This window comes from Pelmatolapia mariae, linkage group LG7 (genome assembly GCF_036321145.2).
Source record: "Pelmatolapia mariae isolate MD_Pm_ZW linkage group LG7, Pm_UMD_F_2, whole genome shotgun sequence".
Lineage (NCBI taxonomy): Eukaryota > Metazoa > Chordata > Actinopteri > Cichliformes > Cichlidae > Pelmatolapia > Pelmatolapia mariae.
The window spans coordinates 29,117,620-29,189,360 of record NC_086233.1 but is presented as its reverse complement, the minus strand read 5'-3'; the positions used below and the strand labels follow the sequence as shown (position 1 = coordinate 29,189,360).

At 41.3% G+C, this 71,741-nt stretch overlaps 2 protein-coding genes and 1 long non-coding RNA gene across 13 annotated transcripts; all 3 read left to right on the top strand.

The window, feature by feature from the left end:
- The first annotated feature begins 19,001 nt into the window (after positions 1 to 19,001).
- Positions 19,002 to 22,048, top strand: LOC134632152 (G-protein coupled receptor-associated protein LMBRD2B-like). Of its 4 annotated transcripts, none has more exons than XR_010573729.1 (4): positions 19,002 to 20,224; positions 21,070 to 21,257; positions 21,431 to 21,534; positions 21,833 to 21,941. XR_010573729.1 is itself a non-coding variant. In XM_063480785.1 (4 exons), exons 1-4 carry the CDS (start codon positions 20,174 to 20,176, stop codon positions 21,944 to 21,946), a joined length of 408 nt encoding a protein of 135 aa, XP_063336855.1. In that variant the 5' UTR covers positions 19,002 to 20,173; the 3' UTR covers positions 21,947 to 22,048. The 4 variants fall into 4 exon arrangements, 3 of the variants coding, with proteins under 3 accessions (XP_063336855.1, XP_063336854.1, XP_063336852.1); XM_063480785.1 differs by having other exon boundaries at positions 21,070 to 21,314; positions 21,939 to 22,048; XM_063480784.1 differs by having other exon boundaries at positions 21,070 to 21,314; positions 21,936 to 22,041.
- Positions 22,049 to 31,355: 9,307 nt separating this feature from the next.
- Positions 31,356 to 41,578, top strand: LOC134632150 (uncharacterized). 2 transcript variants are annotated; one of them, XR_010094466.1, is made up of 3 exons: positions 31,356 to 31,542; positions 38,030 to 38,092; positions 39,456 to 41,578. It is a non-coding gene; the product is annotated as an uncharacterized LOC134632150 (long non-coding RNA). The 2 variants fall into 2 exon arrangements; XR_010094467.1 differs by lacking the exon at positions 31,356 to 31,542 and adding an exon at positions 37,255 to 37,340.
- A 5,337-nt stretch (positions 41,579 to 46,915) lies between these two features.
- LOC134632149 (G-protein coupled receptor-associated protein LMBRD2B-like) lies at positions 46,916 to 60,670 on the top strand. 7 transcript variants are annotated; one of them, XM_063480776.1, is made up of 5 exons: positions 46,916 to 47,168; positions 48,014 to 48,258; positions 48,375 to 48,478; positions 48,773 to 48,882; positions 49,019 to 49,080. In XM_063480776.1, the coding sequence occupies exons 1-4, from the start codon at positions 47,118 to 47,120 to the stop codon at positions 48,862 to 48,864; spliced, it is 492 nt and encodes a 163-aa protein (XP_063336846.1). In that variant the 5' UTR covers positions 46,916 to 47,117; the 3' UTR covers positions 48,865 to 48,882; positions 49,019 to 49,080. The 7 variants fall into 7 exon arrangements, 6 of the variants coding, with proteins under 6 accessions (XP_063336846.1, XP_063336848.1, XP_063336847.1 ...); XR_010573750.1 differs by having other exon boundaries at positions 48,014 to 48,201; positions 48,777 to 49,065; XM_063480778.1 differs by lacking the exons at positions 48,773 to 48,882; positions 49,019 to 49,080 and adding an exon at positions 60,617 to 60,670.
- The last annotated feature ends 11,071 nt before the right edge of the window (positions 60,671 to 71,741 follow it).

Genomic DNA, 71,741 nt, shown 5'->3' with positions numbered 1-71,741 from the left:
ACTCATAACAGTTATGGGGGCTCGTCCTGAGGTATTGGGGTGGAAGTTGAATCTGGAGGCTTGGACGGTCCGAGGTGGTCGAACGGACAGGCGCGAGCCAGTGAGCTGAAGTGAGTGGGCAGACCGGTCACATCTAAAAGGTGAGGCACTACCTGTTGATTTATTCCGAAGTGTGCCAAATTGGACATTGACAAAATTAAAAGTCTGCTCACTGAAATTACTGGTAAAGGTCTGTTTTGATTTTGGTGAAAACCTCATGAGAAGTGTATTGTTGTGAATATGTGATTAATGGCTGTGGTTGGCATATTGTGATGCAAAGCTGGATGTTTTAGAGTTTGAAAATGCTTTTGATTCAAGTAATGTATACATGATGATACAAAAGGTTGAGTTTCTTTTTCTCTCAGCTTGAAAACACATAGATAGATATTTTTGATAAATCAAGTTACCGTTTGGCTTTAGTATAATGTATGGTGTATTTAGAGTATGAGCTATCTTGATACAGAGAAAGTGGAGTTTGCCATCGTGGAGGATTGAATGATGTTCTGCCTCTGTGGTCAACTCCAGACACAGGCTTTAAGCAGTCATGAGCCGCTACGTTCACACTGCAGGTCTTAATGCTCAATTCCGATTTTTTGATCAAATCCAATTTTTTTTGTCTGCTTGTTCACACTACACATAAAATGCGACAGCAAACGCTCTCCAGTGTGAACGCTCAAAGCGGCCCGCATGCGCAAAAGAAGATGTCACACACAAGGTGCTATTTAGACCCAGAGCAAACAATATTGTTTGACTGATGGCCCTTAAAATAAAGACTTCGGACTTTACGTTTCACAATTTTTGCTTTAAGTTATTTTGTTATTTACATAATAATGTATATAACCTAATAATTATCCTTATTGCTGTTTTAGAGGAGCGGTGCTTCAAAGGATAGCTGCAGATTACTGTCAGATTCTGCAGATTATACAGTACAAATAAAATGTTCACGTTTCTCCAACGTTGTCTTCCCAACAGTTTCACTAACATCTACACTGGATGGCCAGGAAGCGTTCGCGATGTCCTATCGGGCGCTTCTCCGGCGCTGATAATCGGCGTCTGTCTTGTGTCAGTGACGTAAAAGACGGATTTAATGCGACCTGACCGTTCACACAGCAGTCGCTTTCTAAAACATCGGATACGTATCGGATTCAGTACCACTTACGAAAGTGACCCAGATCGGATTTGAAAATATCGGATTTGTGCCGTTCACACTGTCATACCATGATCGGATACGGGTCGCATAGGGTCGAAAAAATCGGATTTGATGCGCTTTCGCCTGCAGTGTGAACGTAGCCTAATGAGCGTGACAGAGCAATAAGCTTAAACAAAGTACATTTGGTGAATCTCTCTGATAAAAAAAATCTATGAGCACGCAATAAAGTGGACTTGTTAGGGGCAGTTTAACTTAAGTCTGGTGAAAAGTTTAAATTGATTTGTACTTACAGACAGACTTTAAAGAAAATTGTATTTGTAATGATAAAATCATAAAATGATTTGGATCATGTTTGCGGTGTGAAGCATGATTTTATAAGATCTTTAAGTGGTTATTGTTTTAGTTGAATAATATAAGCATTTACATTTAATTTACTTTACTGTTTGGTTCTATCATTATATAGGGTGTGATTAAGCATGAATTTCACCACTATATGTGGTGTAGCAACTTAATTTTGTGTAGATAAAGGGCATGCTTATTTCAGGGCCGTGCCAAATTGAAATTTCACCTATAGGGGATTTTCTTTACATGAATTGCATTTGTCTCAGTGAGTATGAATAAAGGATTAAATACAGTGAATTCTTGAGGGTGTGTGTGTTTCTAGGGGTAATACTGGTTTTATACATTGATATTGAGGAGCGGATGATTGTGGCTAAGTGTGCGGATAGATACCGTGAAGACAACTTTGCAGCTGCTGGGTGTGAGTAGCTGTGTGTGTGTGTGACAGGAACTCTGCATGCCCATAAAAGGCAACTGCCAGACTGTGTGGAGTATGCACCCAGACAGAGAGAGAGTAAAATCTAGGTAGATGAAGTGAATGGCGGTTTTCAGAAATGGAATACTAATTGAATGTTTTAGTGTGTTAATACAGGTGGATTTCTCTCAACCTGGAAACCTGAGTACAGCGAAAAAGGATAGATTAACAGGATTAGGACGACAGACTGGCTCAAAATTTTACAGCCTTGACCTCTTACTTGGTCCCCACCCTGAGAAGAAGCTTAAAAGACATCTTCTCATCCGGTTATCGGTTACCATCACTGGAAATTTTCAGGCAAGTTTTTGGCTAAATTGTTGTTAGCACCATGTGTCCCTGAATCTCACGAGCAAGCCCTAACTCCTGGCTGAAGACAAGGAATGCTGTTATTTAAGGTGGGAAATCAAAAGTTGGGAAACAAAATAAAAACACACACACAACCAGAGAAATGTATGAGAAAGGCACTTGTTAGAGGAATGCCTTGCTGGAGAAGCAAGTTAAAATAACCCACCTACAAACGCACACACATGCAATGAAGAAACAGCTTACACTCATGAACATGTGAAGATTTTCCAGCAAGGTTAAAGCAGCGAAAATTAACAGACACCTGTTGTTTTAATGATGAAGTTTATCCACTACTAACAAATAAACTCTCTGGGTTGCAGGACAACAACTTAACTTCAAAAAGAAAGATACTGGTATGACCAACCAGTGTTGAAACAACAGATTTAGTGGTTAAGAGTCAAATTGTGAGATGTTTTTGCTGATTGAATAATATAAGTGATTACTGAAGGAAGGAAATTGCTTTTTGGGCTTTTAAACACGATCCTAAGAATTTTAACATGTACCTGTGTTGTCCTGTCAACTTGGTGGGTTGATTATACGGTGAGAAAAAACAAAAGGGTGAGAGAAGGCTGACACAGGGCCTGGCCCGGTGTTTCTCCCCTCTCTGAATAACACAGCCAAAACAACATCATTTTCCTGTTCGTCTGTTTTTGTTTTGTTTTGTTTTATCTCTTTATGTTTAATTGCAGGCTGCGTTGCCAGCCCGGAAAGCCGAGGCTGACCTGGACTCCTGCTCTCCCCTCTGCCATCTTTGATGTGACCCTGACCAAACGCTGCAGCAGCTGGACCCACAACAACAACCTGAAAATGTAAACAGTGCTGCAGGAAAGCGATCTCATGCAGCAGAGACGGAGCGCGTTAAACCCAAGGCTCGTTTCACTACACGGGGGAGATTTTGAGACAGCTTCAGCTGACAGAGCTGTGACGAGACGCCCATTAAGCCCGGATGAAAGGTGAGGCCGAGCAACAGAATGCTGACCTTAACAACTCTGCATTAACACTGTGCAGGACAGTGATGGACCAACACGGCAGCAAAAAAGGCGTGCCAGAGACAGGAGGAGTAACTGAGGTCAGGAGGCACCTCAGAACGGACAAAAGCACAAGAAGAAAATAAGCTGAAGGCACAGGTGTCGGGGCTCAGCCAGGAGCTGACCTCTGAGAAGAGCCGGACAGCAGAGGTGCAGAAGTCCGTGGAGCAAAGCAAGGAAAACATCAATAAACTTCAATCTGACGTGTACGGAAAAGACTCTGAGGTTTCTGTCCTCAGTAAGAGCTCAAGGCATCAGAGCAGAAACTGAGCATGGCTCAGGAGGAGCTGGACAAGGAGAAGATGCAGGTTTCACCTGCGGTGAACATGGACACTGGAGAAAAGCACTGCCTGATTTGGGGCCAGAACCAGGACAGACTGAACTTTGAACAGCAGCAAGGGTGGCGAACAGGCTGAAATGGAGGAGGGCAGGACCCCAGGGCACGCTTCAGGCCGTGGTTTACCCAAGACACCAGAACAGGAAAGTGATGAACACACAAACACACACATATATATACACTGACTCAGAATGAAGAGAAACACACACATGAACACATGTGCACTCGTTGATTGAGTGAGAAATGACACACACACATACACACACACAACCACACACCTGAATCGAAATGCTGAGGCATTAGAAGTGATACATACACATGCACACGCTTGTGCAATGAAGAGTGATGCGCACACACACATGCGCTGATGCAATGAAGAATGCTTTGCTAACAAATGCTTATGCTGATACGCAAAAAAAAAAAGAAAAAATGCTGCACACAAACATCCAAACACAGAATCTGTCACAACAACAAGAAGCCATTGATTGTTTATTGGTAAATGCGTTTCATGTCACCCAGAGGGCATTTGTGTAGATTTAAGGGACAGGGTCTAAAGCAGTTTGGTTATGAAAACAATGTCTGTTTATGGCTCAGGGCCTCGACTGAATTGTTTACTGTGCTTCACACAGCCTGTGTGGTACAGAGTGAAAATGTTGAATTAACGGTGTGAGTTTTATTTCAGAGCACCACATGTTGGTGATGGAGACTTTAATTAAAGGAGGAACACACTGGAAGAAAAAAAGAAGGTCCTGGGTTCAAGTCCACAGTCTGGCTAGTTTGCAGTGGTTTCTCTTTGGGTATTCTGGTTTCCTGCCACAGGTAGAAGTCATGCAGTTATTAGAGCTAGGTTAATTGATGATTCTAAATTACCAGTGAATGTAAGTGTAAATGGTTGTTTGTTTTTATGTGATAAACTGGCGAGCCGTCCCCGCCTAGTAACCTATCTCTTCAGGGTTGTTTCCCAGCCCTCCTGCAACCAGGATAAAGATAGGAGGATGGTAGTTGTTGTAGGCCCATTCAATTTTTATGGTAACCGGGACCTAGACTTTGTTAAACAGTATGTGATATGAAGACAACATGTAGTATTTAAGTGACCGAGTAGTATTTATATAAGTGTTATTGAATAGTGTTGAAATAAATTGACAGAATTGTGAAGGATTGAAATATTCCAAGAGCTCAACTTACTTGATCTGAATATGTTTCAATCATGTTCTATGAACACAAAAGGCACAGGTTTACTGAATATGGAAAAGTTGTGTTGATTTAACTCAGTTGTTTAAGTTTCTGCCAATACAAAATATTTGTGTGCAACCGGTGTCCACTATTGAATCAAGTAAATCCAACATGTTTTTCAGTGCAAAAGGAGTTATGGTACCTGCATTCCTACACGATATTGTCCGTGGAGTTAGGAGAACTTTGTGGTGAAGTTTTGGTTAATTTTTGGGTTTTGCTTAACACTAGGTCGATTTTTATAAGTGAGGTTTGGGTTGTTTTCTTTCTCTGAGAGAGAGAGATGGGTCTATGCGTGGACATGTCTGCAACGGGCCCCAGTATTTGGTATTTTATTAGTATTTTATTGGTGACGTTTGTTTTTGCTTTTGTTACAGTGCACTGAGATAAGAAAATCTGAGAGGTGTGATCCACCGGTGGTGATATTTTGGTATTTTGAGAGTTCCTGATTTAACAAATCAGCTCTTTAATCCAGGCCTGAGAGATTGAACTTTAAAGCTCGATAAAATATTCTTACTGAAAACAGTCGCAAAGTGTTTTTCTCCATGATTAAAATGGGCTTGGGAGAACTTCACTTATATGGGACACTGATCACATGAGAAGTCCTGAGTCTATAAGGATTGCAGCGAGTCAATCCAGTCTAAAAAACAAGGAATTGTTTCCTTTAAAATGATGGCGTCATCTTGCTGGTGATGGATACTCGAATAGGTTGCGTGTGAGACTCCATTATCAGCAATATCTGGTACGAATGTGTGTGAATGTATGCATGTAACTGGACTGTGATGGACTGACTTGAGACTGAGATAAAGACTGCACCAACTTTAGGATTAATAAATGTCGACAGACAATTCACCCAGCCTGTGAGAGAAGGGTGGATGTTTTGTCTTGCCTTGTTTTTGTAGGAAGATAACAGAGACTGGAGGGGGAGAATGTAGCTTCACATGAGAGTGTGGAGCTGCGGACTTAACCGTTTGGTTGCTAATTTTGAGTTATTGATGTTTGCATCAGAAGGTAGGTAGTTTGGGTTCTTTCCAATCCAAGAAGATGGCGCCGGTGTGTTTGGCAGGCCGTCTCCACTGCTCTCTGCTGCTTCTTACTTTTCTGCTAATATGCTATTCAGGTGGCTCTGCATTGCTAACCTATGACCGGCTTACTCTTTTAAGTCTCCGGCCACCCTATACCTACGGGTCATATTTTCATGGATCGGACCCGTGGTGTAATTTAGGAGATACTAGTCTGCCGCGGACGGATCACCTCTCAGGAACGTACCGCCGATCTCCGCTTCCTCCGCTTCCTTCACGCAGGAGACGCTACAGGAAAAGGGGTAAACGGAGTGGTGTCCGTGTCCGCATTAAGGCTTACCTAAAGGCACGGTATGTGGCTGGCTTCGACGTCGATGTGGATCCTCTCCGCCTTCCCCCGACTTTCTGGGAGCACTTTACCTTTAGATTGTTTAGGCATCGATGGATTCGCCATGCTGAGTTCCAGGCCCGCCCTGCCGCCCCAGTGGTTTATTCGTCGGCTCGATGTTGGATTAAGCCTCCTAAAGGCGGTGTGTGCTATGGCAACCTCTGCCGCCTGAGACGTGCTTCCAACTGCGACTCGGCGACTTCGACTCGGATGGCGCTATTTAATGTTAGGTCGTTGACGAATAAGACTTTTATTGTGAGCGATTTTTTTACTGCTACAGGACTGGATTTGCTATTCATGACGGAAACTTGGATTCGTCCCGGTGAGTCTTTCCCTTTCTCAGAGCTCCTTCCTCCGAATTGTGCCTTTTTTAGCTCACCGAGACCTTCGGGCAGGGGTGGAGGACTGGCAGTGGTCTTTAGGAATAAATTCCGCGTACGGCACCTGCCCTCCCCAATGTTCCCTAGCTTTGAAGCCCAGCTGCTGGAACTTGCTGGTACCCCCTTGACTCTCTGTGTTGTGATTTACCGTCCCCCGAAATATAATAAGACTTTCATTAACGACTTTGGTGACTTTTTAGCATCTCTTTACCTAAATTATGATCGTGTTCTTATCACTGGTGATTTTAACATTCACATTTGTTGCAAAGATGATGTGTTTGCCAAGGATTTTCTAACCTTGGTTGACTCTTTTAATCTTATCCAGTGGGTTCATGCACCTACCCACCTTAAAGGTCATACTCTTGATTTGATTTTTTCTTATGGACTGGACATTTGCATCAGGGACATCAGCAACATTGGAATTTCCGATCATTTCCCAGTCATCTTTGATGCTGATCTTTGCAAATTGGACCAGGGCTTTGAGGGTCCTCGACGTCTTGTGCGCATTATCAATCCTGGGACTGTAGCTGAATTTTCAGCTGCTTTCTCTAAATCTGTTCTCCCTGACATTGATTGTTCTACACCCTCTTCAGTTGATGATTTTGCTAGCTCCTTTCTCTCTACCTGCTCCTCTTTACTGGACGTTGTGGCTCCTATGAAAGTAAAAAGGCCTAGAAGCTGCTCTCAGCCGTGGCTAAATGAGTCTTTACGCGCTTTACGACGCGTTTGCCGCCAGGCTGAAAGGCGGTGGAAAAAAGATGGGCTCCAGGTGTCTTTTGATATCCTTCGCAGGACCCGCCTGGAATTTCAGAAATCTGCCAAGTTGGCTAAAACGGCTTTTCTGTCGGGTGTCATTGCGGATAACAGTCACAACCCACGCTTTTTATTTAAAACTTTTAACTCATTGATCAATCCTTGTCCAGAAACGCCTAGATTGGCTTCCTTAGCCCTTTGTGAAAAATTTTTAACTCATTTTACAGGCAGAATCTTATCTCTTAGAGTCTCACACCCCCCTGTGATGAGTCAGGCTCCAGCATTAAGATGCTCTACTAACCTCAATCAGTTTAATCCAGTTTCGCTTCCTACTCTTAAGGGTATAGTTGATCACCTAAAAAACTCAAACGCTGCTCATGACATCCTTCCATCTCGCATTATTAAAGACGGGTTTAACATTATCGGGCCCTGTATCTTATCATTAATTAACCTGTCACTGTTATCGGGTTGTGTTCCGGCTGCCTTTAAACACGCTGTAGTGCAACCTTTACTCAAAAAGAGCTCCCTTGATCAGAATGACCTCGCTAACTTTAGACCTATTTCTAAGCTCCCATTTCTGTCTAAAATCCTAGAGAAGATTGTTCATTCCCAACTTCAAGCTTATTTGGATGCAAATAATATCGGGGAAAAATTCCAGTCGGGGTTTAAGCCACGCCATAGCACAGAAACTGCATTACTGAGAGTCTTTAATGATCTTCTCTCAATTGCTGATTCAGGGCGCCCTGTGGTATTAATTTTGCTTGATTTGTCCTCTGCTTTTGATTTGGTGGACCATAGTGTCCTTTTAATGAGGCTTGAGCATCTGGTGGGAATCACAGGCAGTGCCCTTAGCTGGTTTAAATCCTATCTCTCAGAAAGGTCTTTTTCTGTCACCATGGGTACCTATGCCTCCTCCATTGCCCCTGTTACCTCTGGTGTCCCCCAGGGGTCTGTGCTGGGTCCCATGCTGTTTTCATTATATTTGTTACCCTTGGGTCGAATCCTTGATAAATACAATTTCTCTTTTCACTTTTATGCGGATGACATTCAAATCTATTTTGAACTAGCTGAGGATGTCACGTCGTCATTGCAACACTTCTCTGATTGTATGAATGAAGTTAAAAACTGGTTACTGAGCAATTCTCTTATACTAAATGATAAGAAGACTGAAATTCTAATCTTTGATACTCCCTTCTCCCGGGCTGAATCAACTGGTATTTTTGGGCCCTTTGCTGATTCCCTTTCTGACACTGTGAGGGACCTGGGTGTTGTCTTGGATAGTTCCTTCAAGTTGGACAAACATGTGTCCTCCGTAGTTAAATCGAGTTTCTATCAACTACGTCTAATCTCTAAGGCCAGGCCCTACATACCACGTAAGGACCTGGAGAAACTTATCCGTGCCTTTGTTACATCAAGGTTAGATTATTGTAATTCCCTGTATACTGGTCTCCATTCTGCCCTCATTCATAAACTGCAGCTTGTTCAAAATGCGGCTGCGCGTCTCTTAACTGGAACTGGCAGGTTTGAGTCTATTACTCCAGTTCTTTCCGACCTGCACTGGCTCCCTATTAAATTTCGTATTGATTTTAAAATTTTATTGCTCACTTTTAAAATCATAAACAACACCGCGCCCAGCTATCTTACGGATCTCCTCAGTTTTTATATCCCTGGGAGAGCGCTTAGATCAGCAGGCCAAATGCTCCTGGTGCAACCGAGATCTCGGCTCAAGACCAGAGGTGGCCGCGCATTCGCCGCTGTCGCACCCTACCTCTGGAATAACCTCCCCCTAGCTATTCGGGCGTCTGATTCAATTCAATCTTTTAAATCTCGATTAAAAACTTATTTGTTTAGCCTTGCCTTCCCCAGCTCTTAGAGCCCACATCCTTAGTGTATTGGAACTTATTTTTATTACTTCTTAATGATTATAATGTTTTAACCTTCAGCCTTTCGGGTTGTGCCTACTATGCCTGGTCTATTATTGGTTAGTTATGTCACCTGCCTGTTAGTATATTTTATGTGTATTTTGTATTTTATGCTTTATATTTGTATTTATTATTGCTCTTAACTCATTTTGTGAAGCACTTTGGCATACCTGTGGTTTTTAAATGTGCTATATAAATAAAATTGTATTGTATTGTATTGTATTAAGAAAATTGTGTTTTATTAGTTGTGTTTCGATTAAAGTCATTACATTATATCCACCTTAAAAATGTTGGGGAATGTCAAAGGCTACAGTGAAGGAAAGGTTTGATGTTACTAATGACTGAACATGTTATTATTAACCATAGCAGGCCACTGTAAAAAGTCAATTAACGTTTATGGAGAAAAAGCCAAAACTTTAATAAAATGCATGATTATCAGGGAAATGGAAAACTTCACATTCAGAATAAGAGATATGTAATAACAAACACTGGTCCATGTGAATTAGGTTCTTTCTTGAAACGGTCAGAAATTTAAAAAGTAGAATATAACCGACAGGGCCATGTGATAGGATGTGGCGCTGCATAAGAACAAGAGCAAAGTGAAGAAAGAAAACCTATTGTGTTTCGTGTATTTTATAAAATTCCTTTTGACAAATTCAGGTGAAATGTACCACTACACTCAGAGGATCAATATGAAATCAAAATGTATGCAAATTCTGTATGAAGTACATGACTGATAACTGTTCTGTCCTGAGCTTTTGTTTCCTATAGCACCCGCTTGACCACACCAACAGCTTTTCGCCACCAAAGGAGGGCAATTGCCAATATTCGAGGGAGAAATATTATCAGTAGTGGGAAAGGTAAGCCCCGATGGGGGTGATAAAACCATAGATTTGAATTGAATTCTTATAATTAAAAACTGGGTTGTTGTTGTAAATTTAGTTTGTGTTGCATCTGATATGCGCTAACATAGAAGTCATTATACTCCACTCGTTAAAGGGGGACAGAGGACCTTAGATTTAGGAGCAAAAAAAAGCAATGGACCTCACAAAACTGGATTATGAGGTGTAGGTGATCTCTTTAAAAAAGAGATCACAAAGGGGGAATTGTAAGATTATTATATTGTGAAACTAGATGGTGAAACTATTATGTAGTTTTAGTTTGCATTGTTCTCCTGGATTAAAAGAAGGTGATAACTATTACACTTGTTTAAACTGATTTGTATTACATTGGACTGCTGATTTATTGTGCATGAATGATATTGTTTTATAATGCATTATACCGGGGAATTATAAGAAATACTGTTTTTAGAGAATTATGACCTTATTTGTCTGATTAGAAGAGAGCAGAATATACCGGAAAGGTTTTCTGCCTCATCTCATCAGGAGGAGATAAAACGGGAGCCAAGGCCGCTACTTAGGCGCCGTGTGAGAGAAAGAATGTGCATGTTTAGGCTTTTACGATGGTTTATGCTTAAAAGTGTTGAATTGTATGGAATAAAGTAATGGTCGATCAAGCATTTATACACCGAGCAGTGTCCTTCCTTTAGCCCAAAGGACCGAAAGAATTGGGAGAACTTAACAACTCAAGGTTCTTCAAATCTTGACAACAAGCATAAAATTCTCCAAAATTTAGAGACAGAACGGAGTTCTGGATAAACGTAATTTAGCGACCCACAGAAGGATGGAGGTTTGGAGTCTATAATACTGTGAAATAACATGCAATATAATGCGGACCATGTTGATTATGTTTATACTAGTGTGCAGACATTGGCTAACCTGACCAGGGAAGGCAGTAAACTGGATTGTTGAAACAGTCGGCGTTAAAGTCGCCAGTCCAGACTAGGATGGCGTTGGACATCCTCAGGGTGGAGAGAGGGGTTGGTGTGACCAAGGTATGGTTTGGCTTGTTGTATGTATATTTCAAAATGATACAGCTCTGGATAGCCCAGTTGCCAGGGCATGGACGGATGACAGACAGTATTAAAGGTGGAGAAGAAATTTTCTGGGATTGAGGATCCTCTGGGTAAGTGGTTGACTTAAACATGCATAAAATAAAAGCTATGATTTTGTTATTGACTGTTAATTGATTGATAATTGGCCACATTTACAGCTGTATTGACTTGTTATAAACACAGTCTACTTCATGTTCAAGAATTGTAATTAACAGATTGAAAATAGTGACACTAAGAGAAGAAGATGCAGTGCCACACTATCAGATGCCAGTGACGGTTGGGCTCAGTGATGAATCAGGTGAGCTGGATTCATGGCTGAATCAAGACATAGATTCCCCTGCTGTGGTCAGCGAGGGAAAACAAGGGGGAAATAAAAATTTAGAAAGGCGTTTTATATGTGAAGTTCATATTAATACAGGTTTTGTTTCTAGGCAATTCTGCGGATGCAGGCTCTGGGCGGAGCCCGGAGTGTAACAGGTCAATCATGATAACTAAATTGATTTCATTCCCTAGCACAGGAAGACAAGGCTGGAGCAACAACACGGGAGAAGAGAATTTCTGATACTTTCTGAGATATGATGTCACTAACCTTTTCTTTTAATTTTCTAGCTCGGATGAATCCGACACAAGGGATTGTGTCAAAAGGGGGGGAAGTTGAGTTTAACATAAAACAATGGTGTTATGAACATTTTTATGACTTTACTTGTGTGTTTAATAATGTCGGTATGGTAAAACTAAGGCTGATAATGACCTTATTGTTCCCAGAATTTTTTAGGGAGCAACTGGGAAGCATATATCAATATTTCCATGTTTGAGCGTTAATGATTTAAATAAACTGAATAGCGTTTAGAAGATAAAATGCCTGTGTTCACGAGATGCTGAGTATCACACTGGAGAGGAAACTCTGGGACGGTAGGCTAAAGGAAACACATGTTTTTTGTGAAAAGGGGGCAAATGTTAGAATTGAAATGGTTAATTTGTTTTTGCTGTCTTTGATTAAAATGAGTGGTTCTAATAATTTTCATACACACATTGCAAATGTGCTCATAATGAGTTAGCGCTCGGTCTTGAAGGTCATAAGCTTCGTTCGGCGTGATTGTCCGGACTGATATATTGTAGGTATTGGCCTTGAGTGCAGAGGGGTAAATGCAAACACGCTTACACACACATAGATTATGGTTAGAATAAGTTGCTGGGTCAGAGAGCCCTGAACATGATATTCTAAACCAAATTTGCAGTACTGAAAGAACAATGAACAATAAAGTTAGATTATGAAGATTAGGTAGGGCGGTGTTTTGGTTTTCTGTCTCTTACAAAGAAAGGCACGGACACCAGACGATGTGTCTGACGAGTGTAAGGGGGATTTCAACGGGGTAAGGGGGTGAGAACGCCTCTTTGAACACCTGAGGTTGTTGACTCATTCCTGAGCCAGAGGACGGCTTGAGAGGGTCAGAGCGAGGGCAGTGGACCTGGGAACGGTGGTTCCGGGGCCCATGATGCCATTAATGGACATGGAGAGGTGGCTGTGTAGGTCGAGGAGTGACACAAAACTAAGTGTGGTGACCTCTGGAGTAATCCAGAGGTCATGAGAAAATATATTTTACTGTTATTTTATCATTGCATCAGAATCATATAATAAGCATTACATTAAAGCATTTATTGAAGCTATTGACATTACATTAAAGTTTGGATGACAGTGATTGTTATAACCTCATGTTAATCTTCTATTTACAGGTGTTAGTATAATCATATAATCTTTCATTGCAGGTGTAACCATGATCATCTTTATACATATTGCCGCCTGGTGCTTATTATGGAGTTGTGCTCAAGTCAGTAAGGGTTAAAAGCTACAGTCAGCGGGATGTCTGACTGATCTATTGAGGGAAGTGGCTCAGAGCGTAGAAGGCCGCACACACTTACAAAACACATATACCATGTTATGCATCATTATCCTTTATTCATTTATATTCTTTTATTAAGCGTTGAGTAGTGGCATTTGATTAGAACATTTATTCAACATATTAGCTGTATGGTTTCAGTTAGGTTATTCCACATATGAAGAGTTGGCCTCTGTCCTTACAGACAGCGTGAATGCTGAGGTCGAGGCACACACGCACACACACAAGCAGTAGTTAAACTCATGTGAAGGGGAGAGTTCAAATATTTAGAAAACAGTTTGCAAGGCCTTGTAGCTGTTTGATTGTGCTTGCAGGAGAGACTGTTTGTTCCAGGGGATAAGCAGAGTTAGAAGATTACTGGGAAGGATCTGGCCTCGGGAAGAGGAAGATGTTCTTTTAATGTGTTAAAAGTTGTCAACATTGATTGTATTGTACCTACTTTACGCATGAGGGGACGTTCTAATACCCTGAGGTTCATAAAAACTATTGTTCTGTGGTTTTCGGTGAGAGATCAATGCTGTCGGCGCGCAGTATTCATCTCCCACACGTGTGCATTAAAATCATCGTTTTGACTTGACCCGGCCGGACCAGTGTTGTTATTTTGGTTTTCCTCTTGTATCCATCCCCAATATTTTGAACTCGTAACAGTGTTGGTTGGTGGTCAGGGCTATCCAGACTGACAATTGGGACATTGAATGTCAACTCTCCAGTGGGGAGGGAGCCTGAGATTGTCTAAATTTGAGTCTGTTCTATACCAAATGCAGAAAAAAATATTTTAAGAAAGCAATTAAGTTCATGTTCCAAAAAATATGATTGTTTGCTTGCAGGACAACAGGAGAGATGGGTCCTCCGTCACAGATGGTGTGGTCAGTGAAGATGGTCGCCTGCAGGTTCAAGCTCATTGCATCTCCAACCCACATCCACTGCCACTCTACTTAAGGGAAGTTAAAGACTAGAGCAGGGCGATATGGCCAAAAATAATTATCACCATATGTATTTGAAAATTTGCGATAACGATATAACTGACGATATAATTGATGCGAGACAAAATACAACTCCACAACTTTACTAGCGCAAAAAAAAAAACAACCCATCCATTTATTTTCACTTAAACAAGCAGCTGTTTTTTTTTATGCATTAAAGCTATATCAAAATTTAACAGTGCAAATGCAAATTCCTTGCTGAAAGTTTAACCCAAATGCATTTCCAGTAGAAATGGGCTGACATATCCTGAGCATAACCATTTATAATATCAACTGAAGTTAAAAAGAGGTGCTTTGCAACATTAAACTGCAGTGTGTCTGTGAAGGTTCTCAGTCATCCAGGTCATCGTAGACTAAGGAGCTTGGAAAGAAAAGCGTCTGGACTTCTTGAGTTGCTTGAAGACGTTTCACCTCTCATCCGAGAAGCTTCTTCAGTTCTAAGGGGAACTGAAGAAGAACTGAACTGAAGAAGCTTCTCGGATGAGAGGTGAAACGTCTTCAAGCAACTCAAGAAGTCCAGACGCTTTTCTTTCCAAGCTCCTTATTAAACTGCAGTGTGCCAAATAAAAAAGCCAAATATGTATTTTTCGGACCATAAGGTGCACGGGATTATAAGGCACTTTAAGCGAAACAAAGCAGTCAGATAAATCAAACTTTATTCAACTCATTCTTCTTGCTTCCTCCACTTCTGTACCATTGATTCATTAATGCTGTATTCTATCACAGCTGCTCTATTCCCATGTTGTTGCTGTATATTAATGACTAACCTCGTATTGTGGATGGATTATCTCAGTTGTTCTCCTGACTGAAGTTTGGTCCGTTTACAGCATCTTGCCATGTGATTGCATTTGTCCCTAACCACCACGAACCCTCACGTTAACCTTTATCGAGTGGAAAAGTGTTAGCGTTCATCCTCCAGCTTCACTGTTTATGTTATGCTAACATAGCTGTGTCGCTAGCGATCACGTAGCACATCATTATATACCACATAGCCCAACTTCAGTAACCCTACAAACGTCACTGCTGTTTAATTTTCTGTCTTCATTTATGTTGGAAGTGATAGCAGAGCTATACGTTTGAATTTTTTCAGAAATCACTCAGTCAGAACATGCTATACCATGCTTAGGTAACTAGCGAGCTAACTTCCGCTTAAATGTAATAAATTCTGTTTTCATGGATGCCTGGATGTTAAACACCTGGTAAAGCAGCAATGCTGATCGTTTTATTAAAGATGAAAGAATTTAGACAGTTTTTAACTCTCAGTGATGCTGTGTGTTCGGTTGACTTTGGGACCTGAGGCGACGGAGTTTAGGACCCAGATGACTCCCAGATTTACAAGCACCTTAGTCCGACAAATATGGCAATAACGACGGCCCGCTTGCATGTTCTACAAAAAAATGTGCTTTGCTGTGTATCTGACGGACAAACACCAAACCAGTTCCACATCACTGAAGTTGCACCATTTTTACAAACCGATTCTGTTTCATCCGTTTCACTCAACAATCAGCCATGTGCGTATGAAAACAAAGGCACTGCGCATGCGCGTTTTACCCATATTCTATCGCGATATTTCATTTTCTTATCGTTGCCTAACATTGTACCGGTATTACCGTGAACGGTATAATATGGCCCAGCCCTATTAAAGACTTTCTTCTGCACCTACATTTGGATCACCTCGATCCATGACAGTCATTCAGGCAGTAATGCCTGGACTGGAAACAAGTCATCTTTAAAATATTACAATATTCCAGCTCCTGTGTTGGAATGAAAAACAAATGTGTTGTTTAAATTAGAGACTGCACTTGTGACAGAACAATAAATATATTTTATCTTGATTATATAAGTAATGTAGGAGCCATATGAGTTGCTCTTTTTTGACTAAGTGGGTTGGTTTAAATGGACTCACTGTATTGGTGCACGGGTGTGGGGCGTGCCTCATGGGTGTGGTAGATGATAAATGTGGTTGCACTCACCTGTTCACTGCACCTGATGTTGGTGAGCAGAAAGGTAGGGTGAGCATGAGGCAAAACTTTCTGTTGAGCGCAGCTTGAATGACTTTGATAGATTTTGACTGTAACTTGATGTTTTTTGTATAGTTGTGCACTAATTGATGCCATAGGCCAAGTTGTTATTTGGCATACTAATTGGTAGTGATGGGTAGATGAGGCCTCGTGAAGCGTTTCAGCACATTCCCCAAACTGTGTGGACACAGTTTTGCTGTTTTGCTCCATACTGACACCTGCTGGACCTTAAATATCATTGTAGGCAACTTACTTGAGACTCACAACATTTCACAACAATTCAATGACCTAGTCATACTTATACACTGTAAGGTATTGTACTTTCTATGGAATCATTTTATATCTTTTATGTTGCAAATATTGTAGACATCACCAGTGTGTGAATGGGTGGATGACTGGATGTGTAAAGCGCTTTGGGGTCCTTAGGGACTAGTAAAGTGCTATACAAATACAGGCCATTTACATCTTTAAAATATAGTGTGAATCACATTAAATGAAAATTAAGATGAAAGTATTGTGAATGTAATATTACCCATTCGACTCAGTTTATTATAAATTTCTATTCAGAAATATAAGTTTATCCAATCTTTTTGCATTTAGTCTATTGTGTTGTTTTTTTTTTGTTTGTTTGTTTGTTTGTTTGTTTGTTTTTTACACCTTTTCCCCAGCTTTGGAAAACTCACAGGCACAGATGAAGCTGGGGTACACAAAAGCTGTAAAGTCAGGTGGAAAAGGTTCTGATAAGATGTCTTCCTATTCCCCCAGTACGTTAAAGGATCCTCTGATCTTGGAATTTTTCTCTCTGACACTCTCCACAATACTAAGGGGTTGGCAGTCCTTTATAATAAAATTCAGGACTGCTTGGTCCAGAACAGTCTTCCTAGATGCTTGATTTGAAAAATAAAACGCATACTAATAAAAAAAAATGATGATAAAGCTGTTCAGTGTCAGTATAGGCCGACCTGTGTTCATTCTCAGTGTGTTTGTCTCCTCATTTTCATGTTTGGCTCTGTAATGCCTCTGTAACACTGAGGATTTGCTTTTGTTTGTAAGAAAGCTCTGCAGAACAGATGCAACATTTATCCTGCATAAAATGAAATAAATAATTTACACTTCAAGTCAAATTGCTGTTTTTCCTATTCTGATAGATTACACTGAAACAAACGGTTACCTTATTTGCAGTTAAAAGATCAAAATGATCCCACACAGCAGAAACGTTTTTCTTTCGGGCTCCATTTTGTTATGGAGAGGTGTATTTTTTTTTTCTTTGCCAGAGTAATTTTGTGGGGGGGTTTTTGGTGGCGACTCATTCCGTTGGCAGATACGGATGCGGTACCTGTTAAACAGAGTTCAGGGAACAAATGAGCCTGTACAGAGTACTCAAAATAAATAAGTTGTCCAAATTTAGTCATTTTTAGCTAAGCTTTACTCAACTTTTTTTTTAGTTCTGGGAACCAATTAGATTTTACAGTACACTTATACTTGTTTGCTATACCATAAAACAATAAAAGAAGGTACAACCTCTTCTCGTGACCGCAGGATGTGAGTGTGTATGCCAGAACACTCTGGAAGGCACACAGAGTCTTTACAGACTGCTAAGGATCAAACCTCTATCAACATGCAATTGATTATAAAACACTAAGCATATATGAGTAAATATTTCTAAGCATAAATGACTTATGAATAAAATAAGGGTGGAGGGGCCATGGTCATTTAGGGTGGGGGTGGTGATTCCAATGAGACCAAAATATTGCACATGAGCCAAAAATATTGCACAGAGCATGGAAAGAGTGAGATATTGCACATAAGACATTGCACATAAGACATTGCACATAATCTTCTTGCCAGCTGTTGTGCAACCAGCGTACCACACGGGGATGGCGTTTGGTACGCTGACCTCTTCCTTTGTTTTCTTGGTGTTTAGGGTAGAGATGGCACGATACCACTTTTTTATGTCCGATACCGATATCATAAATTTGGATATCGGCCGATACCCATATGAATCCGATATTGTGTGTTTCTTAATCAATAAAACTGTTTTTTAATATCTCGCTGCATTTTGTATAAGTTCATACTCAAGTTTAAATAAACAACAACACTAAAGCTATTCTGCATTATACCTGTGTGTGGGGAAAAAAAATACACTGCACCCAAAATATTTCATAGTTCAGCAACACTGATCAATCTAATAAACTTAAACCTACTCCATCCTCCCTATTCTGGTATTTTAAAGACTACTTAGCAGAAATATTAAGCAACCTAACTAATAGGGTTGCAAACTCCCAGCAACAAAAAAAAAAAAAATAGGGAACCACCCTCCACCTCATGATGCTTAATCGATGTAATCAACTTTAATTTGATGCAGGATGAAAACAAAATGCACAGAAACAAATAATTTTTCAAGAATAAGTAAATAGATTAAACATCTTTCTTCAACAGAATTGCAGGATTCACAGATGGTACTTTCCCAAAGGAAAAAGTACTATAGCTTACTAGGGTATATTAGACTTAACAGTTACTATATACAGTAATGGACTTCTACACATTTTACATCAGATTAAAACTTTGGGTGTAAGATTCAGATAATTATTTATTAAAAGCTAGACATTTTAAATGAGAATAAGAAAGAAAGGTATGTCTTTGTGCCCCCCTTTTCCCTGTTCATGCCCTATCGGCCCCCCTGGTTAAACTTTGCTAGATCCGCCCCTGCACAGTTACCAGCCGTCAGCTGCGTAGAAAGCGATCCTGGTCTAGAAAGTAATATTAAATATATTCTAACAACAGCTTATCAAGCTTAAACGTGCTGCTGTTGTTCAGCCGCTGGTTTTACTCTTTCTGGCGCAAAGTGGGCCAAAAACAAAGAAGAGAGACGGACTCGTGACAGAAAAGCCGATCAGCTGATCATTAAGCAGTTTCACGATTGAAGTAGCAGCAGGAGAGCGAGAGGCAGTCGCTCCATATATCGGTTGTTAAGCTTAACATGGGAACGCTTTACAAACATTCAGAGATGAACTTACACACTTGCTTTACTTCTCTCCGAGATAACTTCGGCGGAGATGAAATGGTCTGGGTCTAGGTTTAAAAGCTTGTCTATACGAATGTCTGGGATGATGGTATTGAAGGCCGAGCTGAATTCAATAAAGAGCATCCTTACTGATTTCCCAGGATACTCCAGGTGATGCAGAGGAGAGTGAAGGGCGGTGCAAATTGCATCCTCTGTGGACTTTTTTGCCTTGTAGGGTGGGAGGCAGTCCTTTATGTGCCTTAGGAGCAGCTTCTCGAAGCACTGTGCAATCACTGGAGTCAGTGCGATGGGTCTGTAGTCGCTGAGGCTACTGATGGTGGTTATTTATGGTCTGCTCTTGCTCTGCTGTACATGTCCTGGTCCCCAGATTTGTGTGTTGAGTTGCATGCCTTTAACAATGCCTGAACCTTACTCGTCATCCAGGTTTTACGTTTGGGGTAGAGCCGGACAGGCTTTTCCGTGGAGACAGTGTCCATGCAGTGCTTGATGTAACCTGCGGTTGTGTGAGTCTCTAGTTCATCATGTTAAAAGACACTCCACTCTGTGAGGGTACTTGAAAAGGTTCTGAAAGCGTGAGGAAACACATTCCTGTAAACCAAGAGAAGACACAAGTACACGTGTTTCTTTCGGGAATGTTCCTCCTCATATACAGGGCGAACATTTGTACTGTTTTAAAAGACCTTAAAGTCTCCTCTTATTTTTCTTAAAGCACACAAACTACAGAGTTGTGCAGTGAGTCAACGTGTTATTAAACAACATATCATGTGACCCAGATGTTGACCCGGAGATAATGGAGGAGTCAACTTGATGGAGGTTTTGTGACTTTGTGGTGTTTTCCTCCTGCAGGCTGTCCTGTCGTCTCACTCCTCCCCTGCTTGATCCACATGGACTCGGCCATCTCCCACCACAACAAGCTGCAGACTGCTCACACCTCTGTAAATACCCACACTGTGTAACACACCTGCTGTTACACCTTTTTGGTGCAACCCTTTAAATTTGGGGTACCCCTTTGGCCTCTCCCCTTTTCTACAATTCCCTGTAGGAGAGGAACTGGAGCGGGCAAGTTAATTACTTGGAGGTCTTTCATTCTTTTTACCTTTCATCGCAGGAACACAATGCAGGAACACAGCGGTTACATATACAGTAGTGTGCCAAAGGTTTAGGCAGGTATGCAACAACGCTGTAAACATAGAATGCGTTCAGAAAAATAAATAAGTAAATAAAATTATATATATACTGTATATATATAGCGCCTTTCTAGACAGAGTCATAAAGTGCTGCACATAAGATAACCAGTCATAGAAAGGTAAAACAGACAATATCAAACAGACAATTTAAAACAGGCAAAATTAACCAAAAGCAGTTTTTTTTAAAAACAACTACTCCATCCACAATTCTTAAGGTTTGGGGGAGAGAGTTCCACAGTCTAGGGACGTAGGGCTGTAGCAGATCAGAGATGTAGGCTGGTGCCAACATCTCTGATCTAAAAGTCAAGACCAGGATCTTAAAATGGCCTCTGAATTCAACAGGAAGCCAGTGTAGCTGAGATAGCAACGGTGTCACATGTGAATACAGATTTTGTCAAAACCCTAGCGGCAGCGTTTTGCACAACCTGCAGACGATCCAGAGAACCTTTGCTTAGATACATCAACAGTGAGTTACAGTAGTCCAAGCGTGAGGAAATAAATGCATGTATAGCAATCTCCAGTTCAATTCATTCCATTCAATTCAGTTCATGAATGATTAATGATTGTTTATTAACCCCAAATGTATTCTACAGCAGGACAACGACCCCAAACACACAGCCAAAGTCATTAGGAACTATCTTCAGTGTAAAGAAGAACAAGAAGTACTGGAAGTGATGGTACGGCCCCCACAGAGCTCTGATCTTAACATCATCGAATGTGTCTGGGATTACATGAAGAGACAGAAGGGGTTGAGGAAGCCTGTATCCACAGAAAATCTGTGGTTAGTTCTCCAAGATCTTTGGAACAACCGACCAGCTGAGTTCCTTCAAAATGCGACGTGATTTAGATTTCTCTTTTGCTCATTCACTGCATTTTGTTGATTGATGAAAGCTTTGCACAGTACTGTATGTAATTATGTTTGTGATTCTGTGTCGTAATCAATGTTCTCTTCAGTTTAAGGACCCGCTGCCTTAATCTTCTGGGCTTCCAGCAGTTTATGGAAGACAGTGAAATGACCTCTGACCTGATGGACGAGGGAAAGGAGCTGAACCGCCAGGGTGAGACTGTCGCCACCATCTGAATTCTGTTTAACAAGACAGTTATAATAAAATATAATATTTGTACAGTTATAGGAAGAGGCGGAGGGTAAATACCTCTTTGTTTCTTCTGTTTAGATTTCAGAGAAAACTAATCAGTGTATGATATAACAATAGAAGTCACTCACACACATCAAAGTCCTTTTACACATCTTATTCTAATAACATAAAATATATATTTTCATTGTGTATTAAGTGCACAGACTGCAGTTTACAGCAGGTTTCCTCACATATACTATATGATTCCAAAATAAGAAAGTCATCTGCTGGGAGAAGAAACAACAGTGAAACGGGAAGTACAAAGAAGCTGCTCATCACTGGATATTCTGCTTAAGATTGAAGATTGAACATCTGCCTCCCAGCAGGTCAGTAAAACCGAGACAGCTCTTCAGAATCGGCGACAACATCTCCAGCACCATCAGACTGAGAACAGGAGCTCCTCGAGGCTGTGTTCTCACCCCACTGTTGTTCGCTGTCCTGACACTGCACTGCTCTACACAGCTCCAACCACATCATCAGGTTCGCTCATCAGCAACGACGACGAGTCGGCGTACAGAGATGAGGTTGAGCAGCTGGCGTTCTGGTGCAGCGAGACCACCAACACCACCTCCATCACCAAAATAGCCTAGCAGCGCCTCCACTTCCTGAGACGCCTGAAGCGGGCCAGCCTTCCTCTTCCCATCCTCACCGTGTTCTACAGGAGCACCATAGAGAGTGTTCTGACCAGCTGCATCTCCGTGTGGTTCGGCAATCTCATCCAGCTACAACGGATTGTTAAAGCAGCTGCCAAGATCACTGGAACATCTCTCTCTCTCTCTCTCTGCTACAGGACATCTTCACCAAGCTCTGCATCAGCAAGGCCTCCTGGATCATGCTTGACCCCTCACACGCACTCTTTTCTCTCCTCCCGTCTGGCCGACGCTATCGCAGCATTGGGGCCCAATCCTCCAGGCTGCGAAGTAGCTTTTTCCCACAAGCCATCAGACTCTTGAACTCACTACCGGCTCTCCCACTCCCCCCCAACACCCACACCCACACAAACCGTTACCTAACTCTATTGCACTCCACATACCACTGCCTTTGTAATGCAGATGCTGCTCTATGGACAATCCTTACACTCAAGAACTCTGCTCATGTTTACAAGCTGCTACGCTGGTCACTTTAAATCACTTCAAGGTCACTTTAAATCATTCAAATTGTAAATTGTTATTAATACATTTACCTCCAAGTCTTAAAGTGTATATTTATTTTTTCACTTTTCTTATATTATTATTTCTTTGGGGGGGGGGGGGGGGGGATTGCACTGAATGTAACTGGAGCCTCATCATCTCATCTCTAGATACTGTACTGTATATAGCGGAGATGACAATAAAGCGTACATTGGCTTGACTTTGATGTGACAGACTGCAGGCCTGAGCTTCTAAACAGATCAAATCCTCAATTTACTGCCTGTCATGCCGGCAGTAGAGACAGTCTGAGCACATGAATGTGAATCACTTTAAATCAGAATCAGAATCAGAATCAGAATCGTGTTTATTGGCCAAGTATATGTGCAGACAAATACAAGGAATTTGGTTCCGGTAGATGGTGGCTCTCAAGCACAGCAATGTAAAAACACACACACACACACACACACACACACACACACACACACACACACACACACACACACACCTATATGTACATTACGCATGCATACACATACATACACAAAGCTGTGTGAACCAACTATAAATAACTAAACTTATGTACATAAGATACAGAAATGAAATGAGGTGGAATGAATACTACAGAATGTACATAAGGTGCAGTCTGGCAGTGGGAAGCAGTGTGACAGGTCAACTGTTTAGGAGGGAGATGGCGAGGGGAAAGAAAGTGTTCCTGTGTCGGGTGGTCTTGGTTTGCAGGCTTCTGTACCGTCTGCCAGAGGGCAGCAGGTCAAAAAGTCTGTGTCCAGGGTGTGAGGGGTCTGTGACGATTTTCCCTGCCCGTTTCCTGGTTCTTGAGAGGTACAGATCCTGGATGGAGGGCAGGGGGGCACCGATGATCCTTTCTGCTGCCCGTACAGTCCGCTGCAGTCTGCTCCTGTCCTGTTTAGTGGCTGCACCATACCAGACTGTGATGGAGGAGCACAGGACAGACTCAATGACTGCAGTGTAGAACTGGATCAGCAGCTCCTGTGGAAGACTGTACTTCCCCAGTTGTCTCAGGAAGTACATCCTCTGCTGGGTCTTTTTGAGGATGGAGTTGATGTTGGTCTCCCACTTCAGGTCCTGGGAGATGGTGGTACCCAGGAACTTGAAGATCTCCACAGTCGACACAGGGCTGTCTGATATGATGAGGGGGGGCAGAGTTGGGGGGTGTCTCCTGAAGTCCACTGTCATCTCTACAGTTTTAAGAGTGTTCAGCTCCAGATTGTGCTGACTGCACCAGAGTACCAGCCGCTCAACTTCCTGCCGGTATGCAGACTCATCACCATCCTGAATGAGGCCAATGACGGTGGTGTCATCTGCAAACTTTAGGAGTTTAACAGCCGAGTTCTTGGAGGTGCAGTCATTAGTGTAGAGGGAGAACAGTAGTGGTGAGAGGACACATCCTTGAGGGGCACCAGTACTGAGGGACCGAGTTTCAGAGGTGATCTCCCCCAGCCTCACTTGTTGCTTTCTGTCTGTCAGGAAGCTGGTGATCCACTGACAGGTAGCTGGAGACACGCTGAGCTGGGAGAGTTTGGAAGAGAGAAGTTCAGGCACGATGGTGTTAAAAGCCGAACTAAAGTCCACAAACAGGATCCTGGCATAAGTTCCCGGGCGGTCGAGGTGTTGCAGGATGTAATGCAGCCCCATATTCACTGCATCATCCACCGACCTGTTTGCCCGGTAGGCAAACTGCAGAGGGTCCAGCTGGTGGCCTGTAATGTCCTTCAGATGGGCTAACACCAGTCGTTCGAAGGATTTCATGACCACAGACGTCAAGGCGATAGGTCTGTAGTTGTTCAGTCCTGTGATGGTAGGTTTCTTGGGAACAGGGATGATGGTGGAGCGTTTGAAGCAGGATGGAACTTCACACAGCTCCAGGGATCTGTTGAAGATGTGAGTGAAGATGGGAGCCAGCTGTTCAGCACAGGTCTTGAGGCAGGAGGGTGAAACACCGTCTGGTCCGGGGGCTTTCCTGGGCTTCTGTTTCTGAAATAGTCGGCTCACATCCTCAGTGTGTATTCTGAGTTCCAGGGAGGAGGAAAGGGGGGTGGGAGGTGTGATGGAGGTCGTTGAGTCTGGATTGGAGAGGGTGGTGGCGGTCGTTGAGTCTGAAATGGGAAGGGTGGTGGTGGTCGTTGGGTCTGGATTGGGGAGGGTGGGGGTTGTCGTTGAGACTGGATTGGGGAGGGGGAGGGTGAAGGGGGGAGAAGTGGAAGGTGTGTTGGGGGTCATTGTCTGAAGCAGTGTCTCTGGGGAGGGGAGGATGAGGCGTGGGAGTCTGTCCGTCTCAAACCTGCAGTAGAATGTATTTAGCTCGTTGGCCAGGTCTTTGTTTGCTTCAACAGTGGGTGGGGGGCGTCTGTAGCTGGTGATTTCCTGCAGGCCCCTCCACACTGACGCAGGGTCGTTGGCTGAGAGCCGTTCTTCCAGCTTCTGGGAGTAGATCCTTTTAGCTGCTTTGATCTCCTTGGTCAGTGTGTTCCTGGCTTGCTTGTACAGGGCCCTGTCACCACTTCTGTAGGCGTCCTCCTTAGCTTTACGAAGATGTTGGAGTTTAGGAGTGAACCATGGTTTATTGTTGTTGTATGTGCAAAAGGTCTTTGTTGGCACACACACATCTTCACAAAAACTGATGTATGATGTCACAGTGTCCGTGAGCTCATCCAGGTTATCAGATGCAGCTTCAAAAACAGTCCAATCAGTGCAGTCAAAACAGTCCTGTAGTTCCTGCTTTGCTGCGTTAGTCCACTTCTTCACAGTTTTGACTACAGGTTTGGCACGTTTGAGTTTTTGCCTATAAACTGGAATAAGATGGACCATGCAGTGATCAGAATGTCCCAAAGCTGCCCGGGGCACAGAGCGATAGGCATCTTTTAGAGTGGTGTAGCAGTGATCCAGTATGATGTTGTCCCTGGTGGGGCAGTCTATATGCTGTCTGTATTTAGGGAGTTCGTGGTTGAGGTTTGCTCTGTTAAAATCCCCAAGGATAATTGTAAAGGAGTCCGGGAATTTCCTCTCCAGGGTGGTGATCTGGTCAGCCAGCTCGCACAGTGCGTTGTTCGCGTTGGCCTGAGGAGGGATGTAAACTCCGACCAGCATGAAGGAAGAAAACTCCCGCGGTGAATAAAACGGTTTACAATTGATGAAAAGACTTTCCAAGTGTGGGCTGCAGTGTTTCTGTAACACTGTGACATCAGTACACCAACCTTCATTAATGTAGAAGCAGACTCCACCACCCTTTGTTTTCCCTGAGAGCTCCGTTTCGCGGTCCGCCCGGTGAAGTTGGAAGCCCGGCAGATTTAAGACAGCGTCTGGGACACGCTCACTGAGCCAGGTTTCAGTGAAGCAGAGGGCAGCAGAGCGTGCAAAGTCCTTGTTAGTCCGGTTTAAGAGCAGTAATTCGTCGACTTTGTTTGGAAGAGAGCGGAGATTCGCGAGGTGAATGGAGGGGAGTGCCGTGCGGAATCCTCGCCGACGTAGTTTCACCAGTGCACCAGCGCGGGTCCCCCGTCTGCGTCTCCTCCAGGAGCCACAGAGAGCTGCTGCGCCTCCAACTAAAATCTCCAAAAAACTTTCCGGGTTTGTGAAAAATGGATAAGAACTATAGTGAGACGACTGCCTGATGTTTAGCAGTTCATCTCTGGAGAAAGTGATGTGGTCTGAGTGACCAAAAGCGCAGAAAATAAACAAAAACAAGAAAAGTGCGAGAGAGCGCAGTACCGAGGCTGCCATCCGCGGCGCCATCTTGAAACAAACAAATGCAGGTTTTATGAAGGTCTTGCTAATATATTTCATTTCTAGTGTTTAATGTTGTAGATTTATTTATCTGTCTGTCACGATGGGAGCTGTTAGGATCAACTGATTCAGTCACTGATAAACCTGAAGTCCTTCAGTCATGTAGGAGGTCAGAGCTTCATGTTTATGGGATTCATGTGCAGTTTAATTGCATCTGTATTTATGTCATTTAAAGTTGATTGGCAGGTGATTGTGTGTGAAACCATGTAATCACTGTAAGTTCATCAACACCTTCACCATGTTTAAATACGATAAGATAACATGACCTTTAGTAGTCCCACACGTGGGAAATTTGTTTTGTCACAGCAGGAAGTGGACAGTGCAAAAGTTCTGAAGCAATAATTAGACTACAATAAGAATAAATACAGTACACAACTGTACAGAATAGAATAAAATCAAATACTATATACAGTAGAATAAAATATACAATAGGATAAAAATAGAATAAAATGTTGTACACAACTGAGTAAAAATACAACGATGCCAGAAAGGAGTATTGCACTTAGTGTTATTGCACATGTGTGGGTGTGTGTGTTTGATCAGTTAAAGTCTTTGTTGTGGAGTCTGACAGCAGTGGGTTGGAAAGACCTGCGAAATCTCTCCGTCCCACACCGTGGGTGCTGCAGCCTGCCACTGAAGGAGCTGCTCAGTGCTGTCACAGTCTCCTGCATGGGGTGGGAGATGTTGTCCAACAGGGATGACAGCTTAGCCACCATTCTCCTGTCACTCACCACCTCCACTGGGCGCAACGATTCATTGAAACGTGCAAATATTCCAATATCCATTAAAAAAAATACAGAATATGAAGGAAAAACAAAGCTTTTACAGTTTTAACGAGCTTGTAAGTGAATGTGTGGTCTGACCTATATCCGTCAGCTCACTCTGAACTCTCTGAGCAGCTCTCGGTCATCTGTGTGAGGATCTGCAGGAACACTTCTCCAGGCTTCTTGAAGGACATTCAAAGCTCTTCCTTGGATGTTTCTGCCATTTGTTGATGATTCCACACTTTTATGTCATGCTGAGCTTTGTGCTCTGGGAAAGCCAGCCCATGACTGATAGTGTTATCGTCTTATATCTCACATCACTGCTGAACTGTTTTTCTGTTTCTTAAGGACGTGACTTTGACATACTGTTCAGAAAATATTCCAAACTTTGAATCAAAAATATTAAACAAATTAAGGGCAGCTTTACACTTTTGGACATTACTGTGCGCTATCGAAGGAAATATTGACAAGTGTTTGCTTCATACATGGATTACAGAAGTAAGAAAAAGAGAAGTGACCTTTTAAAACTCAGTTTCAGCTTCGAGGGTAACCGTGGTGCTGGTCATTCTTACAAAGCTGTCATGTTTTAGAGCTTTGGATGGTCTTTCTTAACTTCCAGGCAGCCAATGTTATTTTTGTAAAGTACAGAGTTTCATCTGTGTGCTGTTAGATTTCTATTTGTTTTTGTTTACATTAAAATAAACTGGAAATATGAAGCAGATCCCCGATGAACCCCAGGAGTCATTGTGGGCTTGTACTGATTGCTAAACCAAGCTGCACAAGATTGGACTGAAGTAAAGCAAAGGCTGCCTTGAAAGTAGGAAAACGATATGAAACCATGACAGTGAGCTTTGGAGGATTTCTTCAGTCACGTTTTTATGAAGCATTTGTTTATAGCATTAAAATGAAGTGAGCTAAAACTGTAAAAACACAGAACTGGTCCTTTAAATGTGTTTAGCAGTAAGTGTTGTGGTGCTGGCAGAAGTGATCTTCAGTCAGAAAGGTTGATGGTCAGGATGAACCTGGACAATTCTCTGTTTATATGTGTCATATCTTTTGTATGATATGGGATAATTATTGATAGAGACAGACGTAGCCTTGTACTTACATTTCTTGCCGCCTGTCAACACTGCATCTCCTGCTGTTACAAACGGCTCTTCTGTGTTTGTGTCTCATCGTTCTAGTGATGAATATTTATCGTCCACCATGATCTCAGCCTATTGTTCTGGTTCTGGTTTTGGAGAGTAGACTGTGTGTTGATCTGAGTCCTGTGAATTATTCCCAAGACAAATTAAAAATGTCCTCTGGTGCCGTGTTGTTGCACAACAAATATGATTGAGGTGTCAGAAACGGTCTGGCCCTGGTTATTGTCTCAGATATGGTGCACGTCTTATCCTTTCTGCTTCTGTGGGTTTCCTTCTTTTACTTCTTGTTATTTTCCTAAAATGTTTTTCATTGTGACAAAAATATCTGCTGGAGTTTATGGTGCACTAAAACCTTTATGAAACAGTTGCACTCACCGTTAAAAGGCAAGCCAGAAAAGCAGTGTAATGCAAAGTTATTTAAGGGCTAGATTTATTGCAATGGGTGTGTTACGTTCCCCTAAAAGGGTCCAGGCGATGAAGGGGAAGTAACAAAATGTGTCTGGGTCAGAAAAAGGAGACAGAGGCAAAATGGTTAAATTAAAGAGTTTTATTAAAGTTTCTATTGATACTAACTGAAACTAACTAACTGTGCTACATATGACTTATATGTCATATAGCACCAGCCTCGGAGGAACGTTGTCCTGTTTCACTCTGTACTGTACCACTGTACATGGTTGAAATGACAATAAAAGTAATAATTTGACCATCTCAACTTTTTCCTTTTATTGGCTTCTTCTTTGCCGCTCTGCCAGAAGGCGCAGCAGCCTGGAGACCACTCTTCAGTGTGGATGCTGTGACTGGTGTTTGACTCGTGGGTCATTCCATCTCAGTCCATCAAACATTTCCATCAAGACTGTGATCATCAGTCTTTCTTGAATTAATTCCAAGGAAAGATGATCTAATTTCACACACACACACACACAAACAGCCACAGCATGAAATTACATGGAAACGGTGTCTATAGGACCTTTACTTCATCCTAAGTCATCCTAAGAAAAATTAGTTATAGCAGGCTGATGTTCATGTGATGTTCTGGCCAGTCTGAAATAATTTACTTAGCAGTAAATGAGACAGTGGCCAAAATGTAAAACTGTTCATTTAAATAAATAAAGCAGTAGGAGATTTTTTAATTTTTATTTTCTTTATTTTCATTTGTTTTTAACTACATTTTCTCTTTTTCCATAGTTTTTTTTTTTTAGTGCTCCCCATCAAGTGAACCCCTCACCTGAAGTTTTTTCACTTCAAGCCAATTAATTTCAATCCAATTGGATTGAAATGATCAACCCCAACAATCAAATGATCCCCTATGAGCAAGCACTAGGCAACTGTGGAAAGGAAAAACTCCCTTTTAACAGGAAGAAACCTATGACAGAACCAGGCTCAGGGAGGGGCAGCCATCTGCCATGACTGGTTGGGAGATGAGGGGCCAAATAAAACATAAAAGAGAGCACAGTATAGTTACCACAGGTTGGTATGGTCAGTAGAACGTGGTTGGAAAACATTACTGTTCTTTAAAATGTAACTGGTGCACATCGACAATTGCAGTAGGGCTCGAGTAGATAATGAGCACAATTCCACAAATAGCAGCTGGGACATTCACTTCAGTTGAACATCTTTGAGTAGGCCCAGCAAGCAACAAGGCCCGCTGTGGCAAGACCTAAACCTACTTTAAGTAGTCGTTTGGCACCACAACACCACGAATCACTAGTCTGAACCTCGTCAGGAGGATTCTCCAGCTGCAGAAGTTCACCAGCAATCTGACATTCCTCTTGCACATTGTTCACATCACCCGATACATTTTGTTTTTGCACCATACTGAGCACATCCTTAAGATCTTGGGCCGTCTGTAGCCTTGTTTCTAAAACTTTATAAAGGTCATCTATCAGTTCCCACTTGTACACAATTTCCCTGTACTGTCTTTCTATTATGTCATTATTTTGAATTATTAGACGATGAGCTTCTCCCGCTTGCCGCTCAAGTGTGTGTAAAGCAGCAATGCTCCTTCTCCGCTTAAAGAGAAACGCTTGCTTTTTTTGAATCTCATGCAGATGCATCTGAATGGTTTTAATCTCTGCTCTGTTCTGTTTTGTTATTATTTCATTGTTTTTAATTATTAAATCCTGTGCTTCTGACACTTTGCACTCAAGATTTTCCAAAGCTTTCCTGAGATTTGTGTTATCTATCTTTTCTCCATCTCTCTCACTTTCAACATTGGAAAGCTCAGCAGTAATGCTGCTGTTCTGCTCAAGGAGAAATTCTTCCTTTTCCTGAAGCTCATGGAGCTTCAGATTAATGTTTTTAATCTCTGCTGTGTTCTGTCTTTCTATTATTACATTATTTTTAATTATGAAAAACTGAGCTTCTCCCACTTGGCGTTCAAGACTTTCTAAGCCAGCAATGCTCATTTCCTGCTTAAGGAGAAACTCTTGTCTTTTCTGAATCTCATGCAGATGCATCTTAATTGTTTTAATATTTGCCTGCATTCTTGTCTTATGAGATACCTGTGCCTCAGTCTGTCTTTGTGATGAATTATTGAATCTTTCCTGTGACATTTCTTTAAAAACTTTACACAAAGTGTCAAAAGAAAAAAAAGAACGCTTGTTGAATTCTTTAAATGTAAAAGTATTCCCTTTCTCAAAGAATACTAGTTTGCAAGAACAAATCGCTGTTTCTGAAAATGCTCCAAGTGAAACTGTGTTTAGGAAGGTGAAAGTGGGGTATTTAAGCATTTCTGTGGCGGCGACAGTGACGTCAGCGCTTTGATCTTCTTTGATCTTCTCATACAAAAGCGCTGACGTCACTGTCGCTGGAACCCATCAAAGTGGAGCGTTTGCATTCCGCGCATGCTCAGATCATGCGTATTGAAATGAACGGGAGTGTGTTTGGGTTTCAATTGTTTACCTCTGTTTTAGCCATTGCTTAGGCTTCGGTTCTTTGTTGTGCAAGAAAAACAACACCACCGCAACTATAAAAGTGTATTTTTAATTTTTATATTTGTTAAGCTTGAACAGCGAACGTTTCCTTTGTTTGTTTTTCCACTGAGCGTCAAGAGCAGACCGATGTTATTTGGTGCGTAAACAAAAACTCCAGTCAGTTTAGACCCATGGAGTCGGCTTTAGGTCTGAGCTTTAATTATGTTTACATTTTGATTTCTAAAAGACAATATACTAGTTATATAAGAAAAAAAGTGCTAAGTTTGATGAAAATAAGTTGTATTCCAAAACTGACGGATCATTTAAAGTATGAGAAACCTGTAATGAGGTTTTGAGCTGAATCTTTGCGTTGTGGGGCAGATTTTTGCAGTTTTTGCTGGTTTTTTGAACATGTTGTTTGAGGAATTGGTTGACTTTAATTTCTGTATAGAGTGCAGCAGAGATGAAATGTTTTGTTCAGAAAATATTGTTCTCAAATTAACAACTTTTTGTTTTGTTCTCTTACACATTTTCACTAAAGGTGCAGTGCTAACATTTATGCTATAAAAGAACTACACCAGAGTAATAAGACTTGAACTTCACTGTGAGAGCCAAAGGGAATGTTTAGGTTTTCTTTATTTGTTATGGTGGCACTTTAGATTTTCCCCGCACCTCAGATAATTGCATCCTGGGGTCGCACGTTATTTACCTGACGTTCTCAACACGGAGGTTGGGGGAGTGGTTTGGTTGCAAACTTTTCTGCTGACCGTCATTTTAGCACGTCAGTTAATACATTTGTACATTTGTTTTGAATCAAAGCGCAAAGTTTGTTGTTTTGTTTTAAAATAAATACGCAAACACAAATGGGACTAAGTGGCTCATTGGAGACACGTCACACATCCACATTTGCGGATGGAAGTCCCAACATTCAAATGTGTTTTATCGCATGACATCGCATCGCATTATTTAAGGGCTAGATTTATTGCAATGGGTGTGTTACGTTCCCCTAAAAGGGTCCAGGCGATGAAGGGGAAGTAACAAAATGTGTCTGGGTCAGAAAATGGAGACAGAGGCAAAATGGTTAAATTAAAGAGTTTTATTAAAGTTTCTATTGATACTAACTGAAACTAACTAACTGTGCTACATATGACTTATATGTCATATAGCACCAGCCTCGGAGGAACGTTGTCCTGTTTCACTCTGTACTGTACCACTGTACATGGTTGAAATGACAATAAAAGTAATAATTTGACCATCTCAACTTTTTCCTTTTATTGGCTTCTTCTTTGCCGCTCTGCCAGAAGGCGCAGCAGCCTGGAGACCACTCTTCAGTGTGGATGCTGTGACTGGTGTTTGACTCGTGGGTCATTCCATCTCAGTCCATCAAACATTTCCATCAAGACTGTGATCATCAGTCTTTCTTGAATTAATTCCAAGGAAAGATGATCTAATTTCACACACACACACACAAACAGCCACAGCATGAAATTACATGGAAACGGTGTCTATAGGACCTTTACTTCATCCTAAGTCATCCTAAGAAAAATTAGTTATAGCAGGCTGATGTTCATGTGATGTTCTGGCCAGTCTGAAATAATTTACTTAGCAGTAAATGAGACAGTGGCCAAAATGTAAAACTGTTCATTTAAATAAATAAAGCAGTAGGAGATTTTTTAATTTTTATTTTCTTTATTTTCATTTGTTTTTAACTACATTTTCTCTTTTTCCATAGTTTTTTTTTTTTAGTGCTCCCCATCAAGTGAACCCCTCACCTGAAGTTTTTTCACTTCAAGCCAATTAATTTCAATCCAATTGGATTGAAATTATCAACCCCAACAATCAAATGATCCCCTATGAGCAAGCACTAGGCAACTGTGGAAAGGAAAAACTCCCTTTTAACAGGAAGAAACCTATGACAGAACCAGGCTCAGGGAGGGGCAGCCATCTGCCATGACTGGTTGGGAGATGAGGGGCCAAATAAAACATAAAAGAGAGCACAGTATAGTTACCACAGGTTGGTATGGTCAGTAGAACGTGGTTGGAAAACATTACTGTTCTTTAAAATGTAACTGGTGCACATCGACAATTGCAGTAGGGCTCGAGTAGATAATGAGCACAATTCCACAAATAGCAGCTGGGACATTCACTTCAGTTGAACATCTTTGAGTAGGCCCAGCAAGCAACAAGGCCCGCTGTGGCAAGACCTAAACCTACTTTAAGTAGTCGTTTGGCACCACAACACCACGAATCACTAGTCTGAACCTCGTCAGGAGGATTCTCCAGCTGCAGAAGTTCACCAGCAATCTGACATTCCTCTTGCACATTGTTCACATCACCCGATACATTTTGTTTTTGCACCATACTGAGCACATCCTTAAGATCTTGGGCCGTCTGTAGCCTTGTTTCTAAAACTTTATAAAGGTCATCTATCAGTTCCCACTTGTACACAATTTCCCTGTACTGTCTTTCTATTATGTCATTATTTTGAATTATTAGACGATGAGCTTCTCCCGCTTGCCGCTCAAGTGTGTGTAAAGCAGCAATGCTCCTTCTCCGCTTAAAGAGAAACGCTTGCTTTTTTTGAATCTCATGCAGATGCATCTGAATGGTTTTAATCTCTGCCCTGTTCTGTTTTGTTATTATTTCATTGTTTTTAATTATTAAATCCTGTGCTTCTGCCACTTTGCACTCAAGATTTTCCAAAGCTTTCCTGAGATTTGTGTTATCTATCTTTTCTCCATCTCTCTCACTTTCAACATTGGAAAGCTCAGCAGTAATGCTGCTGTTCTGCTCAAGGAGAAATTCTTCCTTTTCCTGAAGCTCATGGAGCTTCAGATTAATGTTTTTAATCTCTGCTGTGTTCTGTCTTTCTATTATTACATTATTTTTAATTATGAAAAACTGAGCTTCTCCCACTTGGCGTTCAAGACTTTCTAAGCCAGCAATGCTCATTTCCTGCTTAAGGAGAAACTCTTGTCTTTTCTGAATCTCATGCAGATGCATCTTAATTGTTTTAATATTTGCCTGCATTCTTGTCTTATGAGATACCTGTGCCTCTGTATGTCTTTGTGATTCCTCTCGATTCTCTTTGTCAGAAGGTGAATAATTGAATTTTTCCTGTGACATTTCTTTAAGAGCTTAACGCATAAATCACTAAATCCTTCTCTTTCTCAAAATTTCCTGGTTTGCAAAAACAACTCGCTGTTTCTGAAAATGCTCCAAGTGAAACTGTGTTTAGGAAGGTGAAAGTGGGGTATTTAAGCATTTCTGTGGCGGCGACAGTGACGTCAGCGCTTTGATCTTCTTTGATCTTCTCGTTTCAAAGCGCTGACATCACTGTCGCTAAAGTGGAGCGTTTGCATTCCGCGCATGCTCAGATCATGCGTATTGAAATGAACGGGAGTGTGTTTGGGTTTAGGTCTGAGATTTAATTATGTTTACATTTTGATTTCTAAAAGACAATATACTAGTTACATAAGAAAAAAAAGTGCTCAGTTTGATGAAAATAAGTTGTATTCCAAAACTGACGGATCATTTAAAGTATGAGAAACCTGTAATGAGGTTTTCAGCTGAATCTTTGCGTTGTGGGGCAGATTTTTTGCAGTTTTTGCTGCGGTTTGCAAGCGCAACCCTTGCAGTTTTTTAGCTTTTGTTGTTTGAGGAACTGGTTGACTTTAATTTCTGTATAGAGTGCAGCAGAGATGAAATGTTTTGTTCAGAAAATATTGTACTAGTCCTGATGATCCTGTACATGAAAAGCAACATGTGCATATCTTTAAGGAGCATAATGTTGCAGATTGACACGCTCTTAACTGGAGGCAAAGTTCCAAATTAACCACAGACTTTTTCTGAAGATCCCTTGACATAGCAGTCAAACATTAGAAATTCACATGAAAATAAAAGTGTGTGTGGTAAGACTTGACTGAAGTGGCCAAAGAAGTGCAGGAGAAAAATGCTGTCCAGTGTAGCAAGTGATTTATTCACCATTTAAATCAACGGATTTAAGGTCAAACTGCACACAGCTAAACTGACCTGTTTTGTTTTTTTTATTCCTGAACACCTGCGTTCATCTGCTTAAATAGTCAATTCACCCTGGACTATTCCATTAGGGCAGGTAAGGCAAACATATTCTCCGACCTATACTGCTACTCTTCCTAGCAATAAAACTCTACGGTATACTCTAGACATCTTACAACAAATCCTGTTTCTCTACTAACACTCTAAAATCAGCTTTATTAAATTACAGGGATTCTCCCCCTTCTTCTCCTGGTCTCTTCCTGTGACCTCAGATTAACCAGGAAGCTATAAATGCAGGAAGTAAAACAATATTTCCTCCTTTTGTTCCTAGAACACAGGTAGGTGAGTTCAAACAAAACCAATTAACAGTTAAAATAAATACATGTTAACTTAACAAACTTGTAGGAATTGATTTAAACCAAGATGTTATGTTACATAATCTGTAAAAAAGCAAAACATAAACAAACCCGGGATAGTAGATGTTTGCCTATTGCAGACTACATATGAAATATGGTTAAATCAAAACAAGAATGTTAACTAAGAATATGGACAAGTGGTGTTCTTACCCACTTTGTCACAATGTTCTCAAGTTTCTAGTCATGAAGAAGAATGTTACATCTTATCTGTCACAAGTAAGCAAAATGAACCCACTGCTTGATTAATCCAACAGCATGATTTTTCTTCATTACCTAAAAAGGAGAGCCCAGTTTTTGATGGTGATCTACTTCAGTACCTGTCATGGTCTGGGTGTGTTTGTGTGCCAGTGTTTTTTTTTTTTTCTTTTTTTCTTTCATTGAGCCGGCAGTTTCCCTCTGGGAGGATCCACAGTGTCCCTGCTAATTGCTCTCACCTGTGGGTAATAAAGCTGTCGAATTATAAGGCCAGCGCTCTCAACTTCGCTTTGCCAGATTCGCAGCTAACCACAGTTAATGCAGGCCACTGTTGTGTTTTGTAAACGTCATAGTAAATTACCTTGCCCTTGTACCTGCATGCCTCAACATCAGGAGTTTTGGATTTCTTACCACTCATCCGGATCACTCTCCCCTCCACGCTGCTGATCCACCTGCGACAAGGAAGCAGTTTACAGGAACTTTCAGAGCCAATATCTGCCAGCATTCTTCTGGAACCATACCTGAACTTGGTTACTCTTGTTTCAGTGACTCTGACCCTTGCCCAGGACCCTCCATCCAGTCTGACTCTCCCTTTGGCCCCCAAATCGCAGAACTGCAGTTTCATTAATTGAAATCTCACTTACTGTTTGCTTAGCTCAGATTGATTGCATAAGTGCTCCATAGTTTTGGCTTTGTTCACGGCACAAGTGTAAACTCGCTGCTTAGTTCACAGTTGAATAGCCTTGTTGCATTCACTTGTTTTCTAAATAAACTTTGTCACTTAAACGTTCCCTGTGCTCCATCTGCATCCTGCATTGGAGTCCTTTTCTCTCGGGTCGGCTACGACTGTGACGCAGACTTTTATTAAATGATTTGAACACAACATTGAAAGCAGAAATAAAACCCTAGAGGTTTTCTTTATTATTTAGAACAATACACAAAAGGACAACCAAGAGAACCTGTGAGGAGTTGCCTACACATGACTTCAGAAGCAGGATTCAGAAAGTCTTTGTTACAGCAGCATTTTGGCAACATCATTGGCTGTTTCTCGTATACGAGGAAGACCAACTGGTCAAAAGTTACCAGTACTTTTTATGCAAAAATGCTGATAAACTCAATTTATTTGAGTTGTCTTAATTTAGAAAATACTAAGTAAGCCGGAAGTTTTGCTTCTCACTGCGGAAGGATGAAAGATGTGTTTTGAAAATGCCAGGTCACTACCGTCCTTCTCCCTCGCGGATCAGTCCGCATGTTCATAGTGCCAGCATTTGTTATGGAATATGTTGATCAAACCTGGAGAAGCGTCAGCTCAAGATGTTATCATCGGGTGAGAAAGCCGAGAAAGACAAAGCTGATTCTGATGCGTCGGGTCCGCTCTGTGTTACGTCTTTGTGTGGAATCCGTGTGCCTGCTCTCATTTGCTGTTTGGTGGTTGTGGAAATAGTTTTGTGAGCTTTAAGGCACCGAAAGCGCTTTACAATGCCATTATTCATTTACGCTCACATTCACACACTGGTGGAGGCAAGCTACGGTTGTAGCCACAGCTGCTCTGGGGCAGACTGACAGAAGCGAGGCTGCCATATCCCTCTGGCCAACACCAGTAGGCGGTAGGGTAAAGTGTCTTGCCCAAGGACACAACGACCAGGACAGAGGCCGGGGATCGAACCGGCGACCTTCCGGTTACAGGTGCCCTTCCCAACCCCCTGAGCCACGGTCGCCCGTGATTGCACAGCCATTAAGGATGAAATCAGTTTCTGAAAAATGTTCTGTTTTTTTCTCCCTCTGCTTGCTTCTTACTGTCTTTGAGGCTCGGGACCAGCACTCCTGTTGTTGGACAAAAAGAAATCAACTCAGTGTTTTGGTTTTCCAATATATTAGCAACTGTCAGTGAGATTTATATTAATCAGGCTGAACTTTAATCATACTTTAGATCAGCCTGTTTTACTTATTGTTTAATTTTGCTATGGTTTGGGAAAGTTGTTTCTTTACTGATCTTTTCCTGTCTTCTGTTATTAGACTTGAGATATGACTGCACTATGCTGTTGCTGTGACTCCAGTTAATTCTACAAGACATGCTGTGTAAGTAAACAAACAACAACAGTTTGGTCTGCATTTCTTGAAAGATCACATCCCCCAAACTTAGTTTAGAGGGTTTACACTGTATATAGTGAAGTCTGCAAGTTTTCTAACAGCAAAATTTGTTTTGTGCCCAAATCATTTTGCACATCATTAGAATGAAAGTTATTGGCCATGTTTGCATAGCCCTTTTTAAAATGATGCTTTCATGACATTATTGTGTGTTGAGAAAATATATTTTACTGTTATTTTATCATTGCATCAGAATCATATGTAATAAGCATTACATTAAAGCATTTATTGAAGCTATTGACATTACATTAAAGTTTGGATGACAGTGACTGTTATAACCTCATGTTAATCTTCTATTTACAGGTGTTAGTATAATCATATAATCTTTCATTGCAGGTGTAACCATGATCATCTTTATACATATTGCCCCCTGGTGCTTATTATGGAGTTGTGCTCAAGTCAGTAAGGGTTAAAAGCTACAGTCAGCGGGATGTCTGACTGATCTATTGAGGGAAGTGGCTCAGAGCGTAGAAGGCCGCACACACTTACAAAACACATATACCATGTTATGCATCATTATCCTTTATTCATTTATATTCTTTTATTAAGCTTTGAGTAGTGGCATTTGATTAGAAGATTTATTCAACATATTAGCTGTATGGTTTCAGTTAGGTTATTCCACATATGAAGAGTTGGCCTCTGTCCTTACAGACAGCGTGAATGCTGAGGTCGAGGCACACACGCACACACACAAGCAGTAGTTAAACTCATGTGAAGGGGAGAGTTCAAATATTTAGAAAACAGTTTGCAAGGCCTTGTAGCTGTTTGATTGTGCTTGCAGGAGAGACTGTTTGTTCCAGGGGATAAGCAGAGTTAGAAGATTACTGGGAAGGATTTGGCCTCGGGAAGAGGAAGATGTTCTTTTAATGTGTTAAAAGTTGTCAACATTGATTGTATTGTACCTACTTTACGCATGAGGGGACGTTCTAATACCCTGAGGTTCATAAAAACTATTGTTGTGTGGTTTTCGGTGAGAGATCGATGCTGTCGGCGCGCCGTATTCATCTCCCACACGTGTGCATTAAAATCATCGTTTTGACTTGACCCGGCCGGACCAGTGTTGTTATTTTGGTTTTCCTCTTGTATCCATCCCCAATATTTTGAACTCGTAACAGTGTTGGTTGGTGGTCAGGGCTATCCAGACTGACAATTGGGACATTGAATGTCAACTCTCCAGTGGGGAGGGAGCCTGAGATTGTCTAAATTTGAGTCTGTTCTATACCAAATGCAGAAAAAAATATTTTAAGAAAGCAATTAAGTTCATGTTCCAAAAAATATGATTGTTTGCTTGCAGGACAACAGGAGAGATGGGTCCTCCGTCACAGATGGTGTGGTCAGTGAAGATGGTCGCCTGCAGGTTCAAGCTCATTGCATCTCCAACCCACATCCACTGCCACTCTACTTAAGGGAAGTTAAAGACTAGAGCAGGGCGATATGGCCAAAAATATTTATCACCATATATATTTGAAAATTTGCGATAACGATATAACTGACGATATAATTGATGCGAGACAAAATACAACTCCACAACTAGCGCAAAAAGAAAAAACCCCATCCATTTATTTTCACTTAAACAAGCAGCTGTTTTTTTTATGCATTAAAGCTATATCAAAATTTAACAGTGCAAATGCAAATTCCTTGCTGAAAGTTTAACCCAAATGCATTTCCAGTAGAAATGGGCTGACATATCCTGAGCATAACCATTTATAATATCCACTGAAGTTAAAAAGAGGTGCTTTGCAACATTAAACTGCAGTGTGCCAAATAAAAAAGCCAAATATGTATTTTTCGGACCATAAGGTGCACGGGATTATAAGGCACATTAAGCGAAACAAAGCAGTCAGATAAATCAAACTTTATTCAACTCATTCTTCTTGCTTCCTCCACTTCTGTACCATTGATTCATTAATGCTGTATTCTATCACAGCTGCTCTATTCCCATGTTGTTGCTGTATATTAATGACTAACCTCGTATTGTGGATGGATTATCTCAGTTGTTCTCCTGACTGAAGTTTGGTCCGTTTACAGCATCTTGCCATGTGATTGCATTTGTCCCTAACCACCACGAACCCTCACGTTAACCTTTATCGAGTGGAAAAGTATTTTATCTTGATTATATAAGTAATGTAGGAGCCATATGAGTTGCTCTTTTTTGACTAAGTGGGTTGGTTTAAATGGACTCACTGTATTGGTGCACAGGTGTGGGGCGTGCCTCATGGGTGTGGTAGATGATAAATGTGGTTGCACTCACCTGTTCACTGCACCTGATGTTGGTGAGCAGAAAGGTAGGGTGAGCATGAGGCAAAACTTTCTGTTGATCGCAGCTTGAGCGCAGCTTGAATGACTTTGATAGATTTTGACTGTAACTTGATGTTTTTTGTATAGTTGTGCACTAATTGATGCCATAGGCCAAGTTGTTATTTGGCATACTAATTGGTAGTGATGGGTAGATGAGGCCTCGTGAAGCGTTTCAGCACATTCCCCAAACTGTGTGGACACAGTTTTGCTGTTTTGCTCCATACTGACACCTGCTGGACCTTAAATATCATTGTAGGCAACTTACTTGAGACTCACAACAATTCACAACAATTCAATGACCTAGTCATACTTATACACTGTAAGGTATTGTACTTTCTATGGAATCATTTTATATCTTTTATGTTGCAAATATTGTAGACATCACCAGTGTGTGAATGGGTGGATGACTGGATGTGTAAAGCGCTTTGGGGTCCTTAGGGACTAGTAAAGTGCTATACAAATACAGGCCATTTACATCTTTAAAATATAGTGTGAATCACATTAAATGAAAATTAAGATGAAAGTATTGTGAATGTAATATTACCCATTCGACTCAGTTTATTATAAATTTCTATTCAGAAATATAAGTTTATCCAATCTTTTTGCATTTAGTCTATTGTGGGTTTTTTTTGTTTTTGTTTGTTTGTTTGTTTGTTTGTTTTTTACACCTTTTCCCCAGCTTTGGAAAACTCACAGGCACAGATGAAGCTGGGGTACACAAAAGCTGTAAAGTCAGGTGGAAAAGGTTCTGATAAGATGTCTTCCTATTCCCCCAGTACGTTAAAGGATCCTCTGATCTTGGAATTTTTCTCTCTGACACTCTCCACAATACTAAGGGGTTGGCAGTCCTTTATAATAAAATTCAGGACTGCTTGGTCCAGAACAGTCTTCCTAGATGCTTGATTTGAAAAATAAAACGCATACTAATAAAAAAAAAAATGATGATAAAGCTGTTCAGTGTCAGTATAGGCCGACCTGTGTTCATTCTCAGTGTGTTTGTCTCCTCATTTTCATGTTTGGCTCTGTAATGCCTCTGTAACACTGAGGATTTGCTTTTGTTTGTAAGAAAGCTCTGCAGAACAGATGCAACATTTATCCTGCATAAAATGAAATAAATAATTTACACTTCAAGTCAAATTGCTGTTTTTCCTATTCTGGTAGATTACACTGAAACAAACAGTTACCTTATTTGCAGTTAAAAGATCAAAATGATCCCACACAGCAGAAACGTTTTTCTTTCGGGCTCCATTTTGTTATGGAGAGATGTGTATTTTTTTTTCTTTGCCAGAGTAATTTTGTGGGGGGTTTTTTGGTGGCGACTCATTCCGTTGGCAGATACGGATGCGGTACCTGTTAAACAGAGTTCAGGGAACAAATGAGCCTGTACAGAGTACTCAAAATAAATAAGTTGTCCAAATTTAGTCATTTTTAGCTAAGCTTTACTCAACTTTTTTTTTAGTTCTGGGAACCAATTAGATTTTACAGTACACTTATACTTGTTTGCTATACCATAAAACAATAAAAGAAGGTACAACCTCTTCTCGTGACCGCAGGATGTGAGTGTGTATGCCAGAACACTCTGGAAGGCACACAGAGTCTTTACAGACTGCTAAGGATCAAACCTCTATCAACATGCAATTGATTATAAAACTCTAAGCATATATGAGTAAATATTTCTTTTTTTTTTTTTTTTCTTTTTTTTTTCTTTTTTTTTAAACCTGTCTCGTTTGGTTCTTTTGCCATCAGAATTGTTGTCTAAAAGCGAAGAAAGATGCCCAACGGATTTACTTTACCAAATGGACCATCCCAGCCTTGCCGTAATGGTCCATTTGATTTACCTTTTATTGTTTATTTTATTTTATTTTATTATTTTTTTTTTTTTTACTTGCTAGATACGGGACAGGGGAAAAGAAAAGGGAGAAAGAAAGAGGGGGGAAAAAAACAAAACAAAACAAAACAAAAAAAAAACAGCGGAGAAGAGGGACGGGGATAAAGGGCAAAAAACAAAAACCAACAAAATAAGCAGACAAAAAATACATATATCGATCACCTGGATCACCTGTTGAGAAAGAAAAAAGAAAACAAGCAGAAGAAAACGAGAGTAATAGAATAAACAACATCACAATGATATATGGGAATATAACACTAAATATTTAATATTAAACATTATTGTGCAGCACGTAAGATCGACAGCGCACAGTGTGCTTTGAGGTAGGAGCCGTGTAGTTTGTGTGTGTGATCACCTGTGTGTACACCTGTGAGCATGAGCGCGCTTGTATTTAAAAGGTTCCTTAATGTAATGATCTGCTAGAGGGTGTGGGGGGCCACAGTCTCATCCTCCAGGGCATGAAGCAGGTATGGAGGAGATCAAAACTCCAGACATCCAGAGGCCCCCAGAACACAAGAGACCAAGGAAGACCAACATGAGTAAATATTTCTAAGCATAAATGACAATCCAATAATATAAACCTGACACAAAGTGGCAAAGAAAAGCTTTTTATTTATATTTTTAATCTCAAGAAGCAACAGTGAAATCACACAGGAGAAAGATCTGTATGTAAAACGTGGGGAGAGTATTAGTTTCCTAGCAGCTGTGCTGGCTTGTCACACGTGTTATTCATTGTGATGGTTCATTGAAAGAGCACCAGTGTGACGGTACCATAGACTTCAACCAAACTAAGGCACACGATGCAAAAGGCGATAAAGACATGACTCAATAGCTTTGTAATCACTGCTGTCAGCTGAGCTTTGTTTGATGGTGGTTCAGGTAAACAGCAAAAGAAGAGGAGAAAAGATAGTCCTCGTTCCACCACAGAGCAAAAAAAGAAGAGGAAGATAATGACGAGGTGATGATGAGGTTTCTCTCTGTGCTCGTAGTTTCCTCCTCAGGCTGCACACAGCTGAAATCTTCTGTTTCCTGTGCACTCTTAAAGTACTGGTTTTCTCCTCAGGGGTTTTAAGGTAATAAGTCACCTGCTGTCACGCTCTCATGGATTGGTTAATGTTAGCAGTAACTTTGTGTTTTTCATGGTCTCATGTCTGAACCCATCATGTGCAGGTGATCTACACCGTGCTGAGACACAACAGTACTGATGTGCAGTGGTAGATCCTCTTGCAGCACGCCATCCACCTGGATGATGTGGCCAAGAAGGAGAACGACTCCACCCACCAATTCGTCCACAGCTTCCCGTTGTCAGAGCCAGCCGGCTGGCTCAGCAGATACATCTACATCCCGACTGTAGGTGGTTGTGTGTGTGTCACAGAGTAGTACTAGGAGTGCCTCCTGAACCTCTGGTTTTACTGCCTCCTCTCCGTCGTCCTCACTCTGTTCAGCGTGGCTGTGGTTTGGTCCAAGTGCACCTTCTTCACCTTCTTCAGCACGTGGCCCGTCCTCTCGCTGATTGTCATCCGGTTGGCTGAGAGGCTACAACTACCAGTACATCGAGGTGAGCCTGAGAGGGCAGACGCTAGTTTACACACAAACCGTCAGACACAGAGCTTCATATTTCTATACAGCCTCTAAAAGTGTTTAAAGCTGCTGTGTGATGGAGTGCTGCACAGCTGAGTCTTTGTTGTGTTACAATGAAGGAAACGTGACATGTGACGTTTGTTTCAGTGCTTCGTTGTTGAAACACGATCTCACTTCATTCAGACCGCTGAGCTCCTCTTGTTCAGCTCACTGCCTCGTAATGCTTGCTCTCTCCACCAGATGGCATGCTTCATCACAATCTTCTTCCTTTGCACCTGGTATTGACTTAGAGTTTTATTGTCATTGTGTAGTTTCTTGCACAGCGAAACTGGGTAGCTGGACCACAAGGTGAAAAAGTAAAGAAGGGAAAACAATATACAATGAGGGGGAAACAAATAAATAAATAAAAAGCAATATATATGTATCCATATATGTGTGAGTGAACTATATACATGGTGTGTGCGTAGGAAACATTGAAACATTGTGTGGTTGTATACAAGGGCAGTTATATAATATAATAAATAAAATAAGGGTGGAGGGGCCATGGTCATTTAGGGTGGGGGTGGTGATTCCAATGAGACCAAAATATTGCACATGAGCCAAAAATATTGCACAGAGCATGGAAAGAGTGAGATATTGCACATAAGACATTGCACATAAGACATTGCACATAATCTTCTTGCCAGCTGATGTGCAACCAGCGTACCACACGGGGATGGCGTGTGGTACGCTGACCTCTTCCTTTGTTTCCTTGGTGTTTAGGGTAGAGATGGCACGATACCACTTTTTTATGTCCGATACCGATATCATAAATTTGGATATCGGCCGATACCCATATGAATCCGATATTGTGTGTTTCTTAATCAATAAAACTGTTTTTTAATATCTCGCTGCATTTTGTATAAGTTCATACTCAAGTTTAAATAAACAACAACACTAAAGCTATTCTGCATTATACCTGTGTGTGGGGAAAAAAATACACTGCACCCAAAATATTTCATAGTTCAGCAACACTGATCAATCTAATAAACTTAAACCTACTCCATCCTCCCTATTCTGGTAGAGTACTTAGCATAAATATTAAGCAACCTAACTAATAGGGTTGCAAACTCCCAGCAAAAAAAAAAAAAAAGAAAAAATAGGGAACCACCCTCCAACTCATGATGCTTAATCGATGTAATCAACTTTAATTTGATGGAGGATGAAAACAAAATGCACAGAAACAAATAATTTTTCAAGAATAATTAAATAGCTTAAACATCTTTCTTCAACAGAATTGCAGGATTCACAGATGGTACTTTCCCAAAGGAAAAAGTACTATAGCTTACTAGGGTATATTAGACTTAACAGTTACTATATACAGTAATGGACTTCTACACATTTTACATCAGATTAAAACTTTGGGTGTAAGATTCAGATAATTATTTATTAAAAGCTAGACATTTTAAATGAGAATAAGAAAGAAAGGTATGTCTTTGTGCCCCCCTTTTCCCTGTTCATGCCCTATCGGCCCCCCTGGCTAAACTTTGCTAGATCCGCCCCTGCACAGTTACCAGTTGTCAGCTGCGTAGAAAACGATCCTGGTCTAGAAAGTAATATTAAATATATTCTAACAACAGCTTATCAAGCTTAAACGTGCTGCTGTTGTTCAGCCGCTGGTTTTACTCTTTCTGGCGCAAAGTGGGCCAAAAACAAAGAAGAGAGACGGACTCGTGACAGAAAAGCCGATCAGCTGATCATTAAGCAGTTTCACGATTGAAGTAGCAGCAGGAGAGCGAGAGGCAGTCGCTCCATATATCGGTTGTTAAGCTTAACATGGGAACGCTTTACAAACATTCAGAGATGAACTTACACACTTGCTCTACTTCTCTCCGAGATAACTTCGGCGGAGATGAAATGGTCTGGGTCTAGGTTTAAAAGCTTGTCTATACAAATGTCTGGGATGATGGTATTGAAGGCCGAGCTGAATTCAATAAAGAGCATCCTTACTGATTTCCCAGGATACTCCAGGTGATGCAGAGGAGAGTGAAGGGCGGTGCAAATTGCATCCTCTGTGGACTTTTTTGCCTTGTAGGGTGGGAGGCAGTCCTTTATGTGCCTTAGGAGCAGCTTCTCGAAGCACTGTGCAATCACTGGAGTCAGTGCGATGGGTCTGTAGTCGCTGAGGCTACTGATGGTGGTGGACTTGAGGACTATTGTTGCAGATTTCAGAGAGTGAGGGACAGTGGCATGTGACAGGGAGAGATTGAATAGTCTGGTGAACATGGGAGCCAGCTGGTCGGCGCAGGCTTTGAGCAATCTACCAGGTATTCCGTCAGGGCCAGCTGCTTTCCTCTGATATTCTGCTCTGAACACATTGCCGACCTCATGTTCTTGGAGGCTAAATGTGTGGGGACTGTGCTCAGAGGAGGCTGTGGGCAGGGCGTCGTGCATGGTGGGGTTGACTGCAGTTTTCTCGAAGCGGGCAAAGAAGTGCTTATGTTCCTCTGCTAATGAGATGTCCATATTATCTATATTTGTCCCACTGCCTTTGTAATTGGTGATGTGTTTCAGGCCTTCCCATACCTTTCTGGAGTTGTTATCACAGAGGTGGTCTGATAGATTGTTTGAATAGTCCAGCTTTGCTGCTCTGATGCCTTATTTAAGGTCTGCTCTTGCTCTGCTGTACATGTCCTGGTCCCCAGATTTGTGTGCCTTTAACAATGCCTGAACCTTACTCGTCATCCAGGGTTTACGTTTGGGGTAGAGCAGGACAGGCTTTTCCGTGGAGACAGTGTCCATGCAGTGCTTGATGTAACCTGCGGTTGTGTGAGTCTCTAGTTCATCATGTTAAAAGACACTCCACTCTGTGAGGGTACTTGAAAGGGTTCTGAAAGCGTGAGGAAACACATCCCTGTAAACCAAGAGAAGACACAAGTACACGTGTTTCTTTCGGGAATGTTCCTCCTCATATACAGGGCGAACATTTTTACTGTTTCAAAAGACCTTAAAGTCTCCTCTTATTTTTCTTAAAGCACACAAACTACAGAGTTGTGCAGTGAGTCAACGTGTTATTAAACAACATATCATGTGACCCAGATGTTGACCCGGAGATAATGGAGGAGTCAACTTGATGGAGGTTTTGTGACTTTGTGGTGTTTTCCTCCTGCAGGCTGTCCTGTCGTCTCACTCCTCCCCTGTTTGATCCACATGGACTCGGCCATCTCCCACCACAACAAGCTGCAGACTGCTCACACCTCTGTAAATACCCACACTGTGTAACACACCTGCTGTTACACCTTTTTGGTGCAACCCTTTAAATTTGGGGTACCCCTTTGGCCTCTCCCCTTTTCTACAATTCCCTGTAGGAGAGGAACTGGAGCGGGCAAGTTAATTACTTGGAGGTCTTTCATTCTTTTTACCTTTCATCGCAGGAACACAATGCAGGAACACAGCGGTTACATATACAGTAGTGTGCCAAAGGTTTAGGCAGGTATGCAACAACGCTGTAAACATAGAATGCGTTCAGAAAAATAAATAAGTAAATAAAATTATATATATACTGTATATATATAGCGCCTTTCTAGACAGAGTCATAAAGTGCTGCACATAAGATAACCAGTCATAGAAAGGTAAAACAGACAATATCAAACAGACAATTTAAAACAGGCAAAATTAACCAAAAGCAGTTTTTTTTAAAAACAACTACTCCATCCACAATTCTTAAGGTTTGGGGGAGAGAGTTCCACAGTCTAGGGACGTAGGGCTGTAGCAGATCAGAGATGTAGGCTGGTGCCAACATCTCTGATCTAAAAGTCAAGACCAGGATCTTAAAATGGCCTCTGAATTCAACAGGAAGCCAGTGTAGCTGAGATAGCAACGGTGTCACATGTGAATACAGATTTTGTCAAAACCCTAGCGGCAGCGTTTTGCACAACCTGCAGACGATCCAGAGAACCTTTGCTTAGATACATCAACAGTGAGTTACAGTAGTCCAAGCGTGAGGAAATAAATGCATGTATAGCAATCTCCAGTTCAATTCATTCCATTCAATTCAGTTCATGAATGATTAATGATTGTTTATTAACCCCAAATGTATTCTACAGCAGGACAACGACCCCAAACACACAGCCAAAGTCATTAGGAACTATCTTCAGTGTAAAGAAGAACAAGAAGTACTGGAAGTGATGGTACGGCCCCCACAGAGCTCTGATCTTAACATCATCGAATGTGTCTGGGATTACATGAAGAGACAGAAGGGGTTGAGGAAGCCTGTATCCACAGAAAATCTGTGGTTAGTTCTCCAAGATCTTTGGAACAACCGACCAGCTGAGTTCCTTCAAAATGCGACGTGATTTAGATTTCTCTTTTGTTCATTCACTGCATTTTGTTGATTGATGAAAGCTTTGCACAGTACTGTATGTAATTATGTTTGTGATTCTGTGTCGTAATCAATGTTCTCTTCAGTTTAAGGACCCGCTGCCTTAATCTTCTGGGCTTCCAGCAGTTTATGGAAGACAGTGAAATGACCTCTGACCTGATGGACGAGGGAAAGGAGCTGAACCGCCAGGGTGAGACTGTCGCCACCATCTGAATTCTGTTTAACAAGACAGTTATAATAAAATATAATATTTGTACAGTTATAGGAAGAGGCGGAGGGTAAATACCTCTTTGTTTCTTCTGTTTAGATTTCAGAGAAAACTAATCAGTGTATGATATAACAATAGAAGTCACTCACACACATCAAAGTCCTTTTACACATCTTATTCTAATAACATAAAATATATATTTTCATTGTGTATTAAGTGCACAGACTGCAGTTTACAGCAGGTTTCCTCACATATACTATATGATTCCAAAATAAGAAAGTCATCTGCTGGGAGAAGAAACAACAGTGAAACGGGAAGTACAAAGAAGCTGCTCATCACTGGATATTCTGCTTAAGATTGAAGATTGAACATCTGCCTCCCAGCAGGTCAGTAAAACCGAGACAGCTCTTCAGAATCGGCGACAACATCTCCAGCACCATCAGACTGAGAACAGGAGCTCCTCGAGGCTGTGTTCTCACCCCGCTGTTGTTCGCTGTCCTGACACTGCACTGCTCTACACAGCTCCAACCACATCATCAGGTTCGCTCATCAGCAACGACGACGAGTCGGCGTACAGAGATGAGTCTGAGCAGCTGGCGTTCTGGTGCAGCGAGACCACCAACACCACCTCCATCACCAAAATAGCCTAGCAGCGCCTCCACTTCCTGAGACGCCTGAAGCGGGCCAGCCTTCCTCTTCCCATCCTCACCGTGTTCTACAGGAGCACCATAGAGAGTGTTCTGACCAGCTGCATCTCCGTGTGGTTCGGCAATCTCATCCAGCTACAACGGATTGTTAAAGCAGCTGCCAAGATCACTGGAACATCTCTCTCTCTCTCTCTCTGCTACAGGACATCTTCACCAAGCTCTGCATTAGCAAGGCCTCCTGGATCATGCTTGACCCCTCACACGCACTCTTTTCTCTCCTCCCGTCTGGCCGACGCTATCGCAGCATTGGGGCCCAATCCTCCAGGCTGCGAAGTAGCTTTTTCCCAGAAGCCATCAGACTCTTGAACTCACTACCGGCTCTCCCACTCCCCCCCACCACCCACACCCACACAAACCGTTACCTAACTCTATTGCACTCCACATACCACTGCCTTTGTAATGCAGATGCTGCTCTATGGACAATCCTTACACTCAAGAACTCTGCTCATGTTTACAAGCTGCTACGCTGGTCACTTTAAATCACTTCAAGGTCACTTTAAATCATTCAAATTGTAAATTGTTATTAATACATTTACCTCCAAGTCTTAAAGTGTATATTTATTTTTTCATTCTTCTTATATTATTATTTCTTTGGGGGGGGGGGGGGGGATTGCACTGAATGTAACTGGAGCCTCATCATCTCATCTCTAGATACTGTACTGTATATAGCGGAGATGACAATGAAGCGTACATTGGCTTGACTTTGATGTGACAGACTGCAGGCCTGAGCTTCTAAACAGATCAAATCCTCAATTTACTGCCTGTCATGCCGGCAGTAGAGACAGTCTGAGCACATGAATGTGAATCACTTTAAATGCAGGTTTTATGAAGGTCTTGCTAATATATTTCATTTCTAGTGTTTAATGTTGTAGATTTATTTATCTGTCTGTCACGATGGGAGCTGTTAGGATCAACTGATTCAGTCACTGATAAACCTGAAGTCCTTCAGTCATGTAGGAGGTCAGAGCTTCATGTTTATGGGATTCATGTGCAGTTTAATTGCATCTGTATTTATGTCATTTAAAGTTGATTGGCAGGTGATTGTGTGTGAAACCATGTAATCACTGTAAGTTCATCAACACCTTCACCATGTTTAAATAAGATAAGATAACATGACCTTTAGTAGTCCCACACGTGGGAAATTTGTTTTGTCACAGCAGGAAGTGGACAGTGCAAAAGTTCTGAAGCAATAATTAGACTACAATAAGAATAAATACAGTACACAACTGTACAGAATAGAATAAAATCAAATACTATATACAGTAGAATAAAATATACAATAGGATAAAAATAGAATAAAATGTTGTACACAACTGAGTAAAAATACAACGATGCCAGAAAGGAGTATTGCACTTAGTGTTATTGCACATGTGTGGGTGTGTGTGTTTGATCAGTTAAAGTCTTTGTTGTGGAGTCTGACAGCAGTGGGTTGGAAAGACATGCGAAATCTCTACAGAGTTTCATCTGTGTGCTGTTAGATTTCTATTTGTTTTTGTTTACATTAAAATAAACTGGAAATATGAAGCAGATCCCCGATGAACCCCAGGAGTCATTGTGGGCTTGTACTGATTGCTAAACCAAGCTGCACAAGATTGGACTGAAGTAAAGCAAAGGCTGCCTTGAATGTAGGAAAATGATATGAAACCATGACAGTGAGCTTTGGAGGATTTCTTCAGTCACGTTTTTATGAAGCATTTGTTTATAGCATTAAAATGAAGTGAGCTAAAACTGTAAAAACACAGAACTGGTCCTTTAAATGTGTTTAGCAGTAAGTGTTGTGGTGCTGGCAGAAGTGATCTTCAGTCAGAAAGGTTGATGGTCAGGATGAACCTGGACAATTCTCTGTTTATATGTGTCATATCTTTTGTATGATATGGGATAATTATTGATAGAGACAGACGTAGCCTTGTACTTACATTTCTTGCCGCCTGTCAACACTGCATCTCCTGCCGTTACAAACGGCTCTTCTGTGTTTGTGTCTCATCGTTCTAGTGATGAATATTTATCGTCCACCATGAACTCAGCCTATTGTTCTGGTTCTGGTTTTGGAGAGTAGACTGTGTGTTGATCTGAGTCCTGTGAATTATTCCCAAGACAAATTAAAAATGTCCTCTGGTGCCGTGTTGTTGCACAATAAATATGATCGAGGTGTCAGAAACGGTCTGGCCCTGGTTATTGTCTCAGATATGGTGCACGTCTTATCCTTTCTGCTTCTGTGGGTTTCCTTCTTTTACTTCTTGTTATTTTCCTAAAATGGTTTTCATTGTGACAAAAATATCTGCTGGAGTTTATGGTGCACTAAAACCTTTATGAAACAGTTGCACTCACCGTTAAAAGGCAAGCCAGAAAAGCAGTGTAATGCAAAGTTATTTAAGGGCTAGATTTATTGCAATGGGTGTGTTACGTTCCCCTAAAAGGGTCCAGGCGATGAAGGGGAAGTAACAAAATGTGTCTGGGTCAGAAAAAGGAGACAGAGGCAAAATGGTTAAATTAAAGAGTTTTATTAAAGTTTCTATCGATACTAACTGAAAGAGACGGACAAGCCGCTATCACCATTTAAAGAAACAAAACAAAACTCAAACGTTGGTCAATTAAACTGAGAAGTAAGCCAGAGAAGGATAAATTGCCAAACACACTACTCCCCACCAAGTAGGAGCAGAGCACACGCAGCTTACTAGCTGCAACCATTCACATGGCACTCTGGCCCAGAGCTCACCTTTCCCTGGGCTTAAATACCTTTAATTACTGATGTGAGTTAGCTGTGTAAAAGAGAAAGGTGGCACCTCAGGCAGAAGAGATTGTAGGACACGCCCACACAGGCACCTTCAGGAGGAGGCCCTGCTAGGGCCGTAGCAGGGTGAGTTTAACTGACTTACGCGCAGAAGAAAAGTTCTTTAGGAGCCCAGATGGTGTGAATGATGAGACCATAGACAGCAATTTTTTTGTTAAGGAAAACCAGAAATATACTGAATAAATGGGGCAAAGGGGAAGTGGAACAAAATAATAAATACTGTCTTGTGTCTGTATCGTCCTGTTCTGTCTAGTGTTGCACTGTCTTGTCTTGGGTTTTTTTTTTTTTGGTTTTTGGTTTTTTTTTACAATTTTTGCATATTGCACTTTATGTAATCCTGTCTTGATTGTCTGTTATATGTCATATGTAGCACCAGCCTCGGAGGAACATTGTCTCGTTTCACTCTGTACTGTAGCACTGTACATGGTTGAAATGACAATAAAAGCCAATTGACTTGACCATCTCAACTTTTTCCTTTTATTGGCTTCTTCTTTGCCGCTCTACCCGGAAGCGCAGCAGCCTGGAGACCACTCTTCAGTGTGGATGTTGTGACTGGTGTTTGGTGGAAAACATAAAGTAAAGCTGTTAGTTTAAGACCTGTGGGACTTTTATGTACTCCCGGGTCATTCCATCTCAGTCCATCAAACATTTCCTTCAAGACTGTGATCACCAGTCTGTCTTGAATTAATTCCAGGGAAAGATGCACTAATTACTAGGAAATGTGCAGAAATGCCAGGACCTTATTTTCATTAGTTTTCTCCAATTTCAAGTGTTTTTTATCGTTGTATTAATATTCGATTATTTAGAAAACTGTCATAAGGGAGGAACGGACTCAGGCATAGAGCAGCTGAATTCAGAATAAAAGTCCCAAGTTTATTAACAACAACACTAGATGAAACTATATACAGTGCACAGGGCTGGGATTTCCAGGGATGCAAGGGAAACGGTTCCAAAACACACCACACGTCCGCTCCTCACTCTCCACTTTCACAATCCTCTTCACCACTCACGCTCTCGTTTGCTCCACACCTCACTGCCAGACTCAGGAGAACAGATCAGGAAACAGAAATGGGTCCAGGAATCTATATACAAGAAAACGTAGTTACAACAGACTAGTACTAGTAACAGGGCTGTACTGACGAGTGCTACTCAGCAAACCAGCGAAAAAAATTCTTCTTCTTCTTCTTCTTCTTCTTCTTGTGCTTCTTCTTCTACATTTTAATGGCGGTTGCAAACAACTTTTAGTTGCATTATCGCCACCTTCTGGACTGGAGTGTGGGTCGGAGAGGTTTCTCCGCCTCCGTTTATCTCAGATAAACACCTGTCGTTCTTAAAAATCCAAACACTAGCCTATAGATTACATCCCCTGTACTCCTTCGAAATATGTCAGATAACTGAATGTTGTTTTACAGTTTTTTTTCTTCTTTACTTTAATAAATTCAACTAATCCAGGTTTACTGTGTGGCTTGGCCACACACACACACACACACACACACACACACACACACACACACACACATTGTCTGTAGGACCTTTACTTCATCCTAAGTCACTGAAAAATTAGTTATAGCAGGCTGATGTTCATGTGATGTTCTGGCCAGTCTGAAATAATTTACTTAGCAGTAAATGAGACAGTGGCCAAAATGTAAAACTGTTCATTTAAATAAATAAACAAAGCAGTAGGAGATTTTTTAATTTTTATTTTCTTTATTTTCATTTGCTTTTAACTACATTTTCTCTTTTTCCATAGTTTTTTTAGTGCTCCCCATCAAGTGAACCCCTCACCTGAAGTTTTTCACTTCAAGCCAATTAATTTCAATCCAATTGGATTGAAATTATCAACCCCAACAATCAAATGATCCCCTATGAGCAAGCACTAGGCAACTGTGGAAAGGAAAAACTCCCTTTTAACAGGAAGAAACCTATGACAGAACCAGGCTCAGGGAGGGGCAGCCATCTGCCATGACTGGTTGGGAGATGAGGGGCCAAATAAAACATAAAGGAGAGCACAGTATAGTTACCACAGGTTGCTATGGTCAGTAGAACGTGGTTGGAAAACATCATTACTGTTCTTTAAAATGTAACTGGCGCACATCGACAATTGCAGTAGGGCTTGAGTAGATAATGAGCACAATTCCACAAATAACAGCTGGGACATTCACTTCAGTTGAACATCTTTGAGTAGGCCCAGTAAACTGCAGGAACAACAAGACCCACTGTGGCAAGCCCTAAACCTACTTTAGGTAGATGTTTAGCACCACGATGCCCCGAATCACTAGTCTGAACCTCTTCATGAGTGTCAGGAACTGGTTTTGCAACAGGAGTCTCAAGTGCCTCCGATTCAGGAGCAAGATTCTCCAGCTGCAGAGGTTCACCAGCAATCTGACATTCCTCTCTAACATTGTTCACGTCACCCAATACATTTTCGTTTTGCTTCATACTGACCAGCTCTTTAAGATCTTGGACCATCTGTCTTCTCATTTCTAAATCCTTATAAAGCTCATCTATCTGTTTCTGCTTGTCCACAATTGTCTTGCTCTGTTTTTCTATTATTTCATTATTTTGAATTATTAAACCCTGTGCTTCTCCCATTTGGCACTCAAGAGTTTCTAAATCTTTCCTGAGATCTGCATTCTCTTGACTGAGATCTGTGTTTTCTTTAATTTGTCCATCTCGCTCACTTTCAACTATGGAAAGCTCAGCAGTAATGCTGCTGTTCTGCTCCAGTAGAAGATCTTGGTTTTCCCGAAGCTCATACAGATGCATCTGAATGGTTTTAATCTCTGCCCTGGTCTGTTTTTCTATTACTTCATTATTTTTAATTAGTAAACACAGAGCTTCTCCCACTTGCCACTCGGGATTTTCCAAACCTGTCCTGAGATTTGTGTTCTCTTTCTGTTGTTCATTTCTCTCGCTTTCGGCCTGGGACAACTCAGCAGCAATGTTACTGTTCTGCTCAAGGAGAAACACTTGGTTTTTCTGAAGCTCATGGAGCATCATCTCAATGGTTTCAAACCCTGCCTGCATTCTCTGTCTTTGTGACTCCTCTCGATTCTCTCTGTTAGAAGGTGAATTATTTAATCTTTCCTGTGACATTTCTTTAAAAACTTAATGCAAAGTGTCGAAAGAAAAAAAAGAACGCTTGTTGAATTCTTTAAATGTAAAAGTATTCCCTTTCTCAAAGAATACTAGTTTGCAAGAACAAATCGCTGTTTCTGAAAATGCTCCAAGTGAAACTGTGTTTAGGAAGGTGAAAGTGGGGTATTTAAGCATTTCTGTGGCGGCGACAGTGACGTCAGCGCTTTGATCTTCTTTGATCTTCTCATACAAAAGCGCTGACGTCACTGTCGCTGGAACCCATCAAAGTGGAGCGTTTGCATTCCGCGCATGCTCAGATCATGCGTATTGAAATGAACGGGAGTGTGTTTGGGTTTCAATTGTTTACCTCTGTTTTAGCCATTGCTTAGGCTTCGGTTCTTTGTTGTGCAAGAAAAACAACACCACCGCAACTATAAAAGTGTATTTTTAATTTTTATATTTGTTAAGCTTGAACAGCGAACGTTTCCTTTGTTTTTCCACTGAGCGTCAAGAGCAGACCGATGTTATTTGGTGCGTAAACAAAAACTCCAGTCAGTTTAGACCCATGGAGTCGGCTTTAGGTCTGAGCTTTAATTATGTTTACATTTTGATTTCTAAAAGACAATATACTAGTTATATAAGAAAAAAAGTGCTAAGTTTGATGAAAATAAGTTGTATTCCAAAACTGACGGATCATTTAAAGTATGAGAAACCCGTAATGAGGTTTTGAGCTGAATTTTTGCGTTGTGGGGCAGATTTTTGCAGTTTTTGCTGGTTTTTTGAACATGTTGTTTGAGGAATTGGTTGACTTTAATTTCTGTATAGAGTGCAGCAGAGATGAAATGTTTTGTTCAGAAAATATTGTTCTCAAATTAACAACTTTTTGTTTTGTTCTCTTACACATTTTCACTAAAGGTGCAGTGCTAACATTTATGCTATAAAAGAACTACACCAGAGTAATAAGACTTGAACTTCACTGTAAGAGCCAAAGGGAATGTTTAGGTTTTCTTTATTTGTTATGGTGGCACTTTAGATTTTCCCCGCACCTCAGATAATTGCATCCTGGGGTCGCACGTTATTTACCTGACGTTCTCAACACGGAGGTTGGGGGAGTGGTTTGGTTGCAAACTTTTCTGCTGACCGTCATTTTAGCACGTCAGTTAATACATTTGTACATTTGTTTTGAATCAAAGCGCAAAGTTTGTTGTTTTGTTTTAAAATAAATACGCAAACACAAATGGGACTAAGTGGCTCATTGGAGACACGTCACACATCCACATTTGCGGATGGAAGTCCCAACATTCAAATGTGTTTTATCGCATGCATCAGAACAATGAAGAGGATTTGTGGATATACGTTTTGGAGTCACGAAGCTTTCAGATAGTCGGACGCTGTTCTCAAAGGAGTTATTGGAAACGTCACCGCCACAGTGACACGAAAAAGATTGACGCAACATACACATCAGAAGCGGTAGGACACGCAGATTCACTCGGTGTATTATTGAATGTTTTGAACACAGTTTGTGTCACCGCTTGTCCATTGGGTACATTGGTTTGCGTTGTGTGCTTGCATGTGCTTGATTTGGCAAGCTGGAGGAAGCTGGTCTGATTTTGACAGCTTGTGACGCTGTGGATACTGCGCATTGTTTGCACGTAAGAAAAGCATTGGATATGATCGATCTTTCAAGCTGTGGAATATAATATTGTGTTTGCTGCATGTGAGAAAGTGACAATTAGTGAAACATAAGAAGCCACATGAACTGGAAGAAAAAAAGATCTGCAAAACTGACGGGTAAATCACGTGCTTATAAAATGGAAACCACAGAAAGAGCGAAAACCTCAGGTTAATATCACGTGTTAACCCTTGAATTTTGTTAAAGAACTACGGTTGCCCTGAGAGGCCAAACGGCCCGCAACTTAAGAAAACACAGAAACCACCCGCAATAAGAAAAACGCCGCAAAAACGCAAAACGCAACTGAAATGGGGGGAAAAAAATTCCAAAAGCACAAGGGAAGTGTTTCTGGGGAGACAATAACCCGACGGAGCAGTTGCAGGAACCAAAATATGCCAAGAATTGCGCTGGGAGACATTTAAAAGAAGTGGAGGATCTATCGGTTTTGTGAGGGGGAAAAAAGATGAGAGGTAAGTGGGTTAGCCTAAAAATCCGTCATCAGTATTATATGAATCTTGATAAAACACATCTACCATGTTTTGGATTCCTGCAACTGGTCTGTTGGGTTATTGCTTTTGGAAACCGTAAAGAAAGAAAGGGTCACCGTAAAGAACTGATTAAAAAAAAGAAAGAAGCAAAAGCTGTGCAGTTCAAATTGGAAAAACTGAATGATTTGTATCAAAATGCTGAAGCAGTTCATGATGCATTCATTTTACTGATTCCGGAAGATGAACAAGACACTCATGTTGACTGGTTGGGACGCATCACAAAATGTAATAATGATTTTGTTTGACAGCGGGAGCAACTGGAGCTGGAAACAAATATAGCTGCCACGGTTGCAAAAATGAAAGTACTTGGAGACTCAAAAGGATCCAGCATTAAAAGTAAACTTACCAAAATATGTGATGGTATGGAGTCTTATTTTGAAAAGGGACAAAAGGTAACTAATACATTGAATACTAGTCCTGATGATCCTGTACATGAAAAGCAACATGTGCATATCTTTAAGGAGCATAATGTTGCAGATTGACACGCTCTTAACTGGAGGCAAAGTTCCAAATTAACCACAGACTTTTTCTGAAGATCCCTTGACATAGCAGTCAAACATTAGAAATTCACATGAAAATAAAAGTGTGTGTGGTAAGACTTGACTGAAGTGGCCAAAGAAGTGCAGGAGAAAAATGCTGTCCAGTGTAGCAAGTGATTTATTCACCATTTAAATCAACGGATTTAAGGTCAAACTGCACACAGCTAAACTGACCTGTTTTGTTTTTTTATTCCTGAACACCTGCGTTCATCTGCTTAAATAGTCAATTCACCCTGGACTATTCCATTAGGGTAGGTAAGGCAAACATATTCTCCGACCTATACTGCTACTCTTCCTAGCAATAAAACTCTACGGTATACTCTAGACATCTTACAACAAATCCTGTTTCTCTACTAACACTCTAAAATCAGCTTTATTAAATTACAGGGATTCTCCCCCTTCTTCTCCTGGTCTCTTCCTGTGACCTCAGATTAACCAGGAAGCTATAAATGCAGGAAGTAAAACAATATTTCCTCCTTTTGTTCCTAGAACACAGGTAGGTGAGTTCAAACAAAACCAATTAACAGTTAAAATAAATACATGTTAACTTAACAAACTTGTAGGAATTGATTTAAACCAAGATGTTATGTTACATAATCTGTAAAAAAGCAAAACATAAACAAACCCGGGATAGTAGATGTTTGCCTATTGCAGACTACATATGAAATATGGTTAAATCAAAACAAGAATGTTAACTAAGAATATGGACAAGTGGTGTTCTTACCCACTTTGTCACAATGTTCTCAAGTTTCTAGTCATGAAGAAGAATGTTACATCTTATCTGTCACAAGTAAGCAAAATGAACCCACTGCTTGATTAATCCAACAGCATGATTTTTCTTCATTACCTAAAAAGGAGAGCCCAGTTTTTGATGGTGATCTACTTCAGTACCTGTCATGGTCTGGGTGTGTTTGTGTGCCAGTGTTTTGTTTTTTTTCTTTTTTTCTTTCATTGAGCCGGCAGTTTCCCTCTGGGAGGATCCACAGTGTCCCTGCTAATTGCTCTCACCTGTGGGTAATAAAGCTGTCGAATTATAAGGCCAGCGCTCTCAACTTCGCTTTGCCAGATTCGCAGCTAACCACAGTTAATGCAGGCCACTGTTGTGTTTTGTAAACGTCATAGTAAATTACCTTGCCCTTGTACCTGCATGCCTCAACATCAGGAGTTTTGGATTTCTTACCACTCATCCGGATCACTCTCCCCTCCACGCTGCTGATCCACCTGCGACAAGGAAGCAGTTTACAGGAACTTTCAGAGCCAATATCTGCCAGCATTCTTCTGGAACCATACCTGAACTTGGTTACTCTTGTTTCAGTGACTCTGACCCTTGCCCAGGACCCTCCATCCAGTCTGACTCTCCCTTTGGCCCCCAAATCGCAGAACTGCAGTTTCATTAATTGAAATCTCACTTACTGTTTGCTTAGCTCAGATTGATTGCATAAGTGCTCCATAGTTTTGGCTTTGTTCACGGCACAAGTGTAAACTCGCTGCTTAGTTCACAGTTGAATAGCCTTGTTGCATTCACTTGTTTTCTAAATAAACTTTGTCACTTAAACGTTCCCTGTGCTCCATCTGCATCCTGCATTGGAGTCCTTTTCTCTCGGGTCGGCTACGACTGTGACGCAGACTTTTATTAAATGATTTGAACACAACATTGAAAGCAGAAATAAAACCCTAGAGGTTTTCTTTATTATTTAGAACAATACACAAAAGGACAACCAAGAGAACCTGTGAGGAGTTGCCTACACATGACTTCAGAAGCAGGATTCAGAAAGTCTTTGTTACAGCAGCATTTTGGCAACATCATTGGCTGTTTCTCGTATACGAGGAAGACCAACTGGTCAAAAGTTACCAGTACTTTTTATGCAAAAATGCTGATAAACTCAATTTATTTGAGTTGTCTTAATTTAGAAAATACTAAGTAAGCCGGAAGTTTTGCTTCTCACTGCGGAAGGATGAAAGATGTGTTTTGAAAATGCCAGGTCACTACCGTCCTTCTCCCTCGCGGATCAGTCCGCATGTTCATAGTGCCAGCATTTGTTATGGAATATGTTGATCAAACCTGGAGAAGCGTCAGCTCAAGATGTTATCATCGGGTGAGAAAGCCGAGAAAGACAAAGCTGATTCTGATGCGTCGGGTCCGCTCTGTGTTACGTCTTTGTGTGGAATCCGTGTGCCTGCTCTCATTTGCTGTTTGGTGGTTGTGGAAATAGTTTTGTGAGCTTTAAGGCACCGAAAGCGCTTTACAATGCCATTATTCATTTACGCTCACATTCACACACTGGTGGAGGCAAGCTACGGTTGTAGCCACAGCTGCTCTGGGGCAGACTGACAGAAGCGAGGCTGCCATATCCCTCTGGCCAACACCAGTAGGCGGTAGGGTAAAGTGTCTTGCCCAAGGACACAACGACCAGGACAGAGGCCGGGGATCGAACCGGCGACCTTCCGGTTACAGGTGCCCTTCCCAACCCCCTGAGCCACGGTTGCCCGTGATTGCACAGCCATTAAGGATGAAATCAGTTTCTGAAAAATGTTCTGTTTTTTTCTCCCTCTGCTTGCTTCTTACTGTCTTTGAGGCTCGGGACCAGCACTCCTGTTGTTGGACAAAAAGAAATCAACTCAGTGTTTTGGTTTTCCAATATATTAGCAACTGTCAGTGAGATTTATATTAATCAGGCTGAACTTTAATCATACTTTAGATCAGCCTGTTTTACTTATTGTTTAATTTTGCTATGGTTTGGGAAAGTTGTTTCTTTACTGATCTTTTCCTGTCTTCTGTTATTAGACTTGAGATATGACTGCACTATGCTGTTGCTGTGACTCCAGTTAATTCTACAAGACATGCTGTGTAAGTAAACAAACAACAACAGTTTGGTCTGCATTTCTTGAAAGATCACATCCCCCAAACTTAGTTTAGAGGGTTTACACTGTATATAGTGAAGTCTGCAAGTTTTCTAACAGCAAAATTTGTTTTGTGCCCAAATCATTTTGCACATCATTAGAATGAAAGTTATTGGCCATGTTTGCATAGCCCTTTTTAAAATGATGCTTTCATGACATTATTGTGTGTTGAGAAAATATATTTTACTGTTATTTTATCATTGCATCAGAATCATATGTAATAAGCATTACATTAAAGCATTTATTGAAGCTATTGACATTACATTAAAGTTTGGATGACAGTGACTGTTATAACCTCATGTTAATCTTCTATTTACAGGTGTTAGTATAATCATATAATCTTTCATTGCAGGTGTAACCATGATCATCTTTATACATATTGCCCCCTGGTGCTTATTATGGAGTTGTGCTCAAGTCAGTAAGGGTTAAAAGCTACAGTCAGCGGGATGTCTGACTGATCTATTGAGGGAAGTGGCTCAGAGCGTAGAAGGCCGCACACGCTTACAAAACACATATACCATGTTATGCATCATTATCCTTTATTCATTTATATTCTTTTATTAAGCTTTGAGTAGTGGCATTTGATTAGAACATTTATTCAACATATTAGCTGTATGGTTTCAGTTAGGTTATTCCACATATGAAGAGTTGGCCTCTGTCCTTACAGACAGAGTGAATGCTGAGGTCGAGGCACACACGCACACACAAGCAGTAGTTAAACTCATGTGAAGGGGAGAGTTCAAATATTTAGAAAACAGTTTGCAAGGCCTTGTAGCTGTTTGATTGTGCTTGCAGGAGAGACTGTTTGTTCCAGGGGATAAGCAGAGTTAGAAGATTACTAGGAAGGATCTGGCCTCGGGAAGAGGAAGATGTTCTTTTAATTAGAGATGGCACGATACCACTTTTTTATGTCCGATACCGATATCATAAATTTGGATATCTGCCGATACCGATATTAATCCGATATAGTGTGTTTTTTAATCAATAAAACTGTTTTTTTAATATCTTGCTGCATTTTGTATAAGTTCATACTCAAGTTTAAATAAACAACAACACTAAAGCTATTCTGTTATACCTGTATGTAAAAAATACACTGCACCCAAAATATTTCATAGTTCAGCAATACTGATCAATCTAATAAACTTAAACCTACTCCATCCTTCCTATTCTGGTATTTTAAAGAGTACTTAGCAGAAATATTAAGCAACCTAACTAATAGGGTTGCAAACTCCCAGCAAAAAAAAAAAAAGGGAACCACCCCCCACCTCATGATGCTTAATCAACGTAATCAACTTTAATTTGATGCAGTGTGAAAAAAAAATGCACAGAAATAAATTATTTTTCAAGAATAATTAAATAGATTAAACATCTTTCTTCTACAGAATTGCAGACTGCACAGATGGTATCTTCCCAAAGGAAAAAGTACTATAGCTTACTAGGGTATATTAGACTTAACAGTTACTATATACAGTAATGGACTTCTATACATTTTACATCAGATTAAAACTTTGGGTGTAAGATTCAGATAATTATTTATTAAAAGCTAGACATTTTAAATGAGAATAAGAAAGAAAAGTATGTCTTTGTGCCCCCTTTTCCCTGTTAATGCCCTATCGGCCCCCCTGGCTAAACTTTGCTAGATCCGCCCCTGCACAGTTACCAGCCGTCAGCTACATACAAAGGATCCTGGTCTAGAAAGTAATATTAAATAAATTCTAACGACAGCTTATCAAGGTTAAACGTGCTGCTGTTGTTCAGCCGCTGGTTTCCTCTTTCTGGTGCAAAGTGAGCCAAAAACAAAGAAGAGAGACGGACTCGCGACAGAAAAGCCGATCAGCTGATCATTAAGCAGTTTCATGAAGTAGCGGCAGGAGAGGGAGGGAGAGAGAGGCAGTCGCTCCATATATCGGTTGTTAAGCTTAACGTAGGTACGCTTTACAAACATTCAGAGATGAACTTACACACTTGCTTTACTTCTCTCTGGGATAACTTCCTCGGAGATGAAATGCTGGTTTGCTAGCGAGGCTACAAATACACACAGCCGCTCTATCACGTGAGCACACTGCTCCGACATGCTACGGTTATGAGCCGAGTTACGCCGTGTCGCAAGTTTTGTGAGGTGCTTTTTTGATATTTAATGGATCGGATTACATTTTTTATTTCTCACCGATATCCGATCCAGCAATTTACGTCAGTATCGGACCGATACCGATACGTAATATCGGATCGGTCCATCTCTACTTTTAATGTGTTAAAAGTTGTCAACATTGATTGTATTGTACCTACTTTACGCATGAGGGGGCGTTCTAATACCCTGAGGTTCATAAAAACTATTGTTGTGTGGTTTTCGGTGAGAGATCGATGCTGTCGGCGCAGTATTCATCTCCCACACGTGTGCATTAAAATCATCGTTTTGACTTGACCCGGCTGGACCAGTGTTGTTATTTTGGTTTTCCTCTTGTATCCATCCCCAATATTTTGAACTCATAACAGTTATGGGGGCTCGTCCTGAGGTATTGGGGTGGAAGTTGAATCTGGAGGCTTGGACGGTCCGAGGTGGTCGAACGGACAGGCGCGAGCCAGTGAGCTGAAGTGAGTGGGCAGACCGGTCACATCTAAAAGGTGAGGCACTACCTGTTGATTTATTCCGAAGTGTGCCAAATTGGACATTGACAAAATTAAAAGTCTGCTCACTGAAATTACTGGTAAAGGTCTGTTTTGATTTTGGTGAAAACCTCATGAGAAGTGTTTTGTTGTGAATATGTGATTAATGGCTGTGGTTGGCATATTGTGATGCAAAGCTGGATGTTTTAGAGTTTGAAAATGCTTTTGATTCAAGTAATGTATACATGATGATACAAAAGGTTGAGTTTCTTTTTCTCTCAGCTTGAAAACACATAGATAGATATTTTTGATAAATCAAGTTACCGTTTGGCTTTAGTATAATGTATGGTGTATTTAGAGTATGAGCTATCTTGATACAGAGAAAGTGGAGTTTGCCATCGTGGAGGATTGAATGATGTTCTGCCTCTGTGGTCAACTCCAGACACAGGCTTTAAGCAGTCATGAGCCGCTACGTTCACACTGCAGGTCTTAATGCTCAATTCCGATTTTTTGATCAAATCCAATTTTTTTTGTCTGCTTGTTCACACTACACATAAAATGCGACAGCAAACGCTCTCCAGTGTGAACGCTCAAAGCGGCCCGCATGCGCAAAAGAAGATGTCACACACAAGGTGCTATTTAGACCCAGAGCAAACAATATTGTTTGACTGATGGCCCTTAAAATAAAGACTTCGGACTTTACGTTTCACAATTTTTGCTTTAAGTTATTTTGTTATTTACATAATAATGTATATAACCTAATAATTATCCTTATTGCTGTTTTAGAGGAGCGGTGCTTCAAAGGATAGCTGCAGATTACTGTCAGATTCTGCAGATTATACAGTACAAATAAAATGTTCACGTTTCTCCAACGTTGTCTTCCCAACAGTTTCACTAACATCTACACTGGATGGCCAGGAAGCGTTCGCGATGTCCTATCGGGCGCTTCTCCGGCGCTGATAATCGGCGTCTGTCTTGTGTCAGTGACGTAAAAGACGGATTTAATGCGACCTGACCGTTCACACAGCAGTCGCTTTCTAAAACATCGGATACGTATCGGATTCAGTACCACTTACGAAAGTGACCCAGATCGGATTTGAAAATATCGGATTTGTGCCGTTCACACTGTCATACCATGATCGGATACGGGTCGCATAGGGTCGAAAAAATCGGATTTGATGCGCTTTCGCCTGCAGTGTGAACGTAGCCTAATGAGCGTGACAGAGCAATAAGCTTAAACAAAGTACATTTGGTGAATCTCTCTGATAAAAAAAATCTATGAGCACGCAATAAAGTGGACTTGTTAGGGGCAGTTTAACTTAAGTCTGGTGAAAAGTTTAAATTGATTTGTACTTACAGACAGACTTTAAAGAAAATTGTATTTGTAATGATAAAATCATAAAATGATTTGGATCATGTTTGCGGTGTGAAGCATGATTTTATAAGATCTTTAAGTGGTTATTGTTTTAGTTGAATAATATAAGCATTTACATTTAATTTACTTTACTGTTTGGTTCTATCATTATATAGGGTGTGATTAAGCATGAATTTCACCACTATATGTGGTGTAGCAACTTAATTTTGTGTAGATAAAGGGCATGCTTATTTCAGGGCCGTGCCAAATTGAAATTTCACCTATAGGGGATTTTCTTTACATGAATTGCATTTGTCTCAGTGAGTATGAATAAAGGATTAAATACAGTGAATTCTTGAGGGTGTGTGTGTTTCTAGGGGTAATACTGGTTTTATACATTGATATTGAGGAGCGGATGATTGTGGCTAAGTGTGCGGATAGATACCGTGAAGACAACTTTGCAGCTGCTGGGTGTGAGTAGCTGTGTGTGTGTGTGTGACAGGAACTCTGCATGCCCATAAAAGGCAACTGCCAGACTGTGTGGAGTATGCACCCAGACAGAGAGAGAGTAAAATCTAGGTAGATGAAGTGAATGGCGGTTTTCAGAAATGGAATACTAATTGAATGTTTTAGTGTGTTAATACAGGTGGATTTCTCTCAACCTGGAAACCTGAGTACAGCGAAAAAGGATAGATTAACAGGATTAGGACGACAGACTGGCTCAAAATTTTACAGCCTTGACCTCTTACTTGGTCCCCACCCTGAGAAGAAGCTTAAAAGACATCTTCTCATCCGGTTATCGGTTACCATCACTGGAAATTTTCAGGCAAGTTTTTGGCTAAATTGTTGTTAGCACCATGTGTCCCTGAATCTCACGAGCAAGCCCTAACTCCTGGCTGAAGACAAGGAATGCTGTTATTTAAGGTGGGAAATCAAAAGTTGGGAAACAAAATAAAAACACACACACAACCAGAGAAATGTATGAGAAAGGCACTTGTTAGAGGAATGCCTTGCTGGAGAAGCAAGTTAAAATAACCCACCTACAAACGCACACACATGCAATGAAGAAACAGCTTACACTCATGAACATGTGAAGATTTTCCAGCAAGGTTAAAGCAGCGAAAATGAACAGACACCTGTTGTTTTAATGATGAAGTTTATCCACTACTAACAAATAAACTCTCTGGGTTGCAGGACAACAACTTAACTTCAAAAAGAAAGATACTGGTATGACCAACCAGTGTTGAAACAACAGATTTAGTGGTTAAGAGTCAAATTGTGAGATGTTTCTGCTGATTGAATAATATAAGTGATTACTGAAGGAAGGAAATTGCTTTTTGGGCTTTTAAACACGATCCTAAGAATTTTAACATGTACCTGTGTTGTCCTGTCAACTTGGTGGGTTGATTATACGGTGAGAAAAAACAAAAGGGTGAGAGAAGGCTGACACAGGGCCTGGCCCGGTGTTTCTCCCCTCTCTGAATAACACAGCCAAAACAACATCATTTTCCTGTTCGTCTGTTTTTGTTTTGTTTTGTTTTATCTCTTTATGTTTAATTGCAGGCTGCGTTGCCAGCCCGGAAAGCCGAGGCTGACCTGGACTCCTGCTCTCCCCTCTGCCATCTTTGATGTGACCCTGACCAAACGCTGCAGCAGCTGGACCCACAACAACAACCTGAAAATGTAAACAGTGCTGCAGGAAAGCGATCTCATGCAGCAGAGACGGAGCGCGTTAAACCCAAGGCTCGTTTCACTACACGGGGGAGATTTTGAGACAGCTTCAGCTGACAGAGCTGTGACGAGACGCCCATTAAGCCCGGATGAAAGGTGAGGCCGAGCAACAGAATGCTGACCTTAACAACTCTGCATTAACACTGTGCAGGACAGTGATGGACCAACACGGCAGCAAAAAAGGCGTGCCAGAGACAGGAGGAGTAACTGAGGTCAGGAGGCACCTCAGAACGGACAAAAGCACAAGAAGAAAATAAGCTGAAGGCACAGGTGTCGGGGCTCAGCCAGGAGCTGACCTCTGAGAAGAGCCGGACAGCAGAGGTGCAGAAGTCCGTGGAGCAAAGCAAGGAAAACATCAATAAACTTCAATCTGACGTGTACGGAAAAGACTCTGAGGTTTCTGTCCTCAGTAAGAGCTCAAGGCATCAGAGCAGAAACTGAGCATGGCTCAGGAGGAGCTGGACAAGGAGAAGATGCAGGTTTCACCTGCGGTGAACATGGACACTGGAGAAAAGCACTGCCTGATTTGGGGCCAGAACCAGGACAGACTGAACTTTGAACAGCAGCAAGGGTGGCGAACAGGCTGAAATGGAGGAGGGCAGGACCCCAGGGCACGCTTCAGGCCGTGGTTTACCCAAGACACCAGAACAGGAAAGTGATGAACACACAAACACACACATATATATACACTGACTCAGAATGAAGAGAAACACACACATGAACACATGTGCACTCGTTGATTGAGTGAGAAATGACACACACACATACACACACACAACCACACACCTGAATCGAAATGCTGAGGCATTAGAAGTGATACATACACATGCACACGCTTGTGCAATGAAGAGTGATGCGCACACACACATGCGCTGATGCAATGAAGAATGCTTTGCTAACAAATGCTTATGCTGATACGCAAAAAAAAAAAGAAAAAATGCTGCACACAAACATCCAAACACAGAATCTGTCACAACAACAAGAAGCCATTGATTGTTTATTGGTAAATGCGTTTCATGTCACCCAGAGGGCATTTGTGTAGATTTAAGGGACAGGGTCTAAAGCAGTTTGGTTATGAAAACAATGTCTGTTTATGGCTCAGGGCCTCGACTGAATTGTTTACTGTGCTTCACACAGCCTGTGTGGTACAGAGTGAAAATGTTGAATTAACGGTGTGAGTTTTATTTCAGAGCACCACATGTTGGTGATGGAGACTTAATTAAAGGAGGAACACACTGGAAGAAAAAAAGAAGGTCCTGGGTTCAAGTCCACAGTCTGGCTAGTTTGCAGTGGTTTCTCTTTGGGTATTCTGGTTTCCTGCCACAGGTAGAAGTCATGCAGTTATTAGAGCTAGGTTAATTGATGATTCTAAATTACCAGTGAATGTAAGTGTAAATGGTTGTTTGTTTTTATGTGATAAACTGGCGAGCCGTCCCCGCCTAGTAACCTATCTCTTCAGGGTTGTTTCCCAGCCCTCCTGCAACCAGGATAAAGATAGGAGGATGGTAGTTGTTGTAGGCCCATTCAATTTTTATGGTAACCGGGACCTAGACTTTGTTAAACAGTATGTGATATGAAGACAACATGTAGTATTTAAGTGACCGAGTAGTATTTATATAAGTGTTATTGAATAGTGTTGAAATAAATTGACAGAATTGTGAAGGATTGAAATATTCCAAGAGCTCAACTTACTTGATCTGAATATGTTTCAATCATGTTCTATGAACACAAAAGGCACAGGTTTACTGAATATGGAAAAGTTGTGTTGATTTAACTCAGTTGTTTAAGTTTCTGCCAATACAAAATATTTGTGTGCAACCGGTGTCCACTATTGAATCAAGTAAATCCAACATGTTTTTCAGTGCAAAAGGAGTTATGGTACCTGCATTCCTACACGATATTGTCCGTGGAGTTAGGAGAACTTTGTGGTGAAGTTTTGGTTAATTTTTGGGTTTTGCTTAACACTAGGTCGATTTTTATAAGTGAGGTTTGGGTTGTTTTCTTTCTCTAAGAGAGAGAGAGATGGGTCTATGCGTGGACATGTCTGCAACGGGCCCCAGTATTTGGTATTTTATTAGTATTTTATTGGTGACGTTTGTTTTTGCTTTTGTTACAGTGCACTGAGATAAGAAAATCTGAGAGGTGTGATCCACCGGTGGTGATATTTTGGTATTTTGAGAGTTCCTGATTTAACAAATCAGCTCTTTAATCCAGGCCTGAGAGATTGAACTTTAAAGCTCGATAAAATATTCTTACTGAAAACAGTCGCAAAGTGTTTTTCTCCATGATTAAAATGGGCTTGGGAGAACTTCACTTATATGGGACACTGATCACATGAGAAGTCCTGAGTCTATAAGGATTGCAGCGAGTCAATCCAGTCTAAAAAACAAGGAATTGTTTCCTTTAAAATGATGGCGTCATCTTGCTGGTGATGGATACTCGAATAGGTTGCGTGTGAGACTCCATTATCAGCAATATCTGGTACGAATGTGTGTGAATGTATGCATGTAACTGGACTGTGATGGACTGACTTGAGACTGAGATAAAGACTGCACCAACTTTAGGATTAATAAATGTCGACAGACAATTCACCCAGCCTGTGAGAGAAGGGTGGATGTTTTGTCTTGCCTTGTTTTTGTAGGAAGATAACAGAGACTGGAGGGGGAGAATGTAGCTTCACATGAGAGTGTGGAGCTGCGGACTTAACCGTTTGGTTGCTAATTTTGAGTTATTGATGTTTGCATCAGAAGGTAGGTAGTTTGGGTTCTTTCCAATCCAAGAAGATGGCGCCGGTGTGTTTGGCAGGCCGTCTCCACTGCTCTCTGCTGCTTCTTACTTTTCTGCTAATATGCTATTCAGGTGGCTCTGCATTGCTAACCTATGACCGGCTTACTCTTTTAAGTCTCCGGCCACCCTATACCTACGGGTCATATTTTCATGGATCGGACCCGTGGTGTAATTTAGGAGATACTAGTCTGCCGCGGACGGATCACCTCTCAGGAACGTACCGCCGATCTCCGCTTCCTCCGCTTCCTTCACGCAGGAGACGCTACAGGAAAAGGGGTAAACGGAGTGGTGTCCGTGTCCGCATTAAGGCTTACCTAAAGGCACGGTATGTGGCTGGCTTCGACGTCGATGTGGATCCTCTCCGCCTTCCCCCGACTTTCTGGGAGCACTTTACCTTTAGATTGTTTAGGCATCGATGGATTCGCCATGCTGAGTTCCAGGCCCGCCCTGCCGCCCCAGTGGTTTATTCGTCGGCTCGATGTTGGATTAAGCCTCCTAAAGGCGGTGTGTGCTATGGCAACCTCTGCCGCCTGAGACGTGCTTCCAACTGCGACTCGGCGACTTCGACTCGGATGGCGCTATTTAATGTTAGGTCGTTGACGAATAAGACTTTTATTGTGAGCGATTTTTTTACTGCTACAGGACTGGATTTGCTATTCATGACGGAAACTTGGATTCGTCCCGGTGAGTCTTTCCCTTTCTCAGAGCTCCTTCCTCCGAATTGTGCCTTTTTTAGCTCACCGAGACCTTCGGGCAGGGGTGGAGGACTGGCAGTGGTCTTTAGGAATAAATTCCGCGTACGGCACCTGCCCTCCCCAATGTTCCCTAGCTTTGAAGCCCAGCTGCTGGAACTTGCTGGTACCCCCTTGACTCTCTGTGTTGTGATTTACCGTCCCCCGAAATATAATAAGACTTTCATTAACGACTTTGGTGACTTTTTAGCATCTCTTTACCTAAATTATGATCGTGTTCTTATCACTGGTGATTTTAACATTCACATTTGTTGCAAAGATGATGTGTTTGCCAAGGATTTTCTAACCTTGGTTGACTCTTTTAATCTTATCCAGTGGGTTCATGCACCTACCCACCTTAAAGGTCATACTCTTGATTTGATTTTTTCTTATGGACTGGACATTTGCATCAGGGACATCAGCAACATTGGAATTTCCGATCATTTCCCAGTCATCTTTGATGCTGATCTTTGCAAATTGGACCAGGGCTTTGAGGGTCCTCGACGTCTTGTGCGCATTATCAATCCTGGGACTGTAGCTGAATTTTCAGCTGCTTTCTCTAAATCTGTTCTCCCTGACATTGATTGTTCTACACCCTCTTCAGTTGATGATTTTGCTAGCTCCTTTCTCTCTACCTGCTCCTCTTTACTGGACGTTGTGGCTCCTATGAAAGTAAAAAGGCCTAGAAGCTGCTCTCAGCCGTGGCTAAATGAGTCTTTACGCGCTTTACGACGCGTTTGCCGCCAGGCTGAAAGGCGGTGGAAAAAAGATGGGCTCCAGGTGTCTTTTGATATCCTTCGCAGGACCCGCCTGGAATTTCAGAAATCTGCCAAGTTGGCTAAAACGGCTTTTCTGTCGGGTGTCATTGCGGATAACAGTCACAACCCACGCTTTTTATTTAAAACTTTTAACTCATTGATCAATCCTTGTCCAGAAACGCCTAGATTGGCTTCCTTAGCCCTTTGTGAAAAATTTTTAACTCATTTTACAGGCAGAATCTTATCTCTTAGAGTCTCACACCCCCCTGTGATGAGTCAGGCTCCAGCATTAAGATGCTCTACTAACCTCAATCAGTTTAATCCAGTTTCGCTTCCTACTCTTAAGGGTATAGTTGATCACCTAAAAAACTCAAACGCTGCTCATGACATCCTTCCATCTCGCATTATTAAAGACGGGTTTAACATTATCGGGCCCTGTATCTTATCATTAATTAACCTGTCACTGTTATCGGGTTGTGTTCCGGCTGCCTTTAAACACGCTGTAGTGCAACCTTTACTCAAAAAGAGCTCCCTTGATCAGAATGACCTCGCTAACTTTAGACCTATTTCTAAGCTCCCATTTCTGTCTAAAATCCTAGAGAAGATTGTTCATTCCCAACTTCAAGCTTATTTGGATGCAAATAATATCGGGGAAAAATTCCAGTCGGGGTTTAAGCCACGCCATAGCACAGAAACTGCATTACTGAGAGTCTTTAATGATCTTCTCTCAATTGCTGATTCAGGGCGCCCTGTGGTATTAATTTTGCTTGATTTGTCCTCTGCTTTTGATTTGGTGGACCATAGTGTCCTTTTAATGAGGCTTGAGCATCTGGTGGGAATCACAGGCAGTGCCCTTAGCTGGTTTAAATCCTATCTCTCAGAAAGGTCTTTTTCTGTCACCATGGGTACCTATGCCTCCTCCATTGCCCCTGTTACCTCTGGTGTCCCCCAGGGGTCTGTGCTGGGTCCCATGCTGTTTTCATTATATTTGTTACCCTTGGGTCGAATCCTTGATAAATACAATTTCTCTTTTCACTTTTATGC

Excerpts from the sequence above, each read along its gene's own strand:
- LOC134632149 (XM_063480776.1), top strand. The coding sequence starts at position 47,118 with ATGGACTCGGCCATCTCCCACCACAACAAGCTGCAGACTGCTCACACC. Across the intron at positions 47,169-48,013 it reads TGCAGACTGCTCACACCTCT|CAGGACAACGACCCCAAACA; the intron begins GTAAATACCCAC and ends TGTATTCTACAG. Across the intron at positions 48,259-48,374 it reads GAGTTCCTTCAAAATGCGAC|TTTAAGGACCCGCTGCCTTA; the intron begins GTGATTTAGATT and ends TGTTCTCTTCAG.
- LOC134632152 (XM_063480782.1), top strand. The coding sequence starts at position 20,174 with ATGGACTCGGCCATCTCCCACCACAACAAGCTGCAGACTGCTCACACC. Across the intron at positions 21,258-21,430 it reads GTATCCACAGAAAATCTGTG|TTTAAGGACCCGCTGCCTTA; the intron begins GTTAGTTCTCCA and ends TGTTCTCTTCAG. Across the intron at positions 21,535-21,828 it reads AAAGGAGCTGAACCGCCAGG|AAAGTCATCTGCTGGGAGAA; the intron begins GTGAGACTGTCG and ends TTCCAAAATAAG.